Source organism: Microtus pennsylvanicus, chromosome Y (genome assembly GCF_037038515.1).
Source record: "Microtus pennsylvanicus isolate mMicPen1 chromosome Y, mMicPen1.hap1, whole genome shotgun sequence".
Taxonomy (NCBI): domain Eukaryota; kingdom Metazoa; phylum Chordata; class Mammalia; order Rodentia; family Cricetidae; genus Microtus; species Microtus pennsylvanicus.
The window spans coordinates 21,680,158-21,752,246 of NC_134602.1; positions in this window are offsets into that span (position 1 = coordinate 21,680,158).

The window sequence follows — 72,089 nt, forward strand, 5'->3', positions numbered from 1 at the left end:
AGAACTAATCATTCTATTAATCACAATTCTAAACTGCTGTGGGAGTTTGTTTGTGACTTATGCCTTCACATGTGATATAAGCGACCTGTGTGTATAGGGTCTTCTCTCTGTTCATGTGGGGAAGGCATGGCAGCAGGAGTTGATGGCTGCTCATTCTCTGTAAGGAAATCAGTAAACAGTGGGCACCAAGTACAAGGATGTCCTGAAATATTAAGTCTTGTCCTTTCAAGGCCCCAAAGCCTCCAGCTAGGTTCAGGGTCACAACAATCTCCAAAACCCACCGAGCATGGAGTATTCAGAACCAGAAGCCTGTGTGTGCCATATCACGTAAATTCATCGTGAGTACACCAATCTGTTTTTTTTTTTTCAATTCTAAATTATTTTGTCCCATCAGAACGATCTATATTACCAATTAACCAAATTTGCTGCATCTTTGCTGTCCTAGAATTGCTTTAAATTGTTGCTGGGACAGTCTTACAAACCTTCCTGTGCTGTTATGAGACCTTAAGAGGACAGCACTTATTTCAGAAATCAAAGGCAGTTGTGTTCAATCCTATGGTTAGCTGTTAGCTAGACACTGGAAGGATGGATTTGACTAAGAAAGGGAGACAGCATACATGGAGGCAGGTAACCTTTCCTTTGCAAAATGACCCATTTTGAGGTCTTACTTCAGGCTCTTCTCTTCTCCTAATCTTGGTTTTTTTATTAGTTTAGGAGAAGAATTAAAACTCCATTTACAGTATCTGTGAACCTGAATGAGTTAAGTATGTGTGACCAACTTGATGTCTGCCTGTCTGTCAACAGGGCCAGAGTTCAGGGGCATCTGATGCATAGCACAGGAATGTCAGCCATCAATCTCTGGTCCACCTAACTCTACAGAATTAGAGTTTTCATGGTTGCTCATCTGATCTTCCTCATATGATCTCCATCCACAGAGATGTTAGAAAAATTCTCCCCTGAGAGTGCCAGTTCTTTGCAATTGAAAGATTATACAACAGAAGACACATGGGAGATTTATATGGGCAAGCTGTTGAAAGGATAAAGTGACAGAAGAAGTTTATTGATTAATTAAAGGAAGAATCCGCTTCAGCTGATAGGTTAGAACATAGGTAGGTGGAGCAAACAAAATAGAATGCCGGGAGGAAGAGGTAGTGAGCTCAGAGAAGCCATGCTCCCCTCTCCCTGGCAGATGCCATAGCGCTGCTCTCTGAGGCAGATGTTGATGCAGCCAGCCACCATGTCAGACATGCTGAATTTTTCCTGGTAAGTGCAACTCGTTATACTACACTGATTATTAGAAATGGGTTAAAATGCTGAATCTAATGGGCCAGCAGTGTTTAAAAGAATACAGTTTTTGTGTATTTATTTCAGGCATAACCTTCATGCGGCCATGGTGCTGGGGACACAGCCTCGCTGCTCAAATAACTACAGAATGGCTTGCAGCCTTGTGGACAACTGAATCCACTGAAAGCCTGAGAAAGCTTGGGAAAGAGTAAAGCATGTTTTCTTGTTAGCAGCGATTTCTCGGTCTGCTCTGCTTGCTAGAAGAAAGCAAGGGCTCTCATCTAAAAGAGGCTTGCTGACTCAGCTTCAGCTGCAAAACCCTGCAGCCCTTAAGAGGTCCTGCCTCAAAACATTTAAATGGTGTTGATAAAAGCCAACTGAATGCTTGTATGTTTTCAGCAGTAGCAGGAAAAAAAAAAAAAAAACTGTGTTGTTTTAAAATGCCGGCTTTCTGGGCCATCCTGCCAGGGCAAACTCTGACTGTTTGAGGAAGGAGGGCCAGCTACAGAAAGAGGGCTTGAGTGTTGTCTGTTGCAGCCTCTTTGATGGCAAGGACCTTGAAACACTGTAGACTTGTGGCACTGAATGCGGCTCTGTTCGGTACCTCAGCCACAAAATTGGAATGGCAGAAAGCTAAGGAATGGGCTACATCTGGCCAGCAAAGCCACGGCTTTAGTCCTACTGAGATTGCTTGGTAAATGAAAGACTCATGTGGACAGAAAAACAGAGAGAGAAATAGAGTAAAGAGAGATTCAAAGACAAAGAAAATTTTTAACTGATTTACAGTGTGTTAAAAATATGTGCAGGCTAAAATTTGAAGTTCTTAAAGTTAAAAAAAGGAAGAGAGTTGTTGGGTGTGGTAGTACACACCTGTAAACCCAACACATGGGAGGCAGAGGGAGATTGACCTCTGTACCTTCAAGGTGAGGTAGCACACGCCTTTAATCCCAGTGCCTTGAAGGCAGAGACAAACAGATCTTTGTGAGTTCAATGTGTAGTAGCATACACCTTTAATCCCAATGCCTGAAAGGCAGAGAGAGGCAGATCTCTGAGACTTCAAGGACAGACAGGTATACAGAGTTATTCCAGGTCAAAGATACAGAGAACCTGTCTCAAAAGCCAAAAAATAAAAAGGAAAAGTAAACAAAATAGAGGTTAAATGAAGCGCACAAAGATGGAAAATTCACAGCGAATTTTGATATTGTATGCTATTATGCTCTTTTTGAATCATTTGAATTTTGAGGCAGTAGCAATAGCTGCTAAAAGATGTTTCTTTATAAAAGCTGCTGAAATAATCCAACATAGATATTTTGAAAATGCCTTGACTTTGAAATTTGGATCTAAGGACATGATGCTTTGGAAAGGAGTTTCTATTTTGTTTTCACAGAGGGTGATAGTCTGTGGATGCCTCTATCCTAATATGGTAGGATGGACCACGCCCTACTTAAAGGTTACTCTGAACACCTTTAAAAAATTGCTTCGCTCAACTGCCAACTGAGATAAATCAATAATGATGCCACCATTCAGCAGGAAGCATTTTGGAGAGAAAAAACTGCACCCACGTTCCCAAATATGGCTTATAAACGTTCCTTTACATTTAAAGTGGGATGTGATATAGATATGAATATTTGCATTAGTATAGAGTTTGCTTTACTGATAGAGATTTTAGGTCAATTTTGTTATATGTATATGCATTTTTGATCTTAATTAAGGTATTGTGATTGTGTAGTTCATTTAAAAATATAATGTATATAGGTTATTAATGGATAATCATTAATAATAGTCAAGTTTGTAGTCATGTTAGTTAGATTTTCTAGCTACATATATATATATATATATATATATATATATATATATATTTCAGTTAGATAGGCATTATTCATATCTCTCTAGACTACAAAATAGGCTATTTAATGTTTTAGTACCTTAGGGTTTTTCATGACAGTGAGACACTCTACTCTTGGCAGCACATATCTACTTCAGGAAGAAGATGGGCATCAAAGAGGATCCTTATGGAGTTTGATAGCCATTTGGGGAAGAAACTGCTCTTGCCTGGATTGTTGCATAAACTGTACACAGAAAACACTCAGAGAGAGGACTACTGAACTTGCCTAAAGGTGAGATGATCTTTTCGTGTTCCTGATTCAGGAAAGGGTCAGCAAAACATTCTTCCAGACAAGCAGATAGTGACTGCCTTTGAAATTTCCTGCTTCATGGAAATGTCTGCTGGAAACTATGTGCCTGTAGGCTGAGGATGGAAACACCAACGGTACAGAGGAACTTTGGGTGACTGTCCAGGCAGCAAGATGTCTCTGTCATTTCTAGAGTTTGAAAATGGCTTACTTTTTGTTTGCTTAGGTAATACTGTATTATTCTGGAGTCTCTGATGGAGTTGAAGAATAGATAGATAGTTATAGTTTTCCATTGTTATTATAAAAGATAAAATAGATATAAATATTGTAACTGTAATTCTTGCTTGATAACTGTTTTGTTATATGTAATTTTGCTATGTTAAAGTTAAAGATTTCGTTCTTGTTTAAACAGAAATAGGAGTAATGATGGAGTATAGGTCATTGGTTAATTAAATAAAGAAACTGTTTGGCCTGAAAGGTTAGAACATAGGTGGGTGGAATAAACATAAGAGAATGCTGGGAGGAATAGGAATTGAGCTTAGAGATGCCATGCACCTCTCCCATGGGCAGAAATGGTAGCTCTGCACTCTGAGGCAGATGGCGATACAGCCAGCCACCAGGTCAGACATGCTAAATCTTTCCTTCTAAGCGCACCTCGTGCTGCAACATACATTATTAGACATGGGTTAAGAGGCTGAAAATAATGGGGCAGGCAGTGTTGAAATGAATAGTTTTGTGTTGTTATTTCGGAGCATAACCTTACAAGGCGGCCCCATGGGGATGCAGCCCTGCTGCTCAAATTTCTACAATCAAGGGGGAAATGGAAGAAGGGAAGAAAGAAGAGAGAGAGACAAGGAAGAATGGATGAATTCAATCATTCCTTGGAAAAATCAGTGAACCAATGAATGAGGAGACCTAGTAGGAAAAAATGTGCTGCATTCCCTCAGAGAGTCAGATCAAATTAAGGATTGACAAGGTTTTCCACTAAGGAGGAGGCTTATTCCATTTTACCTTCTTTGTGCTCCAGGCCCACCCACAAGAGTGATGATGAGGACAGGGAGAAGAAGAGGAGAGGGTGTACCAGAATTCCCTGGTACAATTTCTCACCCAAATTGTAGCCAAATCACCTGACCTGGGACAGCTGATCTACATGCTGGACCCTAACTCCCAGTTTGACAACTCTAACATATTAACCAAGTTTGTGAAGATGAAGGAACCAAAAATAGCCCAGTTACAGGATGGCAGGTTCCTTACAGGATGGGAGTCAGACATCAGTACCATACTGGTGTTTGGCGGCTTGATGGGTGTGTGGGGTCTTTGCCAGACTCCACCTAGCATCATGGATTCCCTACTTTACTGATATTATGGAGTTCGGTGCATTCATCATATGTGTGCATGTCACACACTAGTGGGCATCATATGTACATGTATATCCTTTGTGTGGGTGAGTGTGTTCATGAGTTTTATAGCCCAAGTACTACAAACATGATCAATGAAAGGGAACACTGTTTTCCACATATGGCAGGGCAATTATTTAAATGAACTGACAAGGGTTGGATGGCATGGATAAGACCTATGAGAGTTCAAGGCATACCGAATCCAGGCATGACAAAGTAGGTGGCAGACAGAATTCTGGCAAAACTAAGTAGGTAGCTTGATGTCCAACTTACTGGAGAAGAGCAACTGAGCGGAGACACTTTTCACTAAGCAACATGCTCTAGTGGAGATCAAACATCCTTTGACTTACAGCCAGTACGAATTAAACCATTCATCAAATGAAACGTAATTTTCTCTGATTTTGAGTATACATTTCTGTCCCTTCCTGATTAATCTACTCTTTATCCTCTTAAGTCCCAATACCTCACGCTGATATCGGTCACATCTTTCCATTTGACATGGTTTTCCCTCAAGCTTCATACCGCCCCGAGATCATACAACTTTTTGTCCCCTCTCCACTGCTTCCTTGACAGCCATCTTGTCCTTTGCCACACCACGCATCCCCAGTCCTTTACTCTCCAAGGGGAAAAGACCACAAATCCTGCTTTGTTTTGAGGCATGTATTTCTGTGATGCCCCATCCACCAAACACAATCCGTCATTGACCAAATAACACAACATGTTAACAAATTTTTATTTTTTGAGAAAGAATAATCCATTGGAAAAGATACCAGCATTCATAGAAGACCTGAGGTATCTCTGAAAAAACACATTCCCAAGGAGAGAATTAAGTCTGCCCCTCAAAATTTGAGAATTTCACTTTAACAGATCTTCACCAAATCATAGACATAGATATGGAAGTCATTATCAAACTTGATGAAATACACAGAAGGTTTGTTGGGAACTTGGCAAATAATTTTACCTATCTCTTGGGTTCCATCTTTTTTGTTGTACTGCACTCTTTTGCCCTGCAAGGAATCCCTGCCTAATTCCAAAGTCACCTCTACTGGAGGACATTCAGGCGTGATGTGGAGGTTGCCTTCAATGGAATCATCATGATGGTGGTAAAGGTACAGGACCGGATCATTCTCGTTGACAATGTAGAAACAGGTCGTTATGGTCTGCACCTCATCTGGGACCACGCCACTCCACTCTTCCTTAGAGCCTGGCATGATGTGGAGGTTGCCTTCCAGGTAGTCATCCAGGAGGTGGTAAATGTACAAGACCGGATCTTTCCTGTAGGTAATATAAAACCAGGTCTTCATGATTGGTACCTCTTCTAGGACCATCCCGTTCCAGTCATTCTTAGAGCCATTTGTGCCCATGAATGTATGTTTCACTGCTCTGCCAACTATGGTGTTTGAGAGATGAGTGTCTGTCACCTGAGGAAATGGCACATTATTAGGCAGGATATTCAGGTTTAAAATCCTTTCATCACTATGAAGCTCCAAGCCATAGACACAATCAATCCCATCATATTTCAACAAATAGAGAGAGGGATATGTTGGCAGTTGATCTAGAATGATGGCTTTCCAATGGGTGACTGGTTCATTGGCTTCCTTCCAGCCATGAGAAATTCTGCGGCCAACAATATTCTCCAGGGCCTCAAAAGGCTTACTAAGTTTTTGCTTCTGGAGCGATGGCCCATTCTTCTTCTGGAGATGTGGCATGCCACTCATACTAAGAGGCATCTTCATCATGGCGGGAGACTTTCTGAGATAGGCCACAGCACTCCTGTTCCACTGTCTCTTGGCTCTGTTTCTGTGCTTGGGCTTCATAGCTGCCAATCTCTGCATAGGAAGAACTCTTCAGTTTAAATGAGACACAAAGTGGTTTCCTCCACCATAAGTGCCTGCAAGGATAAGAAGGTGAGGATGTGAGGTCAAGGCTCTTTTTAGGAATAACTTTGGAGCAGGTGAAAAAGTCAGGGCTGAATAGATTTGGATTCCAAATGGAATATGTTCTTAAGAAATTAATAGGAAAATTATCAAACTCTTGTCTACAGCTCAGTATATGTGTATCAGAGACATATTCCTGCTGCAAAATGCAATTGACCTCTACTGAGAAACCTACTTCCTGACTTACTATATCAATGAGAGAGGAAGCTATGCCTATACCTAAAGTGAGAAAGAAATATCTGAACAGATGGCAAAGAATTCAAAGAGCAGCCACTCCTCTCCTTACCACTCAAGCTACTGGTTAGTTGGCTGATCTATAAACACCTGCCCAAGGTCATGGCACTCCAGTCCACTGGCTCTCTCTATTGTGTCTCCTGATCCTGATCCAGGTTGATTACATAAAGATATTCTGTATCTTCATTAGAGAAGTGAGTACTGTGAGTCAAACTGCCAAAAGAAAGAAACATTAATCTGTGCAACAGCACCTATTAGAAAAAATTATCTTTTAAAACACATATGGACAAAGAGGATCTTTGCCATTTAAGTGGACTGAGGAATTGGACATTTTTAGCAAAGATAGAGTGGGGAGAATACCTGACATTAACCGTCCCCGAGCTATCAAATATAGGAGCTGTTAATGACATAAATTTTGGACCCAGAGCAGATTTGAAAGAAACCTTTCTTTGACTACAGAGGTCCTAGTTGCTTCCTAAACATATTTACCCAAAGGAAATATCTTGGCTCTCTAGATTCCAACTTCTGGAAATTCGGTTGAACAGTTGTGGAGCCCAAGAGCTGAACTGACCTCCTCAGCCACCGTGAAGATAGTAAGCCCACCTTCACAGAAGACCAGTGCTTCATGTGGAACAGAGTTGCCACCCCCAACCAAAGCTTTGTGACATCATCAAGGCTCTACTTATGTCATAAAACTCCTCCTAGCCAGGTTTCTTCCCTACTATCCTCCAGAAATATCCAGCATACATGTCCTAAAATGCTGCTCATACAGCCCCATGAAGACCCAAAATAAAAACCCCCGTCTTCTTCCCAATTACTTGAGTCATATTTTCCAAGTAACTCAACCCATTTATGTGTTTTTTTTTTCTGTAAAATAATTTTTGGTCTGAGTCAACAACTCACATGAATGTTTTTTTTCCCTAGCTCCAATTTCCTCATTGGTTATTTTGTATTGATTTTTCCATTACTTCATAATAATAATAATTATCAAACATTCCACTTCTCTTCCTCCTCCCACATTCTTCTTGCTCCGCAAATAAACCTCTCCACTCAAACACCAGTCCAAATAGAATGCAGGGTACTTTGAGCTGTGGGAAGTCCAAGCCCACCCTTCATCCATCCAGATTTAGCAAGGTATGCATCCACAAAAAATATGATCACAAAAAGCCAGTGTATGATATGCAGACAATTGCAAGTGCCATTATCTTTGGCTTCTCCATCTGCCCCAATTGTCAGCCACATTCAGAGCTTCCAGTTTGATCCCATGTTCTTTCATTCCCAGGTCACTGGATTAGTTGAAATCCCCTTAGTTCAGGCACAGTGTCTCATAGTGTGGACCAAGCCCTTATATTCCTGACATCCTTGCTCTTTTTCTCCATCCATCTGCTCTTCCACTAGAGCTTGGAAGCTCCATCTAGGTTTCTGATTTTGACCCTGACTTGATCTCCATCATTTGCCAAACAAAAGTTCCATGGTGGTTTTCAAGATAGTCAGTCATCAGTCTGACTATGGGACAAGGCACACATAGTTCCTAGGGACATTTCACAGTGCGATCAATTTCTCCTCCCTGCTTAAATACCTAGAGAGGGTCACCCTATGGCCTTCTGAGAACCACTCGAGAGATATCGATCTTGACATCCCCAGAACGACCCCATAAATTGAGATATCATCAGTGTATGTGCATTAACTTGTGTGTGTTTGTGTGTGTGTATTTAAATCACAATAACAAATGGATTGTAACATTGAAGTTTCTTTTCATCTTGAGAAGAATATTTGCTACAGAAACACTCTCACAGTAAGAGTGAGAGTGTAAACTATCTAAGAAAGGAGAAATAACTGGAGGAATCCCCCAGGAGTTAGGCTCAGTGTCCCAGGAATTACGCCCAAGGAAAGTCAATGAACTCAGTGATGGAAGATAAAACCCAGCCTAAATAAAACCCTAAATCATTTAGGTGGAACATGACATACTCTTACAACAGTTACAAGAGGTCTAAAATGCCTGGACTGGAACATAAGGGGAACACAATGACGTGGAGCTGAGAGTGCATGGCAAAACTGATTGGATCTGGCAAAAATTATGTAAGCATACCAAGGAAACCACCAGTGGGACAAAACCCTAAGAAATCTGTATGACAACATATCATGTTGAACATAATGAGATTTATAGACAAAGAAAAGATCTTAATTATGTCACTGTCACACAGGTGATGATGAACCAGTTCCATCGTAGAGTGACTCCCTGCTGTGTTTAAGATAACCTGTCAATTCTGTCTAGTCAGTTACAAGGAAATTTGCATTAATTGCACAGATTAACTATCAGCATCATTTACTGCACAATCAAAGGCAAGGCAAAGAAATCATAGACATGTTGTTGAATGCTGATGATGTTATTGGGAGTTTTGATGGGTTTTTTTCTTAAAGGGAAATCATCGGTGACTCTCATGCATGAAGCAGATCCTTTCTCTGTGATGTTTCCTGAATAGCCACTGAGATACAAGCCCATTGAGTTGTGGTCTCTCTCTCTTTTAAAAATCAACTTCTACCTTCAGCTTGATCTCTTGCTTGAGCTTCCCTTCCGGCTACTAGGCTCCTTTTCTGATCCTGCAGAGGGCTTTTGTAAGGGATTGTGATCTCTAAGTTTTTCCCCTTTCAAGAACTAATCATTCTATTAATCAAAATTCTAAACTGCTGTGGGAGTTTGTTTGTGACTTATGCCTTCACATGTGATATAAGCGACCTGTGTGTATAGGGTCTTCTCTCTGTTCATGTGGGGAAGTCATGGCAGCAGGAGTAGATGGCTGCTCATTCTCTGTAAGGAAATCAGTAAACAGTGGGGACCAAGTACAAGGATGTCCTGAAATATTAAGTCTTGTCCTTTCAAGGCCCCAAAGCCTCCAGCTAGGTTCAGGGTCACGACAATCTCCAAAACCCACCGAGCATGAAGTATTCAGAACCAGAAGCCTGTGTGTGCCATATCACATAAATTCATCGTGAGTACACCAATCTGTTTTTTTTTCAATTCTAAATTATTTTGTCCCATCAGAACGATCTATATTACCAATTAACCAAATTTGCTGCATCTTTGGTGTCCTAGAATTGCTTTAAATTGTTGCTGGGACAGTCTTACAAACCTTCCTGTGCTGTTATGAGACCTTAAGGGGACAGCACTTATTTCAGAAATCAAAGGCAGTTGGGTTCAATCCTATGGTTAGCTGTTAGCTAGACACTGGAAGGATGGATTTGACTAAGAAAGGGAGACAGCATACATGGAGGCAGGTAACCTTTCCTTTGCAAAATGACCCATTTTGAGGCCTTACTTCAGGCTCTTCTCTTCTCCTAATCTTGGTTTTTTTATTAGTTTAGGAGAAGAATTAAAACTCCATTTACAGTATCTGTGAACCTGAATGAGTTAAGTATGTGTGACCAACTTTATGTCTGCCTGTCTGTCAACAGGGCCAGAGTTCAGGGGCATCTGATGCATAGCACAGGAATGTCAGCCATCAATCTCTGGTCCACCTAACTCTACAGCATTAGAGTTGTCATGGTTGCTCATCTGATCTTCCTCATATGATCTCCATCCACAGAGATGTCAGAAAAATCCTCCACTGAGAGTACAAGTTCTTTACAAATGAAAGATTATACAACAGAAGACACATGGGAGATTCATATGGGCAAGCTGTTGAAAGGATAAAGTGACAGAAGAAGTTAATTGATTAATTAAAGAATCCGCTTCAGCTGATAGGTTAGAACATAGGTAGGTGGAGTAAACAAAATAGAATGCCGGGAGGAAGAGGTAGTGAGCTCAGAGAAGCCATGCTCCCCTCTCCCCGGCAGATGCCATAGCTCTGCTCTCTGAGTCAGTTGTCGATGCAGCCAGCCACCATGTCAGACATGCTGAATTTTTCCTGGTAAGTGCACCTCGTTATACTACACTGATTATTAGAAATGGGTTAAAATGCTGAATCTAATGGGCCAGCAGTGTTTAAAAGAATACAGTTTTTGTGTATTTATTTCAGGCATAACCTTCATGCGGCCGTGGTGCTGGGGACACAGCCTCGCTGCTCAAATAACTACAGAATGATCTTGCAGCCATGTGGACAACTGAATCCACTGAAAGCCTGAGAAAGCTTGGGAAAGAGTAAAGCATGTTTTCTTGGTAGCAGCGATTTCTCGGTCTGTTCTGCTTGCTAGAAGAAAGCAAGGGCTCTCATCTAAAAGAGGCTTGCTGACTCAGCTTCAGCTGCAAAACCCTGCAGCCCTTAAGAGGTCCTGCCACAAAACATTTAAATGGTGTTGATAAAAGCCAACTGAATGCTTGTATGTTTTTAGCAGTAGCAGGAAAAAAAAAACTGTGTTGTTTTAAAATGCCGGCTTTCTGGGCCATCCTGCCTGGGAAAATTCTGACTGTTTGAGGAAGGAGGGCCAGCTACAGAAAGAGGGCTTGAGTGTTGTCTGTTGCAGCCTCTTTGATGGCAAGGACCTTGAAACACTGTAGACTTGTGGCACTGAATGCGGCTCTGTTCGATACCTCAGCCACAAGGTTGGAATGGCAGAGCTAAGAAATGGGCTACATCTGGCCAGCAAAGCCACGGCTTTAGTCCTACTGAGATTGCTTGGTAAATGAAAGACTCATGTGGTCAGAAAAACACAGAGAGAAATACAGTAAAGAGAGATTCAAAGACAAAGAAAATTTTTAAATGATTTACAGTGTGTTAAAAATATGTGCAGGCTAAAATTTGAAGTTCTTAAAGTTAAAAAAAGGAAGAGAGTTGTTGGGTGTGGTAGTACACACCTGGCAACCCAACACATGGGAGGCAGAGGGAGATTGACCTCTGTACCTTCAGGGTGAGGTAGCACACGCCTTTAATCCCAGTGCCTTGAAGGCAGAGACAAACAGATCTTTGTGAGTTCAATGTGTAGTAGCATACACCCTTAATCCCAATGCCTGAAAGGCAGAGAGAGGCAGATCTCTGAGACTTCAAGGACAGACAGGTATACAGAGTTATTCCAGGTCAAAGATACAGTTAACCTGTCTCAAAAGGCAAAAAATAAAAAGGAAAAGTAAACAAAATAGAGGTTAAATTGAAGCGCACAAAGATGGAAAATTCACAGCGAATTTTGATATTTTATGCTATTATGTTCTTTTTGAATCATTTGAATTTTGAGGCAGTAGCAATAGCTGCTAAAAGATGTTTCTTTATAAAAGCTGCTGAAATAATCCAACATAGATATTTTGAAAATGCCTTGACTTTGAAATTTGGATCTAAGGACATGATGCTTTGGAAAGGAGTTTCTATTTTGTTTTCACAGAGGGTGATAGTCTGTGGATGCCTCTATCCTAATATGGTAGGATGGACCACGCCCTACTTAAAGGTTGCTGTGAACACCTTTAAAAATTTGCTTCGCTCAACTGCCAACTGAGATAAATCAATAATGATGCCATCATTCAGCAGGAAGCATTTTGGAGAGAAAAAACTGCACCCACGTTCCCAAATATGGCTTATAAATGTTCTTTTACATTTAAAGTGGGATGTGATATAGATATGAATATTTGCATTAGTATAGATTTTGCTTTACTGATAGAGATTTTACGTCAATTTTGTTATATGTTTAAGCATTTTTGATCTTAATTAAGGTATTGTGATTGTGTAGTTCATTTAAAAATATAATGTATATAGGTTATTAATGGATAATCATTAATAATAGTCAAGTTTGTAGTCATGTTAGTTAGATTTTCTCGCTACATAGATATATATATATATATTTCAGTTAGATAGGCATTATTCATATCTCTCTAGACTACAAAATATGCTATTTAATGTTTTAGTACCTTAGGGTTTTTCATGACAGTGAGACACTCTACTCTTGGCAGCACATATCTACTTCAGGAAGAAGATGGGCATCAAAGAGGATCCTTATGGAGTTTGATAGCCATTTGGGGAAGAAACTGCTCTTGCCTGGATTGTTGCATAAACTGTACACAGAAAACACTCAGAGAGAGGACTACTGAACTTGCCTAAAGGCGAGATGATCTTTTCGTGTTCCTGATTCAGGAAAGTGTCAGCAAAACATTCTTCAAGACAAGCAGATAGTGACTGCCTTTGAAATTTCCTGTTTCATGGAAATGTCTGCTGGAAACTATGGGCCTGTAGGCTGAGGATGGAAACACCAACGGTACAGAGGAACTTTGGGTGACTGTCCAGGCAGCGAGATGTCTCTGTCATTTCTAGAGTTTGAAAATGGCTTACTTTTTGTTTGCTTAGGTAATACTGTATTATTCTGGAGTCTCTGATGGAGTTGAAGAATAGATAGATAGTTATAGTTTTCCATTGTTATGATAAAAGATAAAATAGATATAAATATTGTAACTGTAATTCTTGCTTGATAACTGTTTTGTTATATGTAATTTTGCTATGTTAAAGTTAAAGATTCCGTTCTTGTTTAAACAGAAATAGGAGTAATGATGGAGTATAGGTCATTGGTTAATTAAATAAAGAAACTGTTTGGCCTGCAAGGTTAGAACATAGGTGGGTGGAATAAACATAAGAGAATGCTGAGAGGAATAGGAATTGAGCTTAGAGATGCCATGCACCTCTGCCATGGGCAGAAATAGTAGCTCTGCACTCTGAGGCAGATGGTGATACAGCCAGCCACCAGGTCAGACATGCTAAATCTTTCCTTCTAAGCGCACCTCGTGCTGCAACATACATTATTAGACATGGGTTAAGAGGCTGAAAATAATGGGGCAGGCAGTGTTGAAATGAATAGTTTTGTGTTGTTATTTCGGAGCATAACCTTACAAGGCGGCCCCATGGGGATGCAGCCCTGCTGCTCAAATTTCTACAATCAAGGGGGAAATGGAAGAAGGGAAGAAAGAAGAGAGAGAGACAAGGAAGAATGGATGAATTCGATCATTCCTTGGAAAAATGAGTGAACCAATGAATGAGGAGACCTAGTAGGAAAAAAAGTGCTGCATTCCCTCAGAGAGTCAGGTCAAATTAAGGATTGACAAGGTTTTCCACTAAGGAGGAGGCTTATTCCATTTTACCTTCTTTGTGCTCCAGGCCCACCCACAAGAGAGATGTTGAGGACAGGGAGAAGAATAGGAGAGTGTGTACCAGAATTCCCTGGTACAATTTCTCACCCAAATTGTAGCCAAATCACCTGACCTGGGACAGCTGATCTACATGCTGGACCCTAACTCCCAGTTTGACAACTCTAACATTTTAACCAAGTTTGTGAAGATGAAGGAACCAAAAATAGCCCAGTTACAGGATGGCAGGTTCCTTACAGGATGGGAGTCAGACATCAGTACCATACTGGTATTTGGCGGTTTGATGGGTGTGTGGGGTCTTTGCCAGACTCCACCTAGAATCATGGATTCCCTACTTTACTGATATTATGGAGTTCGGTGCATTCATCATATGTGTGCAGGTCACACACTAGTGGGCATTATATGTTCATGTTTATCCTGTGTGTGGGTGAGTGTGTTCATGAGTTTTATAGCCCAAGTACTACAGAACATGATCAATGGAAGGGAACACTGTTTTCCACATATGGCAGGGCAATTATTTAAATGAACTGACAAGGGTTGGATGGCATGGATAAGACCTATGAGAGTTCAAGGCATACCGAATCCAGGCATGACAAAGTAGGTGGCAGACAGAATTCTGGCAAAACTAAGTAGGTAGCTTGATGTCCAACTTACTGGAGAAGAGCAACTGAGCGGAGACACTTTTCACTAAGCAACATGCTCTAGTGGAGATCAAACATCCTTTGACTTACAGCCAGTACGAATTAAACCATTCATCAAATGAAACCTAATTTACTCTGATTTTGAGTATACATTTGTGTCCCTTCCTGATTAATCTACTCTTTATCCTCTTAAGTCCCAATACCTCACGCTGATATCGGTCACATCTTTCCATTTGACATGGTTTTCCCTCAAGCTTCATACCGCCCCGAGATCATACAACTTTTTGTCCCCTCTCCACTGCTTCCTTGACAGCCATCTTGTCCTTTACCACACCACGCATCCCCAGTCCTTTACTCTCCAAGGGGAAAAGACCATAAATCCTGCTTTGTTTTGAGGTATGTATTTCTGTAATGCCCCATCCACCAAACACAATCGATCATTGACCAAATAACACAACATGTTAACAAATTTTTATTCTTTGAGAAAGAATAATCCATTGGAAAAGATACCAGCATTCATAGAAGACCTGAGGTATCTCTGAAAAAAACACATTCCCAAAGAGAGCATTAAGTCTGCCCCTCAAAATTTGAGAATTTCACTTTAACAGATCTTCACCAAATCATAGACATAGATATGGAAGTCATTATCAAACTTGATGAAATACACAGAAGGTTTGTTGGGAACTTGGCAAATAATTTTACCTATCTCTTGGGTTCAATTTTTTTTGTTGTCCTGCACTCTTTTGCCCTCCAAGGAATCCCTGCCTAATTCCAAAGTCACCTCTACTGGAGGACATTCAGGCGTGATGTGGAGGTTGCCTTCAATGGAATCATCATGATGGTGGTAAAGGTACAGGACCGGATCATTCTCGTTGACAATGTAGAAACAGGTCGTTATGGTCTGCACCTCATCTGGGACCACGCCACTCCACTCTTCCTTAGAGCCTGGCATGATGTGGAGGTTGCCTTCCAGGTAGTCATCCAGGAGGTGGTAAATGTACAAGACCGGATCTTTCCTGTAGGTAATATAAAACCAGGTCTTCATGATTGGCACCTCTTCTAGGACCATCCCGTTCCAGTCATTCTTAGAGCCATTTGTGCCCATGAATGTATGTTTCACTGCTCTGCCAACTATGGTGTTTGAGAGATGAGTGTCTGTCACCTGAGGAAATGGCACATTATTAGGCAGGATCTTCAGGTTTAAAATCCTTTCATCACTATGAAGCTCCAAGCCATAGACACAATCAATCCCATCATATTTCAACAAATAGAGAGAGGGATATGTTGGCAGTTGATCTAGAATGATGGCTTTCCAATGGGTGACTGGTTCATTGGCTTCCTTCCAGCCATGAGAAATTCTGCGGCCAACAATATTCTCCAGGGCCTCAAAAGGCTTACTAAGTTTTTGCTTCTGGAGCGATGGCCCATTCTTCTTCTGGAGAGGTGGCATGCAACTCATACTGAGAGGCATCTTCATCATGGCGGGAGACTTTCTGAGAAAAGCCACAGCACTCCTGTTCCACTTTCTCTTGGCTCTGTTTCTGTGCTTGGGCTTCATAGCTGCCAATCTCTGCATAGGAAGAACTCTTCAGTTTAAATCAGACACAAAGTGGTTTCCTCCACCATAAGTGCCTGCAAGGATAAGAAGGTGAGCATGTGAGGTCAAGGCTCTTTTTAGGAATAACTTTGGAGCAGGTGAAAAAGGCAGGGCTGAATAGATTTGGATACCTAAATGGAATATGTTCTTAAGAAATTAATAGGAAAATTATCAAACTCTTGTCTACAGCTCAGTATATGTGTATCAGAGACATATTCCTGCTGCAAAATGCAATTGACCTCTACTGAGAAACCTACTTCCTGACTTACTATATCAATGAGAGAGGAAGCTATGCCTATACCTAAAGTGAGAAAGAAATGATGTGGGAGTGTCATAACAATCTGTTGATTTCATTGCCTAAGCAATAAAAAAACTGCTAGGCCCATTGGATAGCCCCACCCTTAGGTGGGTGGAGTAAACAGAACAGAACACTGGGAGGAAGAGGAAGTGAGGTCCGACTCCGCAGCTCTCCTCTCCAGAGCAGACGCAAGAGAGACGCCATGCTACCTGCTCCAGGGAAGACGCACGCTATGAAGCTCCGACCCAGGATGGACCAAGGCTAGAATCTTCCCGGTAAGCGCACCTAGGGGCGCTACACAGATGATTAGAAATGGGCTAAATTAATATGTGAGAATTAGCCAGTAAGGGCTAGAGCTAAGGGCCAAAGCAATGTTTAAATGAATACAGTGTCTGTGTAATTATTTCGGGGCATAAGCTAGCCGAGCCAGGTGGCGGGGGTGTTGGGGATGCAGCCCCGCCGCTGCTCCTTATTACTACAAATGACGCCCAGACGTGTGGCTAACTGAACCCACTGAAAGCCTGAGAAAGCTTGGGAAAGTGTGAAGCATGTTTTCTTGATTATGGCAATTTCTCGGGTCTACTCTGCTTGACAGAGGCAAGCAAGCGCCTCATCTAAGAGAGGCTTCCTGACTCAGCTTTAGCTGCAAAGCCTGCAGCTCATTAAGAGGTCCTGCCACGAAACATTTAAACGGTGTTGACGAAAAGCTGAACACATGCTTTTCGGTTTTCAGCCGTAGCAGGAAAAAAGCTGTGCCGTTTAAAAATGCCGGCTCTCTGGTCCATCCTGCCAGGGCAAACTCTGACTGTTTGAGGCAGGAGGGCCAGCTACCGAGAGAGGACTTGAGTGTTGTCTGTTGTAGCTCGCTGGCTGGCAGGGACCTTGAAATGCTATAAACATGGCTACAGCCAGTACCTCAGCCATGAGGCTGGAAAGCTAAGGAATGGGCTACATCTAGCCGGCAAACCCACGCCTTTAGTCCTACCGAGATTGCTTGGTAAATTAAGGACTCATGTGATCAGAAAAAGAGAGATATACAGTAAAGAGAGATTCAAAGACAAAGAAAAATTTTAAATGATTTACAGTGTTAAAATATATGCAGACTAAAAGTTAAAATTCTTAAAGTAAACCTCTGTGACTTCAAGGTGTGATAGCACACTCCTTTAATCCCAGTGCCTAAAAGGCAGAGACAAACAGATCTCTGTGAGTTCAAGGTGTAGTAGTGTACGCCTTTAATCCCAATGCCTGGGAGGCAGAGACAGGCGGATCTCCGAGAGTTCAAAGACAGCCTGGTCTACAGATATACGCTCAAAAAGCAAAGAGTTAACTTAGGACTGTCACAGCTTAGCTTCTTAAGCGCCTAGTGATTTAAAGTCGCAAATCAAAAGTGCTCCTGGATGGTAAAAAATTGCAGATTCACAATAGGACAGATTCAGACCACTAAATGAGTCACACTGTTGGATGAATGTACGTAGGCTTGGGAAAGAGAAGAAAAAGAATATAGAGAATAAAGTTAATGGTTTTAAAAAAAAGGTAAAGTCTTTAGAGTACAGATAGTTAAGAGATTAAAAGAAATAAAGAAATATAAGCCGCGTAAAGATGAAAAATTCACAGAGAGTCTGGATTCTTTGTATTATTGTGTTTTCTTTAAAATTTTTGAATGTGAAGGAGCTAAGTACAGAGAGACATTTCATTATATGGGCTGCCAATTGGAACCAGTACGTATATCATGAGGGTATGATTTCAGAATTTGGATCTAAGGATATGATACTTTGGAAAAGAGATTCTTCTTTTGTTTTCACAGAGGATGAGACTCTATGGATTTCTTCTGTTCCGATTTGGTATGATGGACCACGTCCTCCTGAAGGGTTGCTGTGAACATCTTCAGAAAATTGCTTTGCTCAACTGCCAACTGAGATGAAACTAGCACACAGGTTAGACCATGAAAGACCTAATTAACGACGCCCCCATTCAGCAGGAAGCAGTTTGGAGAGAAAAAACTGCGCCCATGTTCCCAAATATGGTTTATAAATGTTCTTTTACATTTAAAGGGGGATATGATATAGACATGAATAATTTGCATTAGTATAGATTTTGCTTTATTGATAGAGATTTACGGTCAATTTTGTTATATGTATAAATGTTTCTGATGTAACTTTTACTTGATAACTGTTTTGTTATATGTAATTTTGCTATGTTAAAGTTAAAGCCTTCCTTTTTTTGTTTAAACAGAAAAAGGGGAAGTGATGTGGGAGTGTCATAACAATCTGTTGATTTCATTGGCTAAGCAATAAAGAAACTGCTAGGCCCATTGGATAGGCCCACCCTTAGGTGGGTGGAGTAAACAGAACAGAACACTGGGAGGAAGAGGAAGTGAGGTCAGACTCCGCAGCTCTCCTCTCCAGAGCAGACGCAAGAGAGACGCCATGCTACCTGCTCCAGGGAAGACGCACGCTATGAAGCTCCGACCCAGGATGGACTTAGGCTAGAATCTTCCCGGTAAGCGCACCTAGGGGCGCTACACAGATGATTAGAAATGGGCTAAATTAATATGTGAGAATTAGCCAGTAAGGGCTAGAGCTAAGGGCCAAAGCAATGTTTAAATGAATACAGTGTCTGTGTAATTATTTCGGGGCATAAGCTAGCCGAGCCAGGCGGCTGGGGTGTTGGGGATGCAGCCCCGCCGCTGCTCCTTATTACTACAAAGAAATATCTGAACAGATGGCAAAGAATTCAAAGAACAGCCACTCCTCTCTTTACCACTCAAGCTACTGGTTAGTTGGCTGATCTATAACCACCTGCCCAAGGTCATGGCACTCCAGTCCACTGGCTCTCTCTATTGTGTCTCCTGATCCAGATCCAGGATGATTACATACAGATATTCTGTATCTTCATTAGAGAAGTGAGTACTGTGAGTCAAACTGCCAAAAGAAAGAAACATTAATCTGTGCAACAGCACCTATTAGAAATAATTATCTTTTAAAACACATATGGACAAAGAGGATCTTTGCCATTTAAGTGGACTGAGGAATTGGACATTTTTAGCAAAGATAGAGTGGGGAGAATACCCGACATTAACCGTCCCCCAGCTATCAAATATAGGAGCTGTTAACGACATAAATTTTAGACCCAGAGCAGATTTGAAAGAAACCTTTCTTTGACTACAGAGGTCCTAGTTGCTTCCTAAACATATTTACCAAAAGAAAATATCTTGGCTCTCTAGATTCCAACTTCTGGAAATTCGGTTGAACAGTTGTGGAGCCCAAGAGCTGAACTGACCTCCTCAGCCAGCGTGAAGATAGTAAGCCCACCTTCACAGAAGACTAGTGCTTCATGTGGAACAGAGTTGCCACCCCCAACCAAAGCTTTGTGACATCATCAAGGCTCTACTTATGTCATAAAACTCCTCATAGCCAGGTTTCTTCCCTACTAACCCCCAGAAATATCCAGCATACAGGTCCTAAAATGCTGCTCATACAGCCCCATGAAGACCCAAAATAAAAACCCCAATCTTCTTCCCAATTACTTGAGTCATATTTTCCAAGTAACTCAACCCCTTTATGTGTTTTTTTTTTTCTGTAAAATAATTTTTGGTCTGAATCAACAACTCACATGAATGTTTTTTTTTCCTAGCTCCAATGTCCTCATTGGTTATTTTCTATTGATTTTTCTATTACTTATTACTTCATAATAATAATTATCAAACTTTCCACTTCTCTTCCTCCTCCCACATTCTTCTTGCTCCTCAAATAAACCTCTCCACTCAAACACCAGTCCAGATAGAGGGCAGGGTACTTTGTGCTGTGGGAAGTCCAAGCCCACCCTTCATCCATCCAGATTTAGCAAGGTATGCATCCACAAAAAATATGATCACAAAAAGCCAGTGTATGATATGCAGACAATTGCAAGTGCCATTATCTTTGGCTTCTCCGTCTGCCCCAATTGTCAGCCACATTCAGAGCTTCCAGTTTGATCCCATGTTCTTTCATTCCCAGGTCACTGGATTAGTTGAAATCCCCTTAGTTCAGGCACAGTGTCTCATAGTGTGGACCAAGCCCTTGTATTACTGACATCCTTGCTCTTTTTCTCCATCCGTCTGCTCTTCCACTGGAGCTTGGAAGCTCCATCTAGGTTTCTGATTTTGACCCTGACTTGATCTCCATCATTTGCCAAACAAAAGTTCCATGGTGGTTTTCAAGATAGTCAGTCATCAGTCTGACTATGGGACAAGGCACACATAGTTCCTAGGGACATGTCACAGTGTGGTCAACTTCTCCTCCCTGCTTAAGTACCTAGAGAGGGTCACCGTATGGCCTTCTAAGAACCACTCGAGAGATATCGATCTTGACATCCCCAGAATGGCCTCATAAATTGAGATATCATCAGTGTATGTGCATTAACTTGTGTGTGTTTGTGTGTGTGTATTTACATCACAATAACAAATGGATTGTAATATTGAAGTTTCTTCTCATCTTGAGAAGAATATTTGCTACAGAAAGACTCTCACAGTAATAGTGAGAGTGTAAACTATCTAAGAAAGGAGAAATAACTGGAGGTTCCCCCAGGAGTTAGGCTCAGTGTCCCAGGAATTACGCCCAAGGAAAGTCAATGAACTCAGTGATGGAAGATAAAACCCAGCCTAAATAAAACGCTAAATCATTTAGGTGGAACATGAGATACTCTTACAACAGTTACAAGAGGTCTAAAATGCCTGGACTGGAACATAAGGGGAACACAATGACGTGGAGCTGAGAGTGCATGGCAAAACTGATTGGATCTGGCAAAAATTATGTAAGCATACCAAGGAAACCACCAGTGGGACAAAACCCTATGAAATCTGTATGACAACATATCATGTTGAACATAATGAGATTTATAGACAAAGGAAAGATCTTAATTATGTCACTGTCACACAGGTAATGATGAACCAGTTCCATCGTAGAGTGACTCCCTGCTGTGTTTAAGATAACCTGTCTATTCTGTCTAGTCGGTTACAAGGAAATTTGCATTAATTGCACAGATTAACTATCAGCATCATTTACTGCACAATCAAAGGCAAGGCAAAGAAATCATAGATATGTTGTTGAATGCTGATGATGTTATTGGGAGTTTTGATGGGTTTTTTTCTTAAAGGGAAATCATCGGTGACTCTCATGCATGAAGAAGATCCTTTCTCTGTGATGTTTCCTGAATAGCCACTGAGATACCAGCCCATTGAGTTGTGGTCTCTCTCTCTTTTACAAAGCAACTTCTACCTTCAGCTTGATCTCTTGCTTGAGCTTCCCTTCCGGCTACTAGACTCCTTTTCTGATCCTGCAGAGGGCTTTTGTAAGGGATTGTGATCTCTAAGTTTTCCCCTCTCAAGAACTAATCATTCTATTAATCACAATTCTAAACTGCTGTGGGAGTTTGTTTGTGACTTATGCCTTCACATGTGATACAAGCGACCTGTGTGTATAGGGTCTTCTCTCTGTTCATGTGGGGAAGGCATGGCAGCAGGAGTAGATGGCTGCTCATTCTCTGTAAGGAAATCAGTAAACAGTGGGGACCAAGTACAAGGATGTCCTGAAATATTAAGTCTTGTCCTTTCAAGGCCCCAAAGCCTCCAGCTAGGTTCAGGGTCACGACAATCTCCAAAACCCACCGAGCATGAAGTATTCAGAACCAGAAGCCTGTGTGTGCCATATCACATAAATTCATCGTGAGTACACCAATCTGTTTTTTTTTTTTTAATTCTAAATTATTTTGTCCCATCAGAACGATCTATATTACCAATTAACCAAATTTGCTGCATCTTTGGTGTCCTAGAATTGCTTTAAATTGTTGCTGGGACAGTCTTACAAACCTTCCTGTGCTGTTATGAGACCTTAAGGGGACAGCACTTATTTCAGAAATCAAAGGCAGTTGGGTTCAATCCTATGGTTAGCTGTTACCTAGACACTGGAAGGATGGATTTGACTAAGAAAGGGAGACAGCATACATGGAGGCAGGTAACCTTTCCTTTGCAAAATGACCCATTTTGAGGCCTTACTTCAGGCTCTTCTCTTCTCCTAATCTTGGTTTCTTTATTAGTTTAGGAGAAGAATTAAAACTCCATTTACAGTATCTGTGAACCCGAATGAGTTAAGTATGTGTGACCAAATGGATGTCTGCCTGTCTGTCAACAGGGCCAGAGTTCAGGGGCATCTGATGCATAGCACAGGAATGTCAGCCATCAATCTCTGGTCCACCTAACTCTACAGCATTAGAGTTGTCATGGTTGCTCATCTGAGCTTCCTCATATGATCTCCATCCACAGAGATGTCAGAAAAATCCTCCCCTGAGAGTGCAAGTTCTTTACAAATGAAAGATTATACAACAGAAGACACATGGGAGATTTATATGGGCAAGCTGTTGAAAGGATAAAGTGACAGAAGAAGTTTATTGATTAATTAATGTAAGAATCCGCTTCAGCTAATAGGTTAGAACATAGGTAGGTGGAGTAAACAAAATAGAATGCCGGGAGGAAGAGGTAGTGAGCTCAGAGAAGCCATGCTCCCCTCTCCCCGGCAGATGCCATAGCTCTGCTCTCTGAGGCAGATGTCGATGCAGCCAGCCACCATGTCAGACATGCTGAATTTTTCCTGGTAAGTGCAACTCGTTATACTACACTGATTATTAGAAATGGGTTAAAATGCTGAATCTAATGGGCCAGCAGTGTTTAAAAGAATACAGTTTTTGTGTATTTATTTCAGGCATAACCTTCATGCGGCCGTGGTGCTGGGGACACAGCCTGGCTGCTCAAATAACTACAGAATGGCTTGCAGCCTTGTGGACAACTGAATCCACTGAAAGCCTGAGAAAGCTTGGGAAAGAGTAAAGCATGTTTTCTTGGTAGCAGCGATTTCTCGGTCTGCTCTGCTTGCTAGAAGAAAGCAAGGGCTCTCATCTAAAAGAGGCTTGCTGACTCAGCTTCAGCTGCAAAACCCTGCAGCCCTTAAGAGGTCCTGCCACAAAACATTTAAATGGTGTTGATAAAAGCCAACTGAATGCTTGTATGTTTTCAGCAGTAGCAGGGAAAAAAACTGTGTTGTTTTAAAATGCCGGCTTTCTGGGCCATCCTGCCTGGGCCAACTCTGACTGTTTGAGGAAGGAGGGCCAGCTACAGAAAGAGGGCTTGAGTGTTGTCTGTTGCAGCCTCTTTGATGGCAAGGACCTTGAAACACTGTAGACTTGTGTCACTGAATGCGGCTCTGTTCGGTACCTCAGCCACAAGGTTGGAATGACAGAAAGCTAAGGAATGGGCTACATCTGGCCAGCAAAGCCACGGCTTTAATCCTACTGAGATTTCTTGGTAAATGAAAGACTCATGTGGTCAGAAAAACAGAGAGAGAAATAGAGTAAAGAGAGATTCAAAGACAAAGAAAATTTTTAAATGATTTACAGTGTGTTAAAAATATGTGCAGGCTAAAATTTGAAGTTCTTAAAGTTAAAAAAAGGAAGAGAGTTGTTGGGTGTGATAGTACACACCTGTAAACCCAACACATGGGAGGCAGAGGGAGGTTGACCTCTGTACCTTCAAGGTGAGGTAGCACACGCCTTTAATCCCAGTGCCTTGAAGGCAGAGACAAACAGATCTTTGTGAGTTCAATGTGTAGTAGCATACACCTTTAATCCCAATGCCTGAAAGGCAGAGAGAGGCAGATCTCTGAGACTTCAAGGACAGACAGGTATACAGAGTTATTCCAGGTCAAAGATACAGAGAACCTGTCTCAAAAGCCAAAAAATAAAAAGGAAATAATAAACAAAATAGAGGTTAAATTGAAGTGCACAAAGATGGAAAATTCACAGCGAATTTTGATATTGTATGCTATTATGCTCTTTTTGAATCATTTGAATTTTGAGGCAGTAGCAATAGCTGCTAAAAGATGTTTCTTTATAAAAGCTGCTGAAATAATCCAACATAGATATTTTGAAAATGCCTTGACTTTGAAATTTGGATCTAAGGACATGATGCTTTGGAAAGGAGTTTCTATTTTGTTTTCACAGAGGGTGATAGTCTGTGGATGCCTCTATCCTAATATGGTAGGATGGACCATGCCCTACTTAAAGGTTACTCTGAACAACTTTAAAAAATTGCTTCACTCAACTGCCAACTGAGATAAATCAATAATGATGCCACCATTCAGCAGGAAGCATTTTGGAGAGAAAAAACTGCACCCACGTTCCCAAATATGGCTTATAAACGTTCTTTTACATTTAAAGTGGGATGTGATATAGATATGAATATTTGCATTAGTATAGATTTTGCTTTACTGATAGAGATTTTAGGTCAATTGTGTTATATATATATGCATTTTTCATCTTAATTAAGGTATTGTGATTGTGTAGTTCATTTAAAAATATAATGTATATAGGTTATTAATGGATAATCATTAATAATAGTCAAGTTTGTAGTCATGTTAGTTAGATTTTCTAGCTACATAGATATATATATTTCAGTTAGATAGGAATTATTCATATCTCTCTAGATTACAGAATAGGGTATTTAATGTTTTAGTACCTTAGGGTTTTTCATGACAGTGAGACACTCTACTCTTGGCAGCACATATCTACTTCAGGAAGAAGATGGGCATCAAAGAGGATCCTTATGGAGTTTGATAGCCATTTGGGGAAGAAACTGCTCTTGCCTGGATTGTTGCATAAACTGTACACAGAAAACACTCAGAGAGAGGACTACTGAACTTGCCTAAAGGCGAGATGATCTTTTCGTGTTCCTGATTCAGGAAAGTGTCAGCAAAACATTCTTCAAGACAAGCAGAGAGTGACTGCCTTTAAAATTTCCTGCTTCATGGAAATGTCTGCTGGAAACTATGGGCCTGTAGGCTGAGGATGGTAACACCAACAATACAGAGGAACTTTGGGTGACTGTCCAGGCAGCGAGATGTCTCTGTCATTTCTAGAGTTTGAAAATGGCTTACTTTTTGTTTGCTTAGGTAATACTTTATTATTCTGGAGTCTCTGTTGGAGTTGAAGAATAGATAGATAGTTATAGTTTTCCATTGTTATGATAAAAGATAAAATAGATGTAAATATTGTAACTGTAATTCTTGCTTGATAACTGTTTTGTTATATGTAATTTTGCTATGTTAAAGTTAAAGATTCCGTTCTTGTTTAAACAGAAATAGGAGTAATGATGGAGTATATGTCATTGGTTAATTAAATAAAGAAACTGTTTGGCCTGAAAGGTTAGAACATAGGTGGGTGGAATAAACATAAGAGAATGCTGGGAGGAATAGGAATTGAGCTTAGAGATGCCATGCACCTCTGCCATGGGCAGAAATGGTAGCTCTGCACTCTGAGGCAGATGGCGATACAGCCAGCCACCAGGTGAGACATGCTAAATCTTTCCTTCTAAGCGCACCTCGTGCTGCAACATACATTATTAGACATGGGTTAAGAGGCTGAAAATAATGGGGCAAGCAGTGTTTAAATGAATAGTTTTGTGTTGTTATTTCAGAGCATAACCTTACAAGGCGGCCCCATGGGGATGCAGCCATGCTGCTCAAATTTCTACAATCAAGGGGGAAATGGAAGAAGGGAAGAAAGAAGAGAGAGAGACAAGGAAGAATGGATGAATTCAATGATTCCTTGGAAAAATGAGTGAACCAATGAATGAGGAGACCTAGTAGGAAAAAATGTGCTGCATTCCCTCAGAGAGTCAGGTCAAATTAAGGATTGACAAGGTTTTCCACTAAGGAGGAGGCTTATTCCATTTTACCTTCTTTGTTCTCCAGGCCCACCCACAAGAGTGATGATGAGGACAGGGAGAAGAAGAGGAAAGGGTGTACCAGAATTCCCTGGTACAATTTCTCACCCAAATTGTAGCCAAATCACCTGACCTGGGACAGCTGATCTACATGCTGGACCCTAACTCCCAGTTTGACAACTCTAACATTTTAACCAAGTTTGTGAAGATGAAGGAACCAAAAATATCCCAGTTACAGGATGGCAGGTTCCTTACAGGATGGGAGTCAGACATCAGTACCATACTGGTATTTGGCGGTTTGATGGGTGTGTGGGGTCTTTGCCAGACTCCACCTAGCATCATGGATTCCCTACTTTACTGATATTATGGAGTTCGGTGCATTCATCATATGTGTGCAGGTCACACACTAGTGGGCATCATATGTACATGTTTATCCTGTGTGTGGGTGAGTGTGTTCATGAGTTTTGTAGCCCAAGTACTACAGAACATGATCAATGAAAGGGAACACTGTTTTCCAGATATGGCAGGGCAATTATTTAAATGAACTGACAAGGGTTGGATGGCATGGATAAGACCTATGAGAGTTCAAGGCAGACCGAATCCAGGCATGACAAAGTAGGTGGCAGACAGAATTCTGGCAAAACTAAGTAGGTAGCTTGATGTCCAACTTACTGGAGAAGAGCAACTGAGCGGAGACACTTTTCACTAAGCAACATGCTCTAGTGGAGATCAAACATCCTTTGACTTACAGCCAGTACGAATTAAACCATTCATCAAATGAAACCTAATTTTCTCTGATTTTGAGTAGACATTTGTGTCCCTTCCTGATTAATCTACTCTTTATCCTCTTAAGTCCCAATACCTCACGCTGATCTCGGTCACATCTTTCCATTTGACATGGTTTTCCCTCAAGCTTCATACCGCCCCGAGATCATACAAATTTTTGTCCCTTCTCCACTGCTTCCTTGACATCCATCTTGTCCTTTACCACACCACGCATCCCCAGTCCTTTACTCTCCAAGGGGAAAAGACCATAAATCCTGCTTTGTTTGGAGGCATGTATTTCTGTGATGCCCCATCCACCAAACACAATCCATCATTGACCAAATAACACAACATGTTAACAAATTTTTATTCTTTGAGAAAGCATAATCCATTGGAAAAGATACCAGGATTCATAGAAGACCTGAGGTATCTCTGAAAAAACACATTCCCAAAAAGAGAATTAAGTCTGCCCCTCAAAATTTGAGAATTTCACTTTAACAGATCTTCACCAAATCATAGACATAGATATGGAAGTCATTATCAAACTTGATGAAATACACAGAATATTTGTTGGGAACTTGGCAAATAATTTTACCTATCTCTTGGGTTCCATCTTTTTTGTTGTACTGCACTCTTTTGCCCTCCAAGGAATCCCTGCCTAATTCCAAAGTCACCTCTACTGAAGGACATTCAGGCGTGATGTGGAGGTTGCCTTCAATGGAATCATCATGATGGTGGTAAAGGTACAGGACCGGTTCATTCTCGTTGACAATGTAGAAACAGGTCGTTATGGTCTGCACCTCATCTGGGACCACGCCACTCCACTCTTCCTTAGAGCCTGGCATGATGTGGAGGTTGCCTTCCAGGTAGTCATCCAGGAGGTGGTAAATGTACAAGACCGGATCTTTCTTGTAGGTAATATAAAACCAGGTCTTCATGATTGGTACCTCTTCAAGGACCATCCCGTTCCAGTCATTCTTAGAGCCATTTGTGCCCATGAATGTATGTTTCACTGCTCTGCCAACTATGGTGTTTGAGAGATGAGTGTCTGTCACCTGAGGAAATGGCACATTATTAGGCAGGATCTTCAGGTTTAAAATCCTTTCATCACTATGAAGCTCCAAGCCATAGACACAATCAATCCCATCATATTTCAACAAATAGAGAGAGGGATATGTTGGCAGTTGATCTAGAATGATGGCTTTCCAATGGGTGACTGGTTCATTGGCTTCCTTCCAGCCATGAGAAATTCTGCGGCCAACAATATTCTCCAGGGCCTCAAAAGGCTTACTAAGTTTTTGCTTCTGGAGCGATGGCCCATTCTTCTTCTGGAGATGTGGCATGCAACTCAAACTAAGAGGCATCTTCATCATGGCGGGAGACTTTCTGAGATAGGCCACAGCACTCCTGTTCCACTGTCTCTTGGCTCTGTTTCTGTGCTTGGGCTTCATAGCTGCCAATCTCTGCATAGGAAGAACTCTTCAGTTTAAATCAGACACAAAGTGGTTTCCTCCACCATAAGTGCCTGCAAGGATAAGAAGGTGAGCATGTGAGGTCAAGGCTCTTTTTAGGAATAACTTTGGAGCAGGTGAAAAAGGCAGGGCTGAATAGATTTGGATACCTAAATGGAATATGTTCTTAAGAAATTAATAGGAAAATTATCAAACTCTTGTCTACAGCTCAGTATATGTGTATCAGAGACATATTCCTGCTGCAAAATGCAATTGACCTCTACTGAGAAACCTACTTCCTGACTTACTATATCAATGAGAGAGGAAGCTATGCCTATACCTAAAGTGAGAAAGAAATATTTGAACAGATGGCAAACAATTCAAAGAGCAGCCACTCCTCTCCTTACCACTCAAGCTACTGGTTAGTTGGCTGATCTATAACCACCTGCCCAAGGTTATGGCACCCAAGTCCACTGGCTCTCTCTATTGTGTCTCCTGATCCAGATCCAGGTTGATTACATAAAGATATTCTGTATCTTCATTAGAGAAGTGAGTACTGTGAGTCAAACTGCCAAAAGAAAGAAACATTAATCTGTGCAACAGCACCTATTAGAAATAATTATCTTTTAAAACACATATGGACAAAGAGGATCTTTGCCATTTAAGTGGACTGAGGAATTGGACATTTTTAGCAAAGATAGAGTGGGGAGAATACCCGACATTAACCGTCCCCCAGCTATCAATATAGGAGCTGTTAACGACATAAATTTTGGACCAAGAGCAGATTTGAAAGAAACCTTTCTTTGACTACAGAGGTCCTAGTTGCTTCCTAAACATATTTACCAAAAGAAAATATCTTGGCTCTCTAGATTCCAACTTCTGGAAATTCGGTTGAACAGTTGTGGAGCCCAAGAGCTGAACTGACCTCCTCAGCCAGCGTGAAGATAGTAAGCCCACCTTCACAGAAGACTAGTGCTTCATGTGGAACAGAGTTGCCACCCCCAACCAAAGCTTTGTGACATCATCAAGGCTCTACTTATGTCATAAAACTCCTCATAGCCAGGTTTCTTCCCTACTAACCCCCAGAAATATCCAGCATACAGGTCCTAAAATGCTGCTCATACAGCCCCAGGAAGACCCAAAATAAAAACTCCAGTCTTCTTCCCAATTACTTGAGTCATATTTTCCAAGTAACTCAACCCCTTTATGTGTTATTTTTTTCTGTAAAATAATTTTTGGTCTGAGTCAACAACTCACATGAATGTATTTTTTCCTAGCTCCAATGTCCTCATTGGTTATTTTCTATTGATTTTTCCATTACTTCATAATAATAATTATCAAACTTTCCACTTCTCTTCCTCCTCCCACATTCTTCTTGCTCCGCAAATAAACCTCTCCACTCAAACACCAGTCCAAATAGAGGGCAGGGTACTTTGAGCTGTGGGAAGTCCAAGCCCACCCTTCATCCATCCAGATTTAGCAAGGTATGCATCCACAAAAAATATGATCACAAAAAGCCAGTGTATGATATGCAGACAATTGCAAGTGCCATTATCTTTGGCTTCTCCGTCTGCCCCAATTGTCAGCCACATTCAGAGCTTCCAGTTTGATCCCATGTTCTTTCAATCCCAGGTCACTGGATTAGTTGAAATCCCCTTAGTTCAGGCACAGTGTCTCATAGTGTGGACCAAGCCCTTATATTCCTGACATCCTTGCTCTTTTTCTCCATCCATCTGCTCTTCCACTGGAGCTTGGAAGCTCCATCTAGGTTTCTGATTTTGACCCTGACTTGATCTCCATCATTTGCCAAACAAAAGTTCCATGGTGGTTTTCAAGATAGTCAGTCATCAGTCTGACTATGGGACAAGGCACACATAGTTCCAAGGGACATGTTACAGTGCGGTCAACTTCTCCTCCCTGCTTAAGTACCTAGAGAGGGTCACCCTATGTCCTGAGAACCACTCGAGAGATATCGATCTTGACATCCCCAGAATGGCCCCATTAATTGAGATATCATCAGTGTAAGTGCATTAACTTGTGTGTGTTTGTGTGTGTGTATTTAAATCACAATAACAAATGGATTGTAATATTGAAGTTTCTTCTCATCTTGAGAAGAATATTTGCTACAGAAACACTCTCACAGTCATAGTGAGAGTGTAAACTATCTAAGAAAGGAGAAATAACTGGAGGAATCCCCCAGGAGTTAGGCTCAGTGTCCCAGGAATTACACCCAAGGAAAGTCAATGAACTCAGTGAAGGAAGATAAAACCCAGCCTAAATAAAACCCTAAATCATTTAGGTGGAACATGAGATACTCTTACAACAGTTACAAGAGGTCTAAAATGCCTGGACTGGAACATAAGGGGAACACAATGACGTGGAGCTGAGAGTGCATGGCAAAACTGATTGGATCTGGCAAAAATTATGTAAGCATACCAAGGAAACCACCAGTGGGACAAAACCCTAAGAAATCTGTATGACAACATATCATGTTGAACATAATGAGATTTATAGACAAAGGAAAGATCTTAATTATGTCACTGTCACACAGGTGATGATGAACCAGTTCCATCGTAGAGTGACTCCTGCTGTGTTTGAGATAACCTGTCAATTCTGTCTAGTCAGTTACAAGGAAATTTGCATTAATTGCACAGATTAACTATCATCATCATTTACTGAAATATCAAAGGCAAGGCAAAGAAATCATAGACATGTTGTTGAATGCTGATGATGTTATTGGGAGTTTTGATGGGTTTTTTTCTTAAAGGGAAATCATCGGTGACTCTCATGCATGAAGCAGATCCTTTCTCTGTGATGTTACCTGATAGCCACTGAGATACCAGCCCATTGAGTTGTGGTCTCTCTCTCTTTTAAAAAGCAACTTCTACCTTCAGCTTGATCTCTTGCTTGAGCTTCCCTTCCGGCTACTAGGTTCCTTTTCTGATCCTGGAGAGGGCTTTTGTCAGGGATTGTGATCTCTAAGTTTTTCCCCTTTCAAGAACTTATCATTCTATTAATCACAATTCAAAACTACTGTGGGAGTTTGTTTGTGACTTATGCCTTCACATGTGATACAAGCAACCTGTGTGTATAGGGTCTTCTCTCTGTTCATGTGGGGAAGGCATGGCAGCAGGAGTAGATGGCTGCTCATTCTCTGTAAGGAAATCAGTAAACAGTGGGGACCAAGTACAAGGATGTCCTGAAATATTAAGTCTTGTCCTTTCAAGGCCCCAAAGCCTCCAGCTAGGTTCAGGGTCACGACAATCTCCAAAACCCACCGAGCATGAAGTATTCAGAACCAGAAGCCTGTGTGTGCCATATCACATAAATTCATCGTGAGTAAACCAATCTGTTTTTTTTTTTTTAATTCTAAATTATTTTGTCCCATCAGAATGGTCTCTATTACCAATTAACCAAATTTGCTGCATCTTTGGTGTCCTAGAATTGCTTTAAATTGTTGCTGGGACAGTCTTACAAACCTTCCTGTGCTGTTATGAGACCTTAAGGGGACAGCACTTATTTCAGAAATCAAAGGCAGTTGGGTTCAATCCTATGGTTAGCTGTTAGCTAGACACTGGAAGGATGGATTTGACTAAGAAAGGGAGACAACATACATGGAGGCAGGTAACCTTTCCTTTGCAAAATGACCCATTTTGAGGCCTTACTTCAGGCTCTTCTCTTCTCCTAATCTTGGTTTTTTTATTAGTTTAGGAGAAGAATTAAAACTCCATTTACAGTATCTGTGAACCTGAATGAGTTAAGTATGTGTGACCAACTTGATGTCTGCCTGTCTGTCAACAGGGCCAGAGTTCAGGGGCATCTGATGCATAGCAAAGGAATGTCAGCCATCAATCTCTGGTCCACCTAACTCTACAGCATTAGAGTTGTCATGGTTGCTCATGTGATCTTCCTCATATGATCTCCATCCACAGAGATGTCAGAAAAATCCTCCCCTGAGAGTGCCAGTTCTTTACAAATGAAAGATTATACAACAGAAGACACATGGGAGATTTATATGGGCAAGCTGTTGAAAGGATAAAGTGACAGAAGAAGTTTATTGCTTAATTAAAGAAAGAATCCGCATCAGCTGATAGGTTAGAACATAGGTAGGTGGAGTAAACAAAATAGAATGCCGGGAGGAAGAGGTAGTGAGCTCAGAGAAGCCATGCTCCCCTCTCCCCGGCAGATGCCATAGCTCTGCTCTCAGAGGCAGATGTCGATGCAGCCAGCCACCATGTCAGACATGCTGAATTTTTCCTGGTAAGTGCACCTCTGTATACTACACTGATTATTAGAAATGGGTTAAAATGCTGAATCCAATGGGCCAGCAGTGTTTAAAAGAATACAGTTTTTGTGTATTTATTTCAGGCATAACCTTCATGCGGCCGTGGTGCTGGGGACACAGCCTCACTGCCCAACTTACTACAGAATGATCTTGCAGCCTTGTGGACAACTGAATCCACTGAAAGCCTAGAAAGCTTGGGAAAGACTAAAGCATGTTTTCTTGGTAGCAGCGATTTCTCGGTCTGCTCTGCTTGCTAGAAGAAAGCAAGGGCTCTCATCTAAAAGAGGCTTGCTGACTCAGCTTCAGCTGCAAAACCCTGCAGCCCTTAAGAGGTCCTGCCACAAAACATTTAAATGGTGTTGATAAAAGCCAACTGAATGCTTGTATGTTTTCAGCAGTAGCAGGAAAAAAGACTGTGTTGTTTTAAAATGCCGGGTTTTTGGGCCATCCTGCTTGGGCAAACTCTGACTGTTTGAGGAAGGAGGGCCAGCTACAGAAAGAGGGCTTGAGTGTTGTCTGTTGCAGCCTCTTTGATGGCAAGGACCTTGAAACACTGTAGACTTGTGGCACTGAATGCGGCTCTGTTCGGTACCTCAGCCACAAGGTTGGAATGGCAGAAAGCTAAGAAATGGGCTACATCTGGCCAGCAAAGCCACGGCTTTAGTCCTACTGAGATTGCTTGGTAAATGAAAGACTCATGTGGTCAGAAAAACAGAGAGACAAATAGAGTAAAGAGAGATTCAAAGACAAAGAAAATTTTTAAATGATTTACAGTGTGTTAAAAATATGTGCAGGCTAAAATTTGAAGTTCTTAAAGTTAAAAAAAGGAAGAGAGTTGTTGGGTGTGGTAGTACACACCTGTAAACCCAACACATGGGAGGCAGAGGGAGATTGACCTTTGTAACTTCAAGGTGAGGTAGCACACACCTTTAATCCCAGTGCCTTGAAGGCAGAGACAAACAGATCTTTGTGAGTTCAATGTGTAGTAGCATACACCATTAATCCCAATGCCTGAAAGGCAGAGAGAGGCAGATCTCTGAGACTTCAAGGACAGACAGGTATACAGAGTTATTCCAGGTCAAAGATACAGAGAACCTGTCTCAAAAGGCAAAAAATAAAAAGGAAAAATAAACAAAATAGAGGTTAAATTGAAGCGCACAAAGATGGAAAATTCACAGCGAATTTTGATATTGTATGCTATTATGCTCTTTTTGAATCATTTGAATTTTGAGGCAGTAGCAATAGCTGCTAAAAGATGTTTCTTTATAAAAGCTGCTGAAATAATCCAACATAGATATTTTGAAAATGCCTTGACTTTGAAATTTGGATCTAAGGACATGATGCTTTGGAAAGGAGTTTCTATTTTGTTTTCACGGAGGGTGATAGTCTGTGGATGCCTCTATCCTAATATGGTAGGATGGACCATGCCCTATTTAAAGGTTGTTGTGAACACCTTTAAAAAATTGCTTCACTCAACTGCCAACTGAGATAAACCAATAATGATGCCACCATTCAGCAGGAAGCATTTTGGAGAGAAAAAACTGCACCCACGTTCCCAAATATGGCTTATAAACGTTCTTTTACATTTAAAGTGGGATGTGATATAGACATGAATATTTGCATTAGTATAGATTTTGCTTTACTGATAGAGATTTTAGGTCAATTTTGTTATATGTATATGCATTTTTGATCTTAATTAAGGTATTGTGATTGTGTAGTTCATTTAAAAATATAATGTATATAGGTTATTAATGGATAATCATTAATAATAGTCAAGTTTGTAGTCATGTTAGTTAGATTTTCTAGCTACATAGATATATATATTTCAGTCAGATAGGCATTATTCATATCTCTCTAGACTACAAAATAGGCTAATTAATGTTTTAGTACCTTAGGGTTTTTCATGACAGTGAGATACTCTACTCTTGGCAGCACATATCTACTTCAGGAAGAAGATGGGCATCACAGAGGATCCTTATGGAGTTTGATAGCCATTTGGGGAAGAAACTGCTCTTGCCTGGATTGTTGCATAAACTGTACACAGAAATCACTCAGAGAGAGGACTACTGAACTTGCCTAAAATTGAGATGATCTTTTCGTGTTCCTGATTCAGGAAACGGTCAGCAAAACATTCTTCCAGACAAGCAGATAGTGACTGCCTTTGAAATTTCCTGCTTCATGGAAATGTCTGCTGGAAACTATGGGCCTGTAGGCTGAGGATGGAAACACCAACGGTACAGAGGAACTTTGGGTGACTGTCCAGGCAGCGAGATGTCTCTGTCATTTCTAGAGTTTGAAAATGGCTTACTTTTTGTTTGCTTAGGTAATACTGTATTATTCTGGAGTCTCTGATGGAGTTGAAGAATGGATAGATAGTTATAGTTTTCCATTGTTATGATAAAACATGAAATAGATATAAATATTGTAACTGTAATTCTTGCTTGATAACTGTTTTGTTATATGTAATTTGCTATGTTAAAGTTAAAGATTCCGTTCTTGTTTAAACAGAAATAGGAGTAATGATGGAGTATAGGTCATTGGTTAATTAAATAAAGAAACTGTTTGGCCTGAAAGGTTAGAACATAGGTGGGTGGAATAAACATAAGAGAATGCTGGGAGGAATAGGAATTGAGCTTAGAGATGCCATGCACCTCTCCCATGGGCAGAAATGGTAGCTCTGCACTCTGAGGCAGATGGCGATACAGCCAGCCACCAGGTCAGACATGCTAAATCTTTCCTTCTAAGCGCACCTCGTGCTGCAACATACATTATTAGACATGGGTTAAGAGGCTGAAAATAATGGGGCAGGCAGTGTTTAAATGAATAGTTTTGTGTTGTTGTTTCGGAGCATAACCTTACAAGGCGGCCCCATGGGGATGCATCCCTGCTGCTCAAATTTCTACAATCAAGGGGGAAATGGAAGAAGGGAAGAAAGAAGAGAAAGAGACAAGGAAGAATGGATGAATTCAATCATTCATTGGAAAAATGAGTGAACCAATGAATGAGGAGACCTAGTAGGAAAAAATGTGCTGCATTCCCTCAGAGAGTCAGGTCAAATTAAGGATTGACAAGGTTTTCCACTAAGGAGGAGGCTTATTCCATTTTACCTTCTTTGTGCTCCAGGCCCACCCACAAGAGTGATGATGAGGACAGGGAGAAGAAGAGGAGAGGGTGTACCAGAATTCCCTGGTACAATTTCTCACCCAAATTGTAGCCAAATCACCTGACCTGGGACAGCTGATCTACATGCTGGACCCTAACTCCCAGTTTGACAACTCTAACATTTTAACCAAGTTTGTGAAGATGAAGGGACCAAAAATAGCCCAGTTACAGGATGGCAGGTTCCTTACAGGATGGGAGTCAGACATCAGTACCATACTGGTATTTGGCGGTTTGATGGGTGTGTGGGGTCTTTGCCAGACTCCACCTAGCATCATGGATTCCCTACTTTACTGATATTATGGAGTTCGGTGCATTCATCATATGTGTGCATGTCACACACTAGTGGGCATCATATGTACATGTTTATCCTGTGTGTGGGTGAGTGTGTTCATGAGTTTTATAGCCCAAGTACTACAGAACATGATCAATGAAAGGGAACATTGTTTTCCAGGTATGGCAGGGCAATTATTTAAATGAACTGACAAGGGTTGAATGGCATGGATAAGACCTATGAGAGTTCAAGGCATACCGAATCCAGGCGTGACAAAGTAGGTGGCAGACAGAATTCTAGCAAAACTATGTAGGTAGCTTGATGTCCAACTTACTGGAGAAGAGCAACTGAGCAAAGACACTTTACACTAAGCAACATGCTCTAGTGGAGATCAAACATCCTTTGACTTACAGCCAGTACGAATTAAACCAGTCACAAAATGAAACCTAATTTTCTCTGATTTTGAGTATACATTTGTGTCCCTTCCTGATTAATCTACTCTTTATCCTCTTAAGTCCCAATACCTCACGCTGATATCGGTCACATCTTTCCATTTGACATGGTTTTCCCTCAAGCTTCATACCGCCCCGAGATCATACAACTTTTTGTCCCCTCTTCACTGCTTACTTGAGAGCCATCTTGTCCTTTACCACATCACGCATCCCCAGTCCTTTACTCTCCAATCGGAAAAGACCATAAATCCTGCTTTGTTTTGAGGCATGTATTTCTGTGATGCCCCATCCACCAAACACAATCCATCATTGACCAAATAACACAACATGTTAACTAATTTTTATTCTTTGAGAAAGAATAATCCATTGGAAAAGATACCAGGATTCATAGAAGACCTGAGGTATCTCTGAAAAAACACATTCCCAAAGAGAGCATTAAGTCTGCCCCTCAAAATTTGAGAATTTCACTTTAACAGATCTTCACCAAATCATAGACATAGATATGGAAGTCATTATCAAACTTGATGAAATACACAGAAGGTTTGTTGGGAACTTTGCAAATAATTTTACCTATCTCTTGGGTTCCATCATTTTTGTTGTACTGCACTCTTTTGCCCTCCAAGGAATCCCTGCCTAATTCCAAAGTCACCTCTACTGGAGGACATTCAGGCGTGATGTGGAGGTTGCCTTCAATGGAATCATCATGATGGTGGTAAAGGTACAGGACCGGATCATTCTCGTTGACAATGTAGAAACAGGTCGTTATGGCCTGCACCTTATCTGGGACCACGCCACTCCACTCTTCCTTAGAGCCTGGCATGATGTGGAGGTTGCCTTCCAGGTAGTCATCCAGGAGGTGGTAAATGTACAAGACCGGATCTTTCTTGTAGGTAATATAAAACCAGGTCTTCATGATTGGCACCTCTTCTAGGACCATCCCATTCCAGTCATTCTCAGAGCCATTTGTGCCCATGAATGTATGTTTCACTGCTCTGCCAACTATGGTGTTTGAGAGATGAGTGTCTGTCACCTGAGGAAATGGCACATTATTAGGCAGGATCTTCAGGTTTAAAAATCCTTTCATCACTATGAAGCTCCAAGCCATAGACACAATCAATCCCATCATATTTCAACAAATAGAGAGAGGGATATGTTGGCAGTTGAGCTAGAATGATGGCTTTCCAATGGGTGACTGGTTCATTGGCTTCCTTCCAGCCATGAGAAATATGCGGCCAACAATATTCTCCAGGGCCTCAAAAGGCTTACTAAGTTTTTGCTTCTGGAGCGATGGCCCATTCTTCTTCTGGAGATGTGGCATGCAACTCATACTGAGAGGCATCTTCATCATGGCGGGAGACTTTCTGAGATAGGCCACAGCACTCCTGTTCTACTGTCTCTTTGCTCTGTTTCTGTTCTTGGGCTTCATAGCTGCCAATCTCTGCATAGGAAGAACTCTTCAGTTTAAATCAGACACAAAGTGGTTTCCTCCACCATAAGTGCCTGTAAGGATAAGAAGGTGAGGATGTGAGGTCAAGGCTCTTTTTAGGAATAACTTTGGAGTAGGTGAAAAAGGCAGGGCTGAATAGATTTGGATACCTAAATGTAATATGTTCTTAAGAAATTAATAGGAAAATTATCAAACTCTTGTCTACAGCTCAGTATATGTGTATCAGAGACATATTCCTGCTGCAAAATGCAATTGACCTCTACTGAGAAACCTACTTCCTTACTTACTATATCAATGAGAGAGGAAGCTATGCCTATACCTAAAGTGAGAAAGAAATATCTGAACAGATGGCAAAGAATTCAAAGAACAGCCACTCCTCTCCTTACCACTCAAGCTACTGGTTAGTTGGCTGATCTATAACCACCTGCCCAAGGTCATGGCACTCCAGTCCACTGGCTCTCTCTATTGTGTCTCCTGATCCAGATCCAGGTTGATTACATAAAGATATTCTGTATCTTCATTAGAGAAGTGAGTACTGTGAGTCAAACTGCCAAAAGAAAGAAACATTAATCTGTGCAACAGCACCTATTAGAAATAATTATCTTTTAAAACACATATGGACAAAGAGGATCTTTGCCATTTAAGTGGACTGAGGAATTGGACATGTTTAGCAAAGATAGAGTGGGGAGAATACCCGACATTAACCGTCCCCCAGCTATCAAATATAGGAGCTGTTAACGACATAAATTTTGGACCCAGAGCAGATTTGAAAGAAACCTTTCTTTGACTACAGAGGTCCTAGTTGCTTCCTAAACATATTTACCAAAAGAAAATATCTTGGCTCTCTAGATTCGAACTTCTGGAAATTCGGTTGAACAGTTGTGGAGCCCAAGAGCTAAACTGACCTCCTCAGCCACCATGAAGATAGTAAGCCCACCTTTACAGAAGACTAGTGCTTCATGAGGAAAAGAGTTGCCACCCCCAACAAAAGCTTTGTGACATCATCAAGGCCCTACTTATGTCATAAAACTTCTCCTAGCCAGGTTTCTTTCCTACTAACCCCCAGAAATATCCAGCATACAGGTCCTAAAATGCTGCTCATACAGCCCCATGAAGACCCAAAATAAAAACCCCCGTCTTCTTCCCAATTACTTGAGTCATATTTTCCAAGTAACTCAACCCCTTTATGTGTTTTTTTTCTGTAAAATAATTTTTGGTCTGAGTCAACAACTCACATAAAGGTTTTTTTTTTCCCAGCCCAATGTCCTCATTGGTTATTTTCTATTGATTTTTCCATTACTTCATAATAATAATTATCAAACTTTCCACTTCTCTTCCTCCTCCCACATTCTTCTTGCTCCGCAAATAAACCTCTCCACTCAAACACCAGTCCAAATAGAGGGCAGGGTACTTTGAGCTGTGGGAAGTCCAAGCCCACCCTTCATCCATCCAGATTTAGCAAGGTATGCATCCACAAAAAATATGATCACAAAAAGCCAGTGTATGATATGCAGACAATTGCAAGTGCCATTATCTTTGGCTTCTCCGTCTGCCCCAATTGTCAGCCACATTCAGAACTTCCAGTTCGATCCCATGTTCTTTCATTCCCAGGTCACTGGATTAGTTGAAATCCCCTTAGTTCAGGCACAGTGTCTCATAGTGTGGACCAAGCACTTATATTCCTGACATCCTTGCTCTTTTTCTCCATCCATCTGCTCTTCCACTGGAGCTTGGAAGCTCCATGTAGTTTTCTGATTTTGACCCTGACTTGATCTCCATCATTTGCCAAACAAAAGTTCCATGGCAGTTTTCAAGATAGTCAGTCATCAATCTGACTATGGGACAAGGCACACATAGTTCCTAGGGACATGTCACAGTGCCGTCAACTTCTCCTCCCTGCTTAAGTACCTAGAGAGGGTCACCCTATGGCCTTCTGAGAACCACTCGAGAGATATCGATCTTGACATCCCCAGAATGGCCCCATAAATTGAGATATCATCAGTGTATGTGCATTAACTTGTGTGTGTTTGTGTGTGTATTTAAATCACAATAACAAATGGATAGTAATATTGAAGTTTCTTCTCATCTTGAGAAGAATATTTGCTACAGAAACACTCTCACAGTAATAGTGAGAGTGTAAACTATCTAAGAAAGGAGAAATAACTGGAGGAATCCCCCAGGAGTTAGGCTCAGTGTCCCAGGAATTTCATCCAAGGAAAGTCAATGAACAAAGTGATGGAAGATAAAACCCAGCCTAAATAAAATCCTAAATCATTTAGGTGGATCATGAAATAATATTACAACAGTAACAAGAGGTCTAAAATGCCTGGACTGGAACATAAGGGGAACACAATGACGTGGAGCTGAGAGTGCATGGCAAACTGATTGGATCTGGCAAAAATTATGTAAGCATACCAAGGAAACCACCAGTGGGACAAAACCCTAACAAATCTGTATGACAACATATCATGTTGAACATAATGAGATTTATAGACAAAGGAAAGATCTCAATTATGTCACTGTCACACAGGTGATGATGAACCAGTTCCATCGTAGAGTGACTCCCTGCTGTGTTTAAGATAACCTGTCAATTCTGTCTAGTCAGTTACAAGGAAATTTGCATAATTGCACAGATTAACTATCAGCATCATTTACTGCACAATCAAAGGCAATGCAAAGAAATCATAGACATGTTGTTGAATGCTGATGATGTTATTGGGAGTTTTGATGGGGTTTTTTCTTAAAGGGAAATCATCGGTGACTCTCATGCATGAAGCAGATCCTTTCTCTGTGATGGTTCCTGAATAGCCACTGAGATACCAGCCCATTGAGTTGTGGTCTCTCTCTCTTTTAAAAAGCAACTTCTACCTTCAGCTTGATCTCTTGCTTGAGCTTCCCTTCCGGCTACTAGGCTCCTTTTCTGATCCTGCAGAGGGCTTTTGTAAAAGATTGTGATCACTAAGTTTTTCCCCTTTCAAGAACTAATCATTCTATTAATCACAATTCTAAACTGCTGTGGGAGTTTGTTTGTGACTTATGCCTTCACATGTGATACAAGCGACCTGTGTGTATAGGGTCTTCTCTCTGTTCATGTGGGGAAGGCATGGCAGCAGGAGTAGATGGCTGCTCTTTCTCTGTAAGGAAATCAGTAAACAGTGGGCACCAAGTACAAGGATGTCCTGAAATATTAAGTCTTGTACTTTCAAGGCCCCAAAGCCTCCAGCTAGGTTCAGGGTCACGACAATCTCCAAAACCCACCGAGCATGAAGTATTCAGAACTAGAAGCCTGTGTGTGCCATATCACATAAATTCATCGTGAGTACACCAATCTGTTTTTTTTTTTTTAATGCTACATTATTTTGTCCCATCGGAACGATCTATATTACCAATTAACCAAATTTGCTGCATCTTTGGTGTCCTAGAATTGCTTTAATTTGTTGCTGGGACAGTCTTACAAAGCTTCCTGTGCTGTTATGAGACCTTAAGGGGACAGCACTTATTTCAGAAATCAAAGGCAGTTGGGTTCAATCCTATGGTTAGCTGTTAGCTAGACACTGGAAGGATGGATTTGACTAAGAAGGGGAGACAGCATACATGGAGGCAGGTAACCTTTCCTTTGCAAAATGACCCATTTTGAGGCCTTACTTCAGGCTCTTCTCTTCTCCTAATCTTGGTTTTTTTATTAGTTTAGGAGAAGAATTAAAACTCCATTACAGTATCTGTGAACCTGAATGAGTTAAGTATGTGTGACCAACTTGATGTCTGCCTGTCTGTCAACAGGGCCAGAGTTCAGGGGCATCTGATGCATAGCAAAGGAATGTCAGCCATCAATCTCTGGTCCACCTAACTCTACAGCATTAGAGTTGTCATGGTTGCTCATGTGATCTTCCTCATATGATCTCCATCCACAGAGATGTCAGAAAAATCCTCCCCTGAGAGTGCAAGTTCTTTACAAATGAAAGATTATACAACAGAAGAAACATGGGAGATTTATATGGGCAAGCTGTTGAAAGGATAAAGTGACAGAAGAAGTTTATTGATTAATTAAAGAAAAATCCGCTTCAGCTGATAGGTTAGAACATAGGTAGGTGGAGTAAACAAAATAGAATGCCTGGAGGAAGAGGGAGTGAGCTCAGAGAAGCCATGCTCCCCTCTCCCCGACAGATGCCATAGCTCTCCTCTCTGAGGCAGATGTCGATGCAGCCAGCCACCATGTCAGACATGCTGAATTTTTCCTGGTAAGTGCACCTCATAATACTACACTGATTATTAGAAATGGGTTAAAATGCTGAATCTAATGGGCCAGCAGTGTTTAAAAGAATACAGTTTTTGTGTATTTATTTCAGGCATAACTTTCATGCGGCCGTGGTGCTGGGGACACAGCCTCGCTGCTCAAATAACTACAGAATGGCTTGCAGACTTGTGGACAACTGAATCCACAAAAAGGCTGAGAAAGCTTGGGAAAGAGTAAAGCATGTTTTCTTGTTAGCAGCGATTTCTCGGTCTGCTCTCCTTGCTAGAAGAAAGCAAGGGCTCTCATCTAAAAGAGGCTTGCTGACTCAGCTTCAGCTGCAAAACCCTGCAGCCCTTAAGAGGTCCTGCCACACAACATTTAAATGGTGTTGATAAAAGCCAACTGAATGCTTGTATGTTTTCAGCAGTAGCAGGAAAAAAAACTGTGTTGTTTTAAAATGCCGGCTTTCTGGGCCATCCTGCCTGGGCAAACTCTGACTGTTTGAGGAAGGAGGGCCAGCTACAGAAAGAGGGCTTGAGTGTTGTCTGTTGCAGCCTCTTTGATGGCAAGGACCTTGAAACACTGTAGACTTGTGGCACTGAATGCGGCTCTGTTCGGTACCTCAGCCACAAGGTTGGAATGGCAGAAAGCTAAGGAATGGTCTACATCTGGCCAGCAAAGCCACGGCTTTAGTCCTACTGAGATTGCTTGGTAAATGAAAGATTCATGTGGTCAGAAAAACAGAGAAAGAAATAGAGTAAAGAGAGATTCAAAGACAAAGGAAATTTTTAACTGATTTACAGTGTGTTAAAAATATGTGCAGGCTAAAATTTGAAGTTCTTAAAGTTAAAAAAAGGAAGCAAGTTGTTGGGTGTGGTAGTACACACCTGTAAACCCAACACATGGGAGGCAGAGGGAGATTGACCTCTGTAACTTCAAGGTGAGGTAGCACATGCCTTTAATCCCAGTGCCTTGAAGGCAGAGACAAACAGATCTTTGTGAGTTCAATGTGTAGTAGCATACACCATTAATCCCAATGCCTGAAAGGCAGAGAGAGGCAGATCTCTGAGACTTCAAGGACAGACAGGTATACAGAGTTATTCCAGGTCAAAGATACAGAGAACCTGTCTCAAAAGGCAAAAAATAAAAAGGAAAAATAAACAAAATAGAGGTTAAATTGAAGCGCACAAAGATGGAAAATTCACAGCGAATTTTGATATTGTATGCTATTATGCTCTTTTTGAATCATTTGAATTTTGAGGCAGTAGCAATAGCTGCTCAAAGATGTTTCTTTATAAAAGCTGCTGAAATAATCCAACATAGATATTTTGAAAATGCCTTGACTTTGAAATTTGGATCTAAGGACATGATGCTTTGGAAAGGAGTTTCTATTTTGTTTTCACAGAGGGTGATAGTCTGTGGATGCCTCTATCCTAATATGGTAGGATGGACCACGCCCTACTTAAAGGTTGCTGTGAACACCTTTAAAAAATTGCTTCGCTCAACTGCCAACTGAGATAAATCAATAATGATGCCACCATTCAGCAGGAAGCATTTTGGAGAGAAAAAACTGCACCCACGTTCCCAAATATGGCTTATAAACGTTCTTTTACATTTAAAGTGGGATGTGATATAGATATGAATAATTGCATTAGTATAGATTTTGCTTTACTGATAGAGATTTTAGGTCAATTTTTTTATATGTACATGCATTTTTGATCTTCATTAAGGTATTGTGATTTTGTAGTTCATTTAAAAATATAATGTATATAGGTTATTATTGGATAATCATTAATAATAGTCAAGTTTGTAGTCATGTTAGTTAGATTTTCTAGCTACATATATATATATATTTCAGTCATATAGGTATTATTCATATCTCTCTAGACTACAAAATAGGCTATTTAATGTTTTAGTACCTTAGGGTTTTTCATGACAGTGAGACACTCTACTCTTGGCAGCACATATCTACTTCAGGAAGAAGATGGGCATCAAAGAGGATCCTTATGGAGTTTGATAGCCATTTGGGGAAGAAACTGCTCTTGCCTGGATTGTTGCATAAACTGTACACAGAAAACACTCAGAGAGAGGACTACTGAACTTGCCTAAAGGCGAGATGATCTTTTCGTGTTCCTAATTCAGGAAAGGGTAAGCAAAACATTCTTCAAGAGAAGCAGATAGTGACTGCCTTTGAAATTTCCTGCTTCATGGAAATGTCTGCTGGAAACTATGGGCCTGTAGGCTGAGGATGGAAACACCAACGGTACAGAGGAACTTTAGGTGACTGTCCAGGCAGCAAGATGTCTCTGTCATTTCTAGAGTTTGAAAATGGCTTACTTTTTGTTTGCTTAGGTAATACTGTATTATCCTGGAGTCTCTGATGGAGTTGAAGAATAGATAAACAGTTATAGTTTTCCATTGTTATGATAAAAGATAAAATAGATATAAATATTGTAACTGTAATTCTTGCTTGATAACTGTTTTGTTATATGTAATTTTGCTATGTTAAAATTAAAGATTCCGTTCTTGTTTAAACAGAAATAGGAGTAATGGTGGAGTATAGGTCATTGGTTAATTAAATAAAGAAACTGTTTGGCCTGAAAGGTTAGAACATAGGTGGGTGGAATAAACATAAGAGAATGCTGGGAGGAATAGGAATTGAGCTTAGAGATGCCATGCACCTCTGCCATGGGCAGAAATGGTAGCTCTGCACTCTGAGGCAGATGGCGATACAGCGAGCCACCAGGTCAGACATGCTAAATCTTTCCTTCTAAGCGCACCTCGTGCTGCAACATACATTATTAGACATGGGTTAAGAGGCTGAAAATAATGGGGCAGGCAGTGTTGAAATGAATAGTTTTGTGTTGTTATTTCGGAGCATAACCTTACAAGGCGGCCCCATGGGGATGCAGCCCTGCTGCTCAAATTTCTACAATCAAGGGGGAAATGGAAGAAGGGAAGAAAGAAGAGAGAGAGACAAGGAAGAATGGATGAATTCAATCATTCCTTGGAAAAATGAGTGATCCAATGTATGAGGAGACCTAGTAGGAAAAAATGTGCTGCATTCCCTCAGAGAGTCAGGTCAAATTAAGGATTGACAAGGTTTTCCACTAAGGAGGAGGCTTATTCCATTTTTCCTTCTTTGTGCTCCAGGCCCACTCACAAGAGTGATGATGAGGACAGGGAGAAGAAGAGGAGAGGGTGTACCAGAATTCCCTGGTACAATTTCTCACCAAATTGTAGCCAAATCACCTGACCTGGGACAGCTGATCTACATGCTGGACCCTAACTCCCAGTTTGACAACTCTAACATTTTAACCAAGTTTGTGAAGATGAAGGAACCAAAAATAGCCCAGTTACAGGATGGCAGGTTCCTTCCAGGATGGGAGTCAGACATCAGTACCATACTGGTATTTGGCGGTTTGATGGGTGTGTGGGGTCTTTGCCAGACTCCACCTAGCATCATGGATTCCCTACTTTACTGATATTATGGAGTTCGGTGCATTCATCATATGTGTGCATGTCACACACTAGTGGGCATCATATGTACATGTTTATCCTGTGTGTGGGTGAGTGTGTTCATGAGTTTTATAGCCCAAGTACTACAGAACATGATCAATGAAAGGGAACACTGTTTTCCAGATATGGCAGGGCAATTATTTAAATGAACTGACAAGGGTTGGAGGGCATGGATAAGACCTATGAGAGTTCAAGGCATACCGAATCCAGGCATGACAAAGTAGGTGGCAGACAGAATTCTGGCAAAACTAAGTAGGTAGCTTGATGTCCAACTTGCTGGAGAAGAGCAACTGAGCGGAGACACTTTTCACTAAGCAACATGCTCTCGTGGAGATCAAACATCCTTTGACTTACAGCCAGTACGAATTAAACCATTCATCAAATGAAACCTAATTTTCTCTGATTTTGAGTATACATTTGTGTCCCTTCCTGATTAATCTACTCTTTATCCTCTTAAGTCCCAATACCTCACGCTGATATCGGTCACATCTTTCCATTTGACATGGTTTTCCCTCAAGCTTCGTACCGCCCTGAGATCATACAACTTTTTGTCCCCTCTCCACTGCTTCCTTGACAGCCATCTTGTCCTTTACCACACCACGCATCCCCAGTCCTTTACTCTCCAAGGGGAAAAGACCATAAATCCTGCTTTGTTTTGAGGCATGTATTTCTGTGATGCCCCATCCACCAAACACAATCCATCATTGACCAAATAACACAACATGTTAGCAAATTTTTATTCTTTGAGAAAGAATAATCCATTGGAAAAGATACCAGGATTCATAGAAGACCTGAGGTATCTCTGAAAAAAACACATTCCCAAAGAGAGAATTAAGTCTGCCCCTCAAAATTTGAGAATTTCACTTTAACAGATCTTCACCAAATCATAGACATAGATATGGAAGTCATTATCAAACTTGATGAAATACACAGAAGGTTTGTTGGGAACTTGGCAAATAATTTTAACTATCTCTTGGGTTCCATCTTTTTTGTTGTACTGCACTCTTTTGCCCTCCAAGGAATCCCTGCCTAATTCCAAAGTCACCTCTACTGGAGGACATTCAGGCGTGATGTGGAGGTTGCCTTCAATGGAATCATCATGATGGTGGTAAAGGTACAGGTCCGGATCATTCTCGTTGACAATGTAGAAACAGGTCGTTATTGTCTGCACCTCACCTGGGACCATGCCACTCCACTCTTCCTTAGAGCCTGGCATGATGTGGAGGTTGCCTTCAGGTAGTCATCCAGGAGGTGGTAAATGTACAAGACCGGATCTTTCTTGTAGGTAATATAAAACCAGGTCTTCATGATTGGCACCTCTTCTAGGACTATCCCGTTCCAGTCATTCTTAGAGCCATTTGTGCCCATGAATGTATGTTTCACTGCTCTGCCAACTATGGTGTTTGAGAGATGAGTTTCTGTCACCTGAGGAAATGGCACATTATTAGGCAGGATCTTCAGGTTTAAAATCCTTTCATCACTATGAAGCTCCAAGCCAGAGACACAATCAATCCCATCATATTTCAACAAATAGAGATAGGGATATGTTGGCAGTTGATCTAGAATGATGGCTTTCCAATGGGTGACTGGTTCATTGGCTTCCTTCCAGCCATGAGAAATTCTGCGGCCAACAATATTCTCCTGGGCCTCAAAAGGCTTACTAAGTTTTTGCTTCTGGAGCGATGGCCCATTCTTCTTCTGGAGATGTGGCATGCAACTCATACTGAGAGGCATCTTCATCATGGCGGGAGACTTTCTGAGATAGGCCACAGCACTCCTGTTCCACTGTCTCTTGGCTCTGTTTCTGTGCTTGGGCTTCATAGCTGCCAATCTCTGCATAGGAAGAACTCTTCAGTTTAAATCAGACACAAAGTGGTTTCCTCCATCATGAGTGCCTGCAAGGATAAGAAGGTGAGGATGTGAGGTCAAGGCTCTTTTTAGGAATAACTTTGGAGCAGGTGAAAAAGGCAGGGCTGAATAGATTTGGATACCTAAATGGAATATGTTCTTAAGAAATTAATAGGAAAATTATCAAACTCTTGTCTACAGCTCAGTATATGTGTATCAGAGACATATTCCTGCTGCAAAATGCAATTGACCTCTACTGAGAAACCTACTTCCTTACTTACTATATCAATGAGAGAGGAAGCTATGCCTATACCTAAAGTGAGAAAGAAATATCTGAACAGATGGCAAAGAATTCAAAGAACAGCCACTCCTCTCCTTACCACTCAAGCTACTGGTTAGTTGGCTGATCTATAACCACCTGCCCAAGGTCATGGCACTCCAGTCCACTGGCTCTCTCTTTATTGTGTCTCCTGATCCAGATCCAGGTTGATTACATAAAGATATTCTGTATCTTCATTAGAGAAGTGAGTACTGTGAGTCAAACTGCCAAAAGAAAGAAACATTAATCTGTGCAACAGCACCTATTAGAAATAATTATCTTTTAAAACACATATGGACAAAGAGGATCTTTGCCATTTAAGTGGACTGAGGAATTGGACATTTTTAGCAAAGATAGAGTGGGGAGAATACCCGACATTAACCGTCCCCCAGCTATCAAATATAGGAGCTGTTAACGACATAAATTTTGGACCCAGAGCAGATTTGAAAGAAACCTTTCTTTGACTACAGAGGTCCTAGTTGCTTCCTAAACATATTTAAAAAAGGAAAATATCTTGGCTCTCTAGATTCCAACTTCTGGAAATTCGGTTGAACAGTTGTGGAGCCCAAGAGCTGAACTGACCTCCTCAGCCACCGTGAAGATAGTAAGCCCACCTTTACAGAAGACTAGTGCTTCATGAGGAACAGAGTTGCCACCCCCAACCAAAGCTTTGTGACATCATCAAGGCTCTACTTATGTCATAAAACTCCTCCTAGCCAGGTTTCTTCCCTACTAACCCCCAGAAATATCCAGCATACAGGTCCTAAAATGCTGCTCATACAGCCCCATGAAGACCCAAAATAAAAACCCCAATCTTCTTCCCAAATACTTGAGTCATATTTTCCAAGTAACTCAACCTTTTTATGTGTTTTTTTTTTTCTGTATAATAATTTTTAGTCTGAGTCAACAACTCAATGTATGTTTTTTTCCTAACTGCAATGTCCTCATTGGTTATTTTCTATTGATTTTTCCATTACTTCATAATAATAATTATCAAACTTTCCACTTCTCTTCCTCCTCCCACATCTTCTTGCTCCGCAAATAAACCTCTCCACTCAAACACCAGTCCAAAGAGAGGGCAGGGTACTTTGAGCTGTGGGAAGTCCAAGCCCAACCTTCATCCATCCAGATTTAGCAAGGTATGCATCCACAAAAAATATGATCACAAAAAGCCAGTGTATGATATGCAGACAAGTGACAGTGCCATTATCTTTGGCTTCTCCGTCTGCCCCAATTGTCAGCCACATTCAGAGCTTCCAGTTTGATCCCATGTTCTTTCATTCCCAGGTCACTGGATTAGTTGAAATCCCCTTAGTTCAGGCACAGTGTCTCATAGTGTGGACCAAGCCCTTATATTCCTGACATCCTTGCTCTTTTTCTCCATCCATCTGCTCTTCCACTGGAGCTTGGAAGCTCCATCTAGGTTTCTGATTTTGACCCTGACTTGATTTCCATCATTTACCAAACAAAAGTTCCATGGTGGTTTTCAAGATAGTCAGTCATCAGTCTGACTATGGGACAAGGCACACATAGTTCCTAGGGACATGTCACAGTGCGGTCAACTTCTCCTCCATGCTTAAGTACCTAGAGAGGGTCACCCTATGGCCTTCTGAGAACCACTCGAGAGATATCGATCTTGACATCCCCAGAATGGCCCCATAAATTGAGATATCATCAGTGTATGTGCATTAACTTGTGTGTGTTTGTGTGTGTATTTAAATCACAATAACAAATGGATTGTAATATTGAAGTTTCTTCTCATCTTGAGAAGAATATTTGCTACAGAAACACTCTCACAGTAATAGTGAGAGTGTAAACTATCTAAGAAAGGAGAAATAACTGGAGGAATCCCCCAGGAGTTAGGCTCAGTGTCCCAGGAATTACGCCCAAGGAAAGTCAATGAACTCAGTGATGGAAGATAAAACCCAGCCTAAATAAAATGCTAAATCATTTAGGTGGAACATGAGATACTCTTACAACAGTTACAAGAGGTCTAAAATGCCTGGACTGGAACATAAGGGGAACACAATGACGTGGAGCTGAGAGTGCATGGCAAAACTGATTGGATCTGGCAAAAATTATGTAAGCATACCAAGGAAACCACCAGTGGGACAAACCCTAACAAATCTGTATGACAACATATCATGTTGAACATAATGAGATTTATAGACAAAGGAAAGATCTCAATTATGTCACTGTCACACAGGTGATGATGAACCAGTTCCATCGTAGAGTGACTCCCTGCTGTGTTTAAGATAACCTGTCAATTCTGTCTAGTCAGTTACAAGGAAATTTGCATTAATTGCACAGATTACCTATCATCATCATTTACTGCACCATCAAAGGCAAGGCAAAGAAATCATAGACATGTTGTTGAATGCTGATGATGTTATTGGGAGTTTTGATGGGTTTTTTTCTTAAAGGGAAATCATCGGTGACTCTCATGCATGAAGCAGATCCTTTCTCTGTGATGGTTCCTGAAAAGTCACTGAGATACCAGCCCATTGAGTTGTGGTCTCTCTCTCTTTTAAAAAGCAACTTCTACCTTCAGCTTGATCTCTTGCTTGAGCTTCCCTTCTGGCTACTAGGCTCCTTTTCTGATCCTGCAGAGGGCTTTTGTCAGGGCTTGTGATCTCTAAGTTTTTCCCCTTTCAAGAACTAATCATTCTATTAATCACAATTCTAAACTGCTGTGGGAGTGTGTTTGTGACTTATGCCTTCACATGTGATACAAGCGACCTGTGTGTATAGGGTCTTCTCTCTGTTCATGTGGGGAAGGCATGGCAGCAGGAGTAGATGGCTGCTCATTCTCTGTAAGGAAATCAGTAAACAGTGGGGACCAAGTACAGGGATGTCCTGAAATATTAAGTCTTGTCCTTTCAAGGCCCCAAAGCCTCCAGCTAGGTTCAGGGTCACGACAATCTCCAAAACCCACCGAGCATGAAGTATTCAGAACCAGAAGCCTGTGTGTGCCATATCACATAAATTCATCGTGAGTACACCAATCTTTTTTTTTTTTAATGCTACATTATTTTGTCCCATCAGAACGATCTATATTACCAATTACCCAAATTTGCTGCATCTTTGGTGTCCTAGAATTGCTTTAAATTGTTGCTGGGACAGTCTTACAAACCTTCCTGTGCTGTTATGAGACCTTAAGGGGACAGCACTTATTTCAGAAATCAAAGGCAGTTGGGTTCAATCCTATGGTTAGCTGTTAGCTAGACACTGGAAGGATGGATTTGACTAAGAAGGGGAGACAGCATACATGGAGGCAGGTAACCTTTCCTTTGCAAAATGACCCATTTTGAGGCCTTACTTCAGGCTCTTCTCTTCTCCTAATCTTGGTTTTTTATTAGTTTAGGAGAAGAATTAAAACTCTATTTACAGTATCTGTGAACCTGAATGAGTTAAGTATGTGTGACCAACTTGATGTCTGCCTGTCTGTCAACAGGGCCAGAGTTCAGGGGCATCTGATGTATAGCACAGGAATGTCAGCCATCAATCTCTGGTCCACCTAACTCTACAGCATTAGAGTTGTCATGGTTGCTCATGTGATCTTCCTCATATGATCTCCATCCACAGAGATGTCAGAAAAATCCTCCCCTGAGAGTGCAAGTTCTTTACAAATGAAAGATTATACAACAGAAGACACATGGGAGATTTATATGGGCAAGCTGTTGAAAGGATAAAGTGACAGAAGAAGTTTATTGATTAATTAAAGAAAGAATCCGCTTCAGCTGATAGGTTAGAACATAGGTAGGTGGAGTAAACAAAATAGAATGCCGGGAAGAAGAGGTAGTGAGCTCAGAGAAGCCATGCTCCCCTCTCCCCGGCAGATGCCATAGCTCTCCTCTCTGAGGCAGATGTCGATGCAGCCAGCCACCATGTCAGACATGCTGAATTTTTCCTGGTAAGTGCACCTCGTTATACTACACTGATTATTAGAAATGGGTTAAAATGCTGAATCTAATGGGCCAGCAGTGTTTAAAAGAATACAGTTTTTGTGTATTTATTTCAGGCATAACCTTCATGCGGCCGTGGTGCTGGGGACACAGCCTCGCTGCTCAAATAACTACAGAATGGCTTGCAGCCTTGTGGACAACTGAATCCACTGAAAGCCTGAGAAAGCTTGGGAAAGAGTAAAGCATGTTTTCTTGTTAGCAGCGATTTCTCGGTCTGCTCTGCTTGCTAGAAGAAAGCAAGGGCTCTCATCTAAAAGAGGCTTGCTGACTCAGCTTCAGCTGCAAAACCCTGCAGCCCTTAAGAGGTCCTGCCACAAAACATTTAAATGGTGTTGATAAAAGCCAACTGAATGCTTGTATGTTTTCAGCAGTAGCAGGAAAAAAAACTGTGTTGTTTTAAAATGCCGGGTTTCTGGGCCATCCTGCCTGGGCAAACTCTGACTGTTTGAGGAAGGAGGGCCAGCTACAGAAAGAGGGCTTGAGTGTTGTCTGTTGCAGCCTCTTTGATGGCAAGGACCTTGAAACACTGTAGACTTGTGGCACTGAATGCGGCTCTGTTCGGTACCTCAGCCACAAGGTTGGAATGGCAGAAAGCTAAGGAATGGGCTACATCTGGCCAGCAAAGCCACGGCTTTAGTCCTACTGAGATTGCTTGGTAAATGAAAGACTCATGTGGTCAGAAAAAACAGAGAGAGAAATAGAGTAAAGAGAGATTCAAAGACAAAGAAAATTTTTAAATGATTTACAGTGTGTTAAAAATATGTTCAGGCGAAAATTTGAAGTTCTTAAAGTTAAAAAAAGGAAGGGAGTTGTTGGGTGTGTTAGTACACACCTGTAAACCCAACACATGGGAGGCAGAGGGAGATTGACCTCTGTATTTTCAAGGTGAGGTAGCACACGCCTTTAATCCCAGTGCCTTGAAGGCAGAGACAAACAGATCTTTGTGAGTTCAATGTGTAGTAGCATACACCTTTAATCCCAATGCCTGAAAGGCAGAGAGAGGCAGATCTCTGAGATTTCAAGGGCAGACAGGTATACAGAGTAATTCCAGGTCAAAGATACAGAGAACCTGTCTCAAAAGGCAAAAAATAAAAAGGAAAAATAAACAAAATAGAGGTTAAATTGAAGGGTACAAAGAGGGAAATTCACAGCGAATTTTGATATTGTATGCTATTATGCTCTTTTTGAATCATTTGAATTTTGAGGCAGTAGCAATAGCTGCTAAAAGATGTTTCTTTATAAAAGCTGCTGAAATAATCCAACATAGATATTTTGAAAGTACCTTGACTTTGAAATTTAGATCTAAGGACATGATGCTTTGGAAAGGAGTTTCTATTTTGTTTTCACAGAGGGTGATAGTCTGTGGATGCCTCTATCCTAATATGGTAGGATGGACCACTCCCTACTTAAAGGTTGCTGTGAACACCTTTAAAAAATTGCTTCACCCAACTGCCAACTGAGATAAATCAATAATGATGCCACCATTCAGCAGGAAGCATTTTGGAGAGAAAAAACTGCACCCACGTTCCCAAATATGGCTTATAAACGTTCTTTTACATTTAAAGTGGGATGTGATATAGATATGAATATTTGCATTAGTATAGATTTTGCTTTACTGATAGAGATTTTAGGTCAATTTTGTTATATGTATATGCATTTTTGATCTTAATTAAGGTATTGTGATTGTGTAGTTCATTTAAAAATATAATATATATAGGTTATTAATGGATAATCATTAATAATAGTCAAGTTTGTAGTCATGTTAGTTAGATTTTCTAGCTACATAGATATATATATTTCAGTCAGATAGGCATTATTCATAACTCTCTAGACTACAAAATAGGCTATTTAATCTTTTAGTACCTTAGGGTTTTTCATGACAGTGAGACACTCTACTCTTGGCAGCACATATCTACTTCAGGAAGAAGATGGGCATCACAGAGGATCCTTATGGAGTTTGATAGCCATTTGGGGAAGAAACTGCTCTTACCTGGATTGTTGCATAAACTGTACACAGAAAACACTCAGAGAGAGGACTACTGAACTTGCCTAAAGGTGAGATGATCTTTTCATGTTCCTGATTCAGGAAAGGGTCAGCAAAACATTCTTCAAGACAAGCAGATAGTGACTGCCTTTGAAATTTCCTGCTTCATGGAAATGTCTGCTGGAAACTATGGGCCTGTAGGCTGAGGATGGATACACCAATGGTACAGAGGAACTTTGGGTGACTGTCCAGGCAGCGAGATGTCTCTGTCATTTCTAGAGTTTGAAAATGGCTTACTTTTTGTTTGCTTAGGTAATACTGTATTATTCTGGAGTCTCTGATGGAGTTGAAGAATAGATAGATAGTTATAGTTTTCCATTGTTATGATAAAAGATAAAATAGATATAAATATTGTAACTGTAATTCTTGCTTGATAACTGTTTTGTTATATGTAATTTTGCTTTGTTAAAGTTAAAGATTCCGTTCTTGTTTAAACAGAAATAGGAGTAATGGTGGAGTATAGGTCATTGGTTAATTAAATAAAGAAACTGTTTGGCCTGAAAGGTTAGAACATAGGTGGGTGGAATAAACATAAGAGAATGCTGGGAGGAATAGGAATTGAGCTTAGAGATGCCATGCACCTCTGCCATGGGCAGAAATGGTAGCTCTGCACTCTGAGGCAGATGGCGATACAGCCAGCCACCAGGTCAGACATGCTAAATCTTTCCTTCTAAGCGCATCTCGTGCTGCAACATACATTATTATACATGGGTTAAGAGGCTGAAAATAATGGGGCAGGCAGTGTTTAAATGAATAGTTTTGTGTTGTTATTTCGGAGCATGACCTTACACGGCGGCCCCATGGGGATGCAGCCCTGCTGCTCAAATTTCTACAATCAAGGGGGAAATGGAAGAAGGGAAGAAAGAAGAGAGAGAGACAAGGAAGAATGGATGAATTCAATCATTCATTGGAAAAATGAGTGAACCAATGAATGAGGAGACCTAGTTGGAAAAAAATGTGCTGCATTCCCTCAGAGAGTCAGGTCAAATTAAGGATTGACAAGGTTTTCCACTAAGGAGGAGGCTTATTCCATTTTACCTTCTTTGTGCTCCAGGCCCACCCACAAGATTGATGATGAGGACAGGGAGAAGAAGAGGAGAGGGTGTACCAGAATTCCTGGTACAATTTTGCACCCAAATTGTAGCCAAATCACCTGACCTGGGACAGCTGATCTACATGCTGGACCCTAACTCCCAGTTTGACAACTCTAACATTTTAACCAAGTTTGTGAAGATGAAGGAACCAAAAATATCCCAGTTACAGGATGGCAGGTTCCTTACAGGATGGGAGTCAGACATCAGTACCATACTGGTATTTGGCGGTTTGATGGGTGTGTGGGGTCTTTGCCAGACTCCACCTAGCATCATGGATTCCCTACTTTACTGATATTATGGAGTTCGGTGCATTCATCATATGTGTGCATGTCACACACTAGTGGGCATCATATGTACATGTTTATCCTGTGTGTGGGTGAGTGTGTTCATGAGTTTTATAGCCCAAGTGAAGGGGTTAAATCAGCTCCCTTTAGAGGGTGGGGTTTGCCTCAGGCGAATCCCTGCCAATAAAGGGTGCGCGGAGAGGCGGCTCGCCCCTTTTTTGTTCCTCGCTACCTGTGCTACGCTGGAACTTTTGTTCAGTAAGTTTAACAATAAACTGGTAAATATTCTTTGATATCTGCATTGCCTTTATTTTGTGCGGGAACATCTGGCGCCTGCCCCGTGGGGCTTTGCCGAGAACCGGCCCCGAATCAGAATCTCTTGCACCCCCGGTCGCTGCGGCGTTCTCTCTGGGTGCACGCGGAAGAAGTTGAGATTCTGAGCAGTCTCTCTGGGCGCGCGCTGAAACAGCTGAGATTCTGAGCAACTCGATTTTCCCTGCTTCTTGTTAGAGTATCAAGCAGTGAGTTTGATATCGCAGAGCCTTTTTAACAGCGCCTAAGCCTCTGTTCCGAGCCGCCCCGGCCAGATTTCCCGTGCCCGCCCGCCGGCGCGCGCGGTGCCTGTGTCTGCTGCTCCCCCTCCCACCGCCGCCAGCGCTCAGGTCACGTGACAGCGGCCTGAGAGCCCCGGCAAAAAATACTTATCAGCCTGGTGTCTGTTTCAATTTTGTTTTTGAGTCGTTTTATTTCAGATTTAGGACACGTGTATTCAACTGGACTCTTTCGCCACCACTGGCAGGAACCAGTTATTACAGGTAAGAGAACTTTTTCTTTTCTAAATAATGTCTGAGAACGTGACCGCAGCCTATTTCAATAGTTCTTTTGAGTGCACCATTTGGGAGATCTTACAAGAGGTGTCTACCACACCACATATATGGATATTCCTGGGATTCTTAATTTTCCTTAGCACTATTTGGTTTGATAATAGGAAAATGATCAAATCTCTTAAGGCAGAGGTTGAACGTTTGAAAACTATTGAGAGCGACAACAATCTTCTCAAGAATCAGTTTGAAGTTCTCCAGGAAGAAAACAAATCTTTGTTTAACATGACTTGGTTAACTGAGCGAAATCTAGAAAAAGTACAGGTTGATGTTAAGGAGAAATTCATTACTATGGAAGAAGGAACAGCTGAATTAGATCGTAAGTTTCAGCAGTCCCTTTCTGATGTTAAGGAGAAATTCATTACTATGGAAGAAGGAACAGCTGAATTAGATCGTAAGTTTCAGCAGTCCCTTTCTGTAGGAACTGAAACGTTAACTGAGAGAATCAAAACTGCTGAATGTGACAATCGAATTTTGTCTAAAGCTTATGACAGATTGGTGGAAAGATTGTCAATACAAGAAGGCACGGTTTATGCCATAAAAATTATGTCCAAAGATGACAAGTTATCTCTACTGGACAAATTTCATACTCTAGAATCCTCAATGAAGGCTTTAGAACATAATTCTGGGCAGGAGATTCAGACATTACAAAAAGCAATGGTGAATAGAATTGAAAAGATTGAGGAATTTCTAAATTCTGATGAAGAAGAGCAAAGGGTAGAAAGGCAAATTTTAACTACATCTGTGGATAAATCCCTCTGGGAAAATTTTCACAAAGCTCTACCTACAGCTCTACATGCCTTTCCTGTAATAACAACAGAAAAGGTGGTTGGTTCCAGAAACCCTAGGGTCATCAAGGAAGATACATGGGAGCCTGTCCGTATGAATGATCTCAAAGAAATTAAACAGGCCATCATGTCTTTTGGGATGCACTCCCCTTTTGTTAAAGAGATGCTAAAATCTTGGGCCACAACAAGCAAAGCAACCCCCTTGGACTGGCTCCAGCTGAGCTCCGCGGTCCTTGAGAGTGGACCGCAATTAAAATGGAAATGCTTATTCAGGCAAGAGGCTAGACTTTTAGAATAGCAGGAAAAGGCGAAGGGAATTGACGTTTCCCTGGATAAAATTCTAGGTGAAGGGCTCTTTTCAGACCCTCAGGAACAAGCTAATTTGGATGAAAACATACTCTCCATGTGTATTACAGCAGCCTTAAGGGCTTGGGACAGAGTACAAGACCCAGGACAGAGAATGGAATCATTTTTCGCAGTTAAACAGGGTCAGAGAGAACCCTTTAGTGACTTTTTACAAGGATTAACTAAGGCTGTACAAATGGGGATACCTGACCCAGAAGCAAGACATATAATAATTGAGTCTTTGGCTTACGAAAATGCTAATGTGGAATGCAAAAGTATCTTGAGGCCTTTAATGTTCAGATCAGCGTCCTTGGAAGAATGGGTCTTGCATACACTAGATGTTGACACATTTGACTATGGCACTGAAGCATGGGTAGAAGAAGCAATTTCCAATGGTAAAACGAGACACCAGAATACCAAATGTTTTAATTGTGGCAAAATGGGTCATATGAAAAGGAATTGTAAACAACGGGTTTTCAGAAATAATAATAATGCGTCTTCTAGAAATAACAGGAATAGAAGGAATCAGCCTTCAGGTTTATGTAGAAGATGTGGGAAGGGCAGACACTGGACGAATGAATGCAGGTCTACAAGAGATAGACAAGGCAACCTGATACAGATGGGAAACGTGAGAGGGGGGGCCTCTCAGGCCCCCATGGCAAACATGGTTCAGACATTCCCAGTTTCTGCAGAGAACATGCCTCGTCAGGACAATTAGAAAGCCACATGCCTACTGTTACAAGCAATAGTAATCAGAAAGATGAGTTACGTGTGTTTTGGCAAACTTCTATAAATGATCAAAGACCTAAGCTGAGAGTGTGTGTAAATGGCATTTTTATTACTGGCCTACTGGACACAGGTGCTGATGTAAGTATCATTACCCCCAGAATCTTGGCATCCATATTGGCCTCTTCAGAATGTAAATGTTCAGCTCCTGGGAATTGGAACCCTATGTCGAGTAAGGCAGAGCACGAGATGGGTTGAATGTATAGGGCCTGAGGGACAAATAGGAAAATTAAGGCCTTATGTAGCCAATATTGCAATGAATTTATGGGGTCGTGACCTATTACAACAATGGAATACTCAAATTAACATTCCTGCTACTTCTAGAGCCCATATTTCTGAAAGGAATATTAAAAGTTATTACAAAAGGACAAAACCGGCCATTAGGGCTGTGCAGGAACAAGCAATTGATGTCCCTTCAGAAATACCAACAGCCTTGCCTCTAAAATGGTTGACTGAGAAACCAATATGGACAAAGCAATGGCCTTTAGCTGAGGAAAAGCTACAGGCTTTAGAACAGCTGGTACAAGAGCAACTAGATGCTGGACATATAGAAGAATCTACCAGCCCTTGGAATTCTCCTGTATTTGTGGTTAAGAAAAAATCAGGTAAATGGAGAATGGTGACAGATCTCAGGGCCATCAACAAGGTTATTCAACCTATGGGCCCTCTGCAATCTGGAATTCCGTTGCCCTCTTTATTACCAAAAGGATGGCCTCTCATAGTTATTGATTTAAAGGATTGTTTTTTCACTATACCTTTGCAAAAAGAAGATAGAGAAAAATTTGCCTTCACAGTGCCTACTTATAACAATTCTCAACCTTCGAGGAGGTACCACTGGACCGTCCTCCCCCAGGGTATGTTAAATAGCCCCTCCCTGTGCCAATATTTTGTGAACCAACCATTGCAAATAATACGCAAGAAATTTCCCAAATCTATTGTATACCATTACATGGACGACATATTTTTATCTGATTCAAACATAGATACCTTGAACAGACTGTTTGAAGAAATACAGATATTGTTACCTAAATGGGGATTGCAAATTGCTCCTGAAAAGATTCAGAAGGGAGATTCTGTTAATTATTTAGGTTATAGAATAGGTTTGCAAAAAATTAAGACACAGAAGGCACAAATTTGGAGAGATCGCTTACAGACTCTTAATGACTTTCAAAGACTGTTAGGAGACATTTCCAGTTTACGACCAACTATTGGGATAACACCTGATCTAATAATTCATTTGAACAAGACCTTGGATGGTGATAAAGATTTAAACAGTCCCAGAGAATTAACAGCTGAAGCAGAAAAGGAACTGACAAAATAAAGGCAATGCAGATATCAAAGAATATTTACCAGTTTATTGTTAAACTTACTGAACCAAAGTTCCAGCGTAGCACAGGTAGCGAGGAACAAAAAAGGGGCAAGCCGCCTCTCTCCGCACCCTTTATTGGCAGGGATTCGCCTGAGGCAAACCCCGCCCTCTAAAGGGAGCTGATTTAACCCCTTCATCTCCCCCTTTTGTCTAAATAAGACACAACTAAACCAAATATAACTATAACAATAATAACAAATGATAAATATAACAAACAATATTGAGAGCAAAAGTTTTGCTAAAGAGTAACTACAATTAAATAATCTTCAACTCCATCAAAGATCTGAGAAGGGAGTAAATATTACTTAACAAAAAAGAGATATCCAAAATGTGCAACAAATGACAGAGACAACTGACTGCCTGGGCAATCACCCAAAATCTCGTTTGCAATGTTGAGTCAACCAACTTTGGCTAAGGCCTAACATAACTGACATACCATTCTCAAATGCAAGGAACTTTCTTAGGATTATCCTACCCTGTCTTGGCAAGATAAGACAATCCTGTTTATATCTTAGTCAGTAGTTGAGGTATGGGTTTTTCTTAACCCAAAGGCCAGTTCTGCCAGGAAGACAAGCTCCCAGTGGAGTGTCTTTGGTGCTCAACGTTCTCTCGGGAGTAGAGTGGTGTTGCCAGGAGTAAATTGTGTCTCGATGGCACAGAATTCTAGGTTAGATAAAGGCCATTTTCTACAGCTCTTCAAAGAGGCTGAAGATTATACTATCTATACTGAAAATAATCTCTATGTATCTAAAAGACCTGATTAACCTAAAAATAATATGACAAACATGTAATTCTCAATACCTATCTAATTTGAAAACTAAGGGAATAAACAATTGTGCAATGTATGAAGACAATGATCTTCACCTGTAAACAATGTCATTACTTATCAAATGTAAACAATGTTATTACATAAATAGTACCAGAGGTAGAAATGTACATTGTGATATGATAGATGTATCCATACAATATAAGCATACTCTTATACCAAAATAGAGGTAGGAACACTCACATTCAATATTCAATATATCAATATACAAGAAACAGTACCAACATAATTTTCTAAAAACAGTAAGTCACAAATACTAATCATCCCATCAACCCAGTTAATCCCCCCCCTTTTTTTTTATCCCTAATTACATACAATATCTCCCCATCCCCTCACTCCTAAACCAACCACTAAAAGATGTCCCTAACCCTGTGGGCAAACTCTGTTGGGAGAGGGGACGTCGTCCTCTTAGATTGCTTCTAGCTGACATGGGGGCGACGTTCTTCTTAGGGGCCCCTGTGAAAGCAAACGATGGTAAAATTCCCAAATTAACCTTTGACTTAAGAAAATTATAACTAGTCTCTGTGTGTTTTGAGAAGGTCCGGCAAGAGCGTTGTCAAAAATGTGCATCATATGAAATTGTCTCTTGCAGTTGGTACCAAAAAACAGGTCTAAAATTAGTGCTTAAAAAAAAAAAAATTCATGACGTCATAAAAACCAGATTGAGTTGATGTTGTGGGGCCCCATCTTCATCCTGGAAACTTCAAAAATTACTGTAGGAAAATATGTTGCTTGTTATGGGAAATTTAAACATTAACAACAAGGACTTATACTGACATATAAAGAAAGACACAGATGTGAGGGAAGGCAAAGAAAGTTTATCAAGTATAAAATTATTCTTATTCTGTCCCATTTCATGGCTCCTGACCTGAGACAGAAACTTTGAAATACCTCTTATCAACAGGCTTGGAATTGAAGAAGGACTGAGCCATAGTCCAACTCCAAAACCAGCTCTACACATTTATAAAGAAATGTTCAATAAAACATATAAATATATATATATATATATATATATATAATCAATACTTACGATATGTATAGAATTTTATTGTTGATGTTTAATGGGTCGTAACTATTTTCCATCCATCAGTAATTAAATATTCAGGGTCCCTCAAATTCTTTGGAGATGAATATTTTCCTGTGGAGATAAGAAAAGAACCCTGCCCCCATCCTATTAGTAATCCTTACCATCTGTACGTCGGTCATCCTTGTGAATGAATTGTTATTTATCTTTTCAAAGTGACTTCCCTTCCTCAAACCGAACCTTTATTAATTTTGACGGTATCCATAATTTTTCCTCACCTGTGGAGATAAGAGCAAAACCCCTTCCCCAACGCAGCACATCTCCTGGCTTCCATTGTGAGGTCAGTACATCCTTGAAATAAACTGGTTGATTTAGTTCAGCAGACTTTTCCATTATCCAATGTCTTTCTGCAGCCGTCGTTCCCTTCTCGTTAGCGTTGAGAAAATTCAAAGGTTAACAAAGCATTATGTAACCTATTTCTAGGGGTGTTTTCCACTCCTTTCTGTTTGTTCAACATATCCTTTATAATTCGATTTGATCTTTCTATGACTGCTTGACCTGTAGGATTGTATGGTATACCTGTAACATGCTTGATATTGTAATGATCAAAAAACCGTTTCATCTTCCTAGAGACATAAGCAGGACCATTATCTGTCTTTATTTGTGTAGGTATACCCATGATAGCCATGACTTCTAATAAATGAGTGATTACTGAATCAGCTTTTTCTGAACTTAAAGCAGATGCCCACTGAAAGCCTGAATAAGTGTCGATGGTGTGATGAACATACTTCAATTTGCCAAATTCTGCAAAGTGGAACACATCCATCTGCCAGATTTCATTTCTATGAGTGCCCTTTGGATTAACTCCTGCTGGCAGTGGCGTTTGGTTATAGAAAGAGCAGGTAGGGCATTTCTTCACAATCTCCTTAGCTTGTTGCCATGTAATAGAAAACTCTTTCTTCAAAACTTTGCTATTAACATGATGTTTTTTATGAAATTCAGAGGCTTGAAGCACACTACCAATCAATAATTGATCAATTTCTGCATTACCTTGTGCTAGAGGACCTGGCAGACCCGTAGGGGATCGGATGTGTGTTATGTACATAGGGCAAAGCCGGTTCCTTACAGGATGGGAGTCAGACATCAGTACCATACTGGTATTTGGCGGTTTGATGGGTGTGTGGGGTCTTTGCCAGACTCCACCTAGCATCATGGATTTCCTACTTTACTGATATTATGGAGTTGGGTGCATTCATCATATGTGTGCATGTCACACACTAGTGGGCATCATATGTACATGCTTATCCTGTGTGTGGGTGAGTGTGTTCATGAGTTTTATAGCCCAAGTACTACAGAACATGATCAATGAAAGGGAACACTGTTTTCCAGATATGGCAGGGCAATTATTTAAATGAACTGACAAGGGTTGGATGGCATGGATAAGACCTATGAGAGTTCAAGGCATACCGAATCCAGGCATGACAAAGTAGGTGGCAGACAGAATTCTGGCAAAACTAAGTAGGTAGCTTGATGTCCAACTTACTGGAGAAGAGCAACTGAGCGGAGACACTTTTCACTAAGCAACATGCTCTAGTGGAGATCAAACATCCTTTGACTTACAGCCAGTACGAATTAACCCTTTCATCAAATGAAACCTAATTTTCTCTGATTTTGAGTATACATTTGTGTCCCTTCCTGATTAATCTACTCTTTATCCTCTTAAGTCCCAATACCTCACGCTGATATCGGTCACATCTTTCCATTTGACATGGTTTTCCCTCAAGGTTCATACCGCCCCGAGATCATACAACTTTTTGTCCCCTCTCCACTGCTTCCTTGACAGCCATCTTGTCCTTTACCACACCACGCATCCCCAGTCCTTTACTCTCCAAGGGGAAAAGACCATAAATCCTGCTTTGTTTTGAGGCATGTATTTCTGTGATGCCCCATCCACAAAACACAATCCATCATTGACCAAATAACACAACATGTTAACAAATTTTTATTCTTTGAGAAAGAATAATCCATTGGAAAAGATACCAGCATTCATAGAAGACCTGAGGTATCTCTGAAAAAACACATTCCCAAAGAGAGCATTAAGTCTGCCCCTCAAAATTTGAGAATTTCACTTTAACAGATCTTCACCAAATCATAGACATAGATATGGAAGTCATTATCAAACTTGATGAAATACACAGAAGGTTTGTTGGGAACTTGGCAAATAATTTTACCTATCTCTTGGGTTCCATCTTTTTTGTTGTACTGCACTCTCTAGCCCTCCAAGGAATCCCTGCCTAATTCCAAAGTCACCTCTACTGGAGGACATTCAGGCGTGATGTGGAGGTTGACTTCAATGGAATCATCATGAAAGTAGTAAAGGTACAGGACCGGATCATTCTCGTTGACAATGTAGAAACAGGTCGTTATGGTCTGCACCTCATCTGGGACCACGCCACTCCACTCTTCCTTAGAGCCTGTCATGATGTGGAGGTTGCCTTCCAGGTAGTCATCCAGGAGGTGGTAAATGTACAAGACCGGATCTTTCTTGTAGGTAATATAAAACCAGGTCTTCATGATTGGCACCTCTTCTAGGACCATCCCGTTCCAGTCATTCTTAGAGCCATTTGTGCCCATGAATGTATGTTTCACTGCTCTGCCAACTATGGTGTTTGAGAGATGAGTGTCTGTCACCTGAGGAAATGGCACATTATTAGGCAGGATCTTCAGGTTTAAAATCCTTTCATCACTATGAAGCTCCAAGCCATAGACACAATCAATCCCATCATATTTCAACAAATAGAGAGAGGGATATGTTGGCAGTTGATCTAGAATGATGGCTTTCCAATGGTGACTGGTTCATTGGCTTCCTTCCAGCCATGAGAAATTCTGCGGCCAACAATATTCTCCAGGGCCTCAAAAGGCTTACTAAGTTTTTGCTTCTGGAGCGATGGCCCATTCTTCTTCTGGAGATGTGGCATGCCACTCAACTAAGAGGCATCTTGATCATGGCGGGAGACTTTCTGAGATAGGCCACAACACTCCTGTTCCACTGTCTCTTGGCTCTGTTTCTGTGCTTGGGCTTCATAGCTGCCAATCTCTGCATAAGAAGAACTCTTCGGTTTAAATCAGACACAAAGTGGTTTCCTCCACCATAAGTGCCTGCAAGGATAAGAAGGTGAGGATGTGAGGTCAAGGCTCTTTTTAGGAATAACTTTGGAGCAGGTGAAAAAGGCAGGGCTGAATAGATTTGGATACCTAAATGGAATATGTTCTTAAGAAATTAATAGGAAAATTATCAAACTCTTGTCTACAGCTCAGTATATGTGTATCAGAGACATATTCCTGTTGCAAAATGCAATTGACCTCCACTGAGAAACCTACTTCCTGACTTACTATATCAATGAGAGAGGAAGCTATGCCTATACCTAAAGTGAGAAAGAAATATCTGAACAGATGGCAAAGAATTCAAAGAACAGCCACTCCTCTCCTTACCACTCAAGCTACTGGTTAGTTGGCTGATCTATAACCACCTGCCCAAGGTTTGGCACTCCAGTCCACTGGCTCTCTCTATTGTGTCTCCTGATCCAGATCCAGGTTGATTACATAAAGATATTCTGTATCTTCATTAGAGAAGTGAGTACTGTGAGTCAAACTGCCAAAAGAAAGAAACATTAATCTGTGCAACAGCACCTATTAGAACTAATTATCTTTTAAAACACATATGGACAAAGAGGATCTTTGCCATTTAAGTGGACTGAGGAATTGGACATTTTTAGCAAAGATAGACTGGGGAGAATACCTGACATTAACTGTCCCCCAGCTATCAAATATAGGAGCTGTTAACGACATAAATTTTGGACCCAGAGCATATTTGAAAGAAACCTTTCTTTGACTACAGAGGTCCTAGTTGCTTCCTAAACATATTTACCAAAAGAAAATATCTTGGCTCTCTAGATTCCAACTTCTGGAAATTCGGTTGAACAGTTGTGGAGCCCAAGAGCTGAACTGACCTCCTCAGCCACCGTGAAGATAGTAAGCCCACCTTCACAGAAGACTAGTGCTTCATGTGGAACAGAGTTGCCACGCCCAACCAAAGCTTTGTGACATCATCAAGGCTCTACTTATGTCATAAAACTCCTCCTAGCCAGGTTTCTTCCCTACTAACCCCCAGAAATATCCAGCATACAGGTCCTAAAATGCTGCTCATACAGCCCCATGAAGACCCAAAATAAAAACTCCAATCTTCTTCCCAATTACTTGAGTCATATTTTCCAAGTAACTCAACCCTTTATGTGTTTTTTTTTCTGTAAAATAATTTTTGGTCTGAGTCAACAACTCACATGAATGTTTTTTTTTCCCTAGCTCCAATGTCCTCATTGGTTATTTTCTATTGATTTTTCCATTACTTCATAATAATAATTATCAAACTTTCCACTTCTCTTCCTCCTCCCACATTCTTCTTGCTCTGCAAATAAACCTCTCCACTCAAACACCAGTCCAAATAGAGGGCAGGGTACTTTGAGCTGTGGGAAGTCCAAGCCCACCCTTCATCCATCCAGATTTAGCAAGGTATGCATCCACAAAAAATATGATCACAAAAAGCCAGTGTATGATATGCAGACAATTGCAAGTGCCATTATCTTTAGCTTCTCCGTCTGCCCCAATTGTCAGCCACATTCAGAGCTTCCAGTTTGATCCCATGTTCTTTCATTCCCAGGTCACTGGATTAGTTGAAATCCCCTTAGTTCAGGCACAGTGTCTCATAGTGTGGACCAAGCCCTTATATTCCTGACATCCTTGCTCTTTTTCTCCATCCATCTGCTCTTCCACTGGAGCTTGGAAGCTCCATCTAGGTTTCTGATTTTGACCCTGACTTGATCTCCATCATTTGCCAAACAAACGTTCCATGGTGGTTTTCAAGATAGTCAGTCATCAGTCTGACTATGGGACAAGGCACACATAGTTCCTAGGGACATGTCACAGTGCGGTCAACTTCTCCTCCCTCCTTAAGTACCTAGAGAGGGTCACCCTATGGCCTTCTGAGAACCACTCAAGAGATATCGATCTTGACATCCCCAGAATGGCCCCATAAATTGAGATATCATCAGTGTATGTGCATTAACTTGTGTGTGTTTGTGTGTGTGTATTTAAATCACAATAACAAATGGATTGTAATATTGAAGTTTCTTCTAATCTTGAGAAGAATATTTGCTACAGAAACACTCTCACAGTAATAGTGAGAGTGTAAACTATCTAAGAAAGGAGAAATAACTGGAGGAATCCCCCAGGAGTTAGGCTCAGTGTCCCAGGAATTACGCCCAAGGAAAGTCAATGAACTCAGTGATGGAAGATAAAACCCAGCCTAAATAAAACCCTAAATCATTTAGGTGGAACATGAGATACTCTTACAACAGTTACAAGAGGTCTAAAATGCCTGGAATGGAACATAAGCGGAACACATTGACATGGAGCTGAGAGTGCATGGCAAAACTGATTGGATCTGGCAAAAATTATGTAAGCATACCAAGGAAACCACCAGTGGGACAAAACCCTAAGAAATCTGTATGACAACATATCATGTTGAACATAATGAGATTTATAGACAAAGGAAAGATCTCAATTATGTCACTGTCACACAGGTGATGATGAACCAGTTCCATCGTAGAGTGACTCCCTGCTGTGTTTAAGATAACATGTCAATTCTGTCTAGTCAGTTACAAGGAAATTTGCATTAATTGCACAGATTAACTATCAGCATAATTTACTGCACAATCAAAGGCAAGGCAAAGAAATCATAGACATGTTGTTGAATGCTGATGATGTTATTGGGAGTTTTGATGGGTTTTTTTCTTAAAGGGAAATCATCGGTGACTCTCATGCATGAAGCAGATCCTTTCTCTGTGATGTTTCCTGAATAGCCACTGAGATACCAGCCCATTGAGTTGTGGTCTCTCTCTCTCTTTTGAAAAGCAACTTCTACCTTCAGCTTGATCTCTTGCTTGAGCTTCCCTTCCGGCTACTAGGCTCCTTTTCTGATCCTGCAGAGGGCTTTTGTAAGGGATTGTGATCTCTAAGTTTTTCCCCTTTCAAGAACTAATCATTCTATTAATCACAATTCTAAACTGCTGTGGGAGTTTGTTTGTGACTTATGCCTTCACATGTGATACAAGCGACCTGTGTGTATAGGGTCTTCTCTCTGTTCATGTGGGGAAGGCATGGCAGCAGGAGTAGATGACTGCTCATTCTCTGTAAGGAAATCAGTAAACAGTGGGGACCAAGTACAAGGATCTCCTGAAATATTAAGTCTTGTCCTTTCAAGGCCCCAAAGCCTCCAGCTAGGTTCAGGGTCACGACAATCTCCAAAACCCACCGAGCATGGAGTATTCAGAACCAGAAGCCTGTGTGTGCCATATCACGTAAATTCATCGTGAGTACACCAATCTGTTTTTTTTTTCAATTCTAAATTATTTTGTCCCATCAGAACGATCTATATTACCAATTAACCAAATTTGCTGCATCTTTGGTGTCCTAGAATTGCTTTAAATTGTTGCTGGGACAGTCTTACAAACCTTCCTGTGCTGTTATGAGACCTTAAGGAGACAGCACTTATTTCAGAAATCAAAGGCAGTTGGGTTCAATCCTATGGTTAGCTGTTAGCTAGACACTGGAAGGATGGATTTGACTAAGAAAGGGAGACAGCATACATGGAGGCAGGTAACCTTTCCTTTGCAAAATGACCCATTTTGAGGCCTTACTTCAGGCTCTTCTCTTCTCCTAATCTTGGTTTTTTTATTAGTTTAGGAGAAGAATTAAAACTCCATTTACAGTATCTGTGAACCCGAATGAGTTAAGTATGTGTGACCAACTTGATGTCTGCCTGTCTGTCAACAGGGCCAGAGTTCAGGGGCATCTGATGCATAGCACAGGAATGTCAGCCATCAATCTCTGGTCCACCTAACTCTACAGCATTAGAGTTGTCATGGTTGCTCATCTGATCTTCCTCATATGATCTCCATCCACAGAGATGTCAGAAAAATCCTCCCCTGAGAGTGCAAGTTCTTTACAAATGAAAGATTATACAACAGAAGACACATGGGAGATTTATATGGGCAAGCTGTTGAAAGGATAAAGAGACAGAAGAAGTTAATTGATTAATTAAAGAAAGAATCCGCTTCAGCTGATAGGTTAGAACATAGGTAGTTGGAGTAAACAAAATAGAATGCCGGGAGGAAGAGGTAGTGAGCTCAGAGAAGCCATGCTCCCCTCTCCCCTGCAGATGCCATAGCTCTGCTCTCTGAGGCAGATGTCGATGCAGCCAGCCACCATGTCAGACATGCTGAATTTTTCCTGGTAAGTGCACCTCATAATACTACACTGATTATTAGAAATGGGTAAAAATGCTGAATCTAATGGGCCAGCAGTTTTTAAAAGAATACAGTTTTTGTGTATTTATTTCAGGCATAACCTTCATGCGGCCGTGGTGCTGGGGACACAGCCTCGCTGCTCAAATAACTACAGAATGGCTTGCAGCCTTGTGGACAACTGAATCCACTGAAAGCCTGAGAAAGCTTGGGAAAGAGTAAAGCATGTTTTCTTGGTAGCAGCGATTTCTCGGTCTGCTCTGCTTGCTAGAAGAAAGCAAGGGCTCTCATCTAAAAGAGGCTTGCTGACTCAGCTTCAGCTGCAAAACCCTGCAGCCCTTAAGAGGTCCTGCCACAAAACATTTAAATGGTGTTGATAAAAGCCAACTGAATGCTTGTATGTTTTCAGCAGTAGCAGGAAAACAAACTGTGTTCTTTTAAAATGCCGGCTTTCTGGGCCATCCTGCCTGGGCAAACTCTGACTGTTTGAGGAAGGAGGGCCAGCTACAGAAAGAGGGCTTGAGTGTTGTCTGTTGCAGCCTCTTTGATGGCAAGGACCTTGAAAAACTGTAGACTTGAGGCACTGAATGCGGCTCTGTTCGGTACCTCAGCCACAAAATTGGAATGGCAGAAAGCTAAGGAATGGGCTACATCTGGCCAGCAAAGCCATGGCTTTAGTCCTACTGAGATTGCTTGGTAAATGAAAGACTCATGTGGTCAGAGAAACAGAGAGAGAAATAGAGTAAAGAGAGATTCAAAGACAAAGGAAATTTTTAACTGATTTACAGTGTGTTAAAAATATGTGCAGGCTAAAATTTGAAGTTCTTAAAGTTAAAAAAAGGAAGAGAGTTTTTGGGTGTGGTAGTACACACCTGTAAACCCAACACATGGGAGCCAGAGGGAGATTGACCTCTGTACCTTCAAGGTGAGGTAGCACACGCCTTTAATCCCAGTGCCTTGAAGGCAGAGACAAACAGATCTTTGTGAGTTCAATGTGTAGTAGCATACACCTTTAATCCCAATGCCTGAAAGGCAGAGAGAGGCAGATCTCTGAGACTTCAAGGACAGACAGGTATACAGAGTTATTCCAGGTCAAAGATACAGAGAACCTGTCTCAAAAGGCAAAAAATAAAAAGGAAAAGTAAACAAAATAGAGGTTAAATTGAAGCGCACAAAGATGGAAAATTCACAGCGAATTTTGATATTGTATGCTATTATGCTCTTTTTGAATCATTTGAATTTTGAGGCAGTAGCAATAGCTGCTAAAAGATGTTTCTTTATAAAAGCTGCTGAAATAATCCAACATAGATATTTTGAAAATGCCTTGACTTTGAAATTTGGATCTAAGGACATGATGCTTTGGAAAGGAGTTTCTATTTTGTTTTCACAGAGGGTGATAGTATGTGGATGCCTCTATCCTAATATGGTAGGATGGACCACGCCCTACTTAAAGGTTACTCTGAACACCTTTAAAAAATTGCTTCGCTCAACTGCCAACTGAGATAAATCAATAATGATGCCACCATTCAGCAGGAAGCATTTTGGAGAGAAAAAACTGCACCCACGTTCCCAAATATGGCTTATAAACGTTCTTTTACATTTAAAGTGGGATGTGATATAGATATGAATATTTGTATTAGTATAGATTTTGCTTTACTGATAGAGATTTTAGGTCAATTTGTTATATGTATATGCATTTTTGATCTTAATTAATGTATTGTGATTGTGTAGTTCATTTAAAAATATAATATATATAGGTTATTAATGGATAATCATTAATAATAGTCAAGTTTGTTGTCATGTTAGTTAGATTTTCTAGCTACATAGATATATATATTTCAGTTAGATAGGCATTATTCATATCTCTATAGACTGCAAAATAGGGTATTTAATGTTTTAGTACCTTAGGGTTTTTCATGACAGTGAGACACTCTACTCTTGGCAGCACATATCTACTTCAGGAAGAAGATGGGCATCAAAGAGGATCCTTATGGAGTTTGATAGCCATTTGGGGAAGAAACTGCTCTTGCCTGGATAGTTGCATAAACTGTACACAGAAAACACTCAGAGAGAGGACTACTGAACTTGCCTAAAGGTGAGATGATCTTTTCATGTTCCTGATTCAGGAAAGGGTCAGCAAAACATTCTTCAAGACAAGCAGATAGTGACTGCCTTTGAAATTTCCTGCTTCATGGAAATGTCTGCTGGAAACTATGGGCCTGTAGGCTGAGGATGGAAACACCAACGGTACAGAGGAACTTTGGGTGACTGTCCAGGCAGCGAGATGTCTCTGTCATTTCTAGAGTTTGAAAATGGCTTACTTTTTGTTTGCTTAGGTAATACTGTATTATTCTGAAGTCTCTGATGGAGTTGAAGAATAGATAGATAGTTATAGTTTTCCATTGTTATGATAAAAGATAAAATAGATATAAATATTGTAACTGTAATTCTTGCTTGATAACTGTTTTGTTATATGTAATTTTGCTATGTCAAAGATAAAGATTCCGTTCTTGTTTAAACAGAAATAGTAGTAATGATGGAGTATAGGTCATTGGTTAATTAAATAAAGAAACTGTTTGGCCTGAAAGGTTAGAACATAGGTGGGTGGAATAAACATAAGAGAATGCTGGGAGGAATAGGAATTGAGCTTAGAGATGCCATGCACCTCTGCCATGGGCAGAAATGGTAGCTCTGCACTCTGAGGCAGATGGCGATACAGCCAGCCACCAGGTCAGACATGCTAAATCTTTCCTTCTAAGCGCACCTCGTGCTGCAACATACATTATTAGACATGGGTTAAGAGGCTGAAAATAATGGGGCAGGCAGTGTTGAAATGAATAGTTTTGTGTTGTTATTTCGGAGCATAACCTTACAAGGCGGCCCCATGGGGATGCAGCCCTGCTGCTCAAATTTCTACAATCAAGGGGGAAATGGAAGAAGGGAAGAAAGAAGAGAGAGAGACAAGGAAGAATGGATGAATTCAATCATTCCTTGGAAAAATGATTGAACAAATGAATGAGGAGACCTAGTAGGAAAAAATGTGCTGCATTCCCTCAGAGAGTCAGGTCAAATTAAGGATTGACAAGGTTTTCCACTAAGGAGGAGGCTTATTCCATTTTACCTTCTTTCTGCTCCAGGCCCACCCACAAGAGTGTTTATGAGGACAGGGAGAAGAAGAGGAGAGGGTGTACCAGAATTCCTTGGTACAATTTCTCACCCAAATTGTAGCCAAATCACCTGACCTGGG